The following is a 72,089-nucleotide window of genomic DNA, read 5'->3' on the forward strand; positions in this document are numbered from 1 at the left end:
GCACATGAGAATTTAACCTTTTGGTACTAGATTAATAAGATCAATTGCTTTTTCAGTCCACTAGATGAAAAATTGAAGTGAGATGAACAAACCAGAGACATTTTTTTTTTTTTTTTTTTTTTTTTTTAGACAAAACAGATGTTGACAAAGTTTTGCTTTGGGGACATAATTTGAAGTTGGAAAAAAGGTAATGGATTGCAATAGATAGCAGAATATTGCAATATGTTTAAAATCGCAATAATATTGTATCGTGAAATAAGATATATCGTGACAATATCGTATCGTGGGGCATCTGGTTATTCCCACCCCTTGAATAAACTGTGAGCAAGATAAAAGTCATGTTTATGTCACTTAAGCCAACAGAAAATATCCATATTATCCTTTAACTTTACGAAAAGATGACCACAACCACCACAACAACAACAACAACAACAATCTCAGGGGAAACCATATTAGCCTATGAATAGAAATATCCTGCTTACTCAGAGCACTGACGCTAGAGGTGCAGAGATTAATCGATTAATCGATTAGTTGTCTTTTAAATGAATTGCCAACTATTTTGATAATCGATTAATCAGTTTTCAGATTTCTCTGATTCCATCCATCCATCCATCCATCCATCCATCTTCTTCCGCTTATCCGGTTACGGGTCGCGGGGGTAGCAGCTCCAGCAGGGGACCCCAAACTTCCCTTTCCCGAGCCACATTAACCAGCTCCGACTGGGGGATCCCGAGGCGTTCCCAGGCCAGGTTGGAGATATAATCCCTCCACCTAGTCCTGGGTCTTCCCCGAGACCTCCTCCCAGCTGGACATGCCTGGAAAACCTCCCTAGGGAGGCGCCCAGGGGGCATCCTTACCAGATGCCCGAACCACCTCAACTGGCTCCTTTCGACGCGAAGGAGCAGCGGCTCTACTCCGAGCTCCTCACGGATGACTGAGCTTCTCACCCTATCTCTAAGGGAGACGCCAGCCACCCTCCTGAGGAAACCCATTTCGGCCGCTTGTACCCTGGATCTCGTTCTTTCGGTCATGACCCAGCCTTCATGACCATAGGTGAGGGTAGGAACGAAAACTGACCGGTAGATTGAGAGCTTGGCCTTCTGGCTCAGCTCTCTTTTCTTCACAACGGTGCGATAAATTGAGTGTAATACCGCACCCGCTGCGCCGATTCTCCGACCAATCTCCCGCTCCATTGTTCCCTCACTCGCGAACAAGACTCCAAGGTACTTGAACTCCTTCACTTGGGGTAAAGACTCATTCCCTACCTGGAGAAGGCACTCCATCGGTTTCCTGCTGAGAACCATGGCCTCAGATTTAGAGGTGCTGATCCTCATCCCAGCCGCTTCACACTCGGCTGCGAACCGATCCAGTGAGTGCTGAAGGTCACAGGCCGACGATGCCATCAGGACCACATCATCTGCAAAAAGCAGCGATGAGATCCCCAGCTCACCAAACTGCAACCCCTCTCCACCCCGACTACGCCTCGATATCCTGTCCATAAATACTACAAACAGGATTGGTGACAAAGCGCAGCCCTGGCGGAGGCCAACTCTCACCTGAAACGAGTCCGACTTACTGCCGAGAACCCGGACACAGCTCTCGCTTTGGTCGTACAGAGATTGGATGGCCCTGAGAAGGGACCCCCTCACCCCATACTCCCGCAGCACCTCCCACAGTGTCTCCTGGGGGACCCGGTCATACGCCTTCTCCAGATCCACAAAGCACATGTAGACCGGTTGGGCATACTCCCAGGCTCCCTCCAGGATCCTTGCGAGAGTAAAGATCTGGTCCGTTGTTCCACGACCAGGACGGAATCCGCATTGTTCCTCTTCAACCTGAGGTTCGACTATCGACCGAACCCTCCTTTCCAGCACCTTGGAGTAGACTTTACCGGGGAGGCTGAGAAGTGTGATACCCCTGTAATTGGCACACACCCTCTGGTCCCCCTTTTTGAAAAGGGGAACCACCACCCCGGTCTGCCACTCCTTAGGCACCGTCCCCGACTTCCACGCAATGTTGAAGAGGCCCCCTCCACACCCAGAGCTTTAAGCATTTCTGGACGGATCTCATCAATCCCTGGGGCTTTGCCACTGTGGAGTTGTTTAACTACCTCAGCAACTTCCACCAGGGAAATTGACGACAATCCCCCATCATCCTCCAGCTCTGCCTCTACCATAGAGGGCGTATTAGTCGGATTTAGGAGTTCCTCAAAGTGCTCCTTCCACCGCCCTATTACCTCCTCAGTTGAGGTCAGCAGCGTCCCATCCTTACTGTACACAGCTTGGATGGTTCCCCGCTTCCCCCTCCTGAGGTGGCGAACGGTTTTCCAGAAGCACCTTGGTGCCGACCGAAAGTCCTTCTCCATGTCTTCTCCGAACTTCTCCCACACCCGCTGCTTTGCCTCTTTCACGGCAGAGGCTGCAGCCCTTCGGGCCCTTCGGTACCTTGCAACTGCCTCCGGAGTCCCCTGGGATAACATATCCCAGAAAGACTCCTTCTTCAGTCGGACGGCTTCCCTGACCACCGGTGTCCACCACGGTGTTCGTGGGTTGCCGCCCCTTGAGGCACCTAAGACCCTAAGACCACAGCTCCCCGCCACAGCTTCAGCAATGGAAACTTTGAACATTGTCCACTCGGGTTCAATGCCCCCAGCCTCCACAGGGATGCACGAAAAGCTCCGCCGGAGGTGTGAGTTGAAAGTCTGTCGGACAGGGGCCTCCTCCAGACGTTCCCAGTTCACCCGCACTACCCGTTTGGGTTTACCAGGTCTGTCCAGAGTCTTCCCCCACCCTCTGACCCAACTCACCACCAGATGGTGATCAGTTGACAGCTCTGCCCCTCTCTTCACCCGAGTGTCCAAAACATACGGCCTCAGATCAGATGAAACGATTTTATAATCGATCATTGACCTTTGGCCTAGGGTGCTCTGGTACCAAGTACACTTATGAGCATCCCTATGTTCGAACATGGTGTTCGTTATAGACAATCCATGACTAGCACAGAAGTCCAACAACAAACAACCACTCTGGTTTAGATCAGAGAGGCCGTTCCTCCCAATCACGCCTCTCCATGTGTCTCCATCATTGCCCACGTGCGCGTTGAAGTCCCCCAGCAGAACTATGGAGTCCCCTACTGGAGCCCCATACAGGACTCCATTCAAGGTCTCCAAGAAGGCCGAATACTCCGAGCTCTTGTTTGGTGCATACGCACAAACAACAGTCAGAGTTTTCCCCCCCACAACCCGCAGGCGTAGGGAGGCGACCCTCTCGTCCACCGGGGTAAACTCCAACGTAGCGGCGTTCAGCCGGGGGCTTGTGAGTATCCCCACACCCGCCCGGCGCCTCACACCCTGGGCAACTCCGGAGAAGAAAAGAGTCCAACCCCTATCCAGGAGTATGGTTCCAGAACCGAGACTGTGCGTAGAGGTAAGCCCCACCAGATCCAACTGGTAGCGCTCCACCTCCCGCACAAGTTCCGGTTCCTTCCCCCACAGAGAGGTGACGTTCCACGTCCCCAGAGCCAGCGTCTGCTGCCCGGGTCTGGTCCGTCGAGGCCCCTGACCTTCACTGCCACCCATGTGGCAGCGCACCCGACCCCAGCGGTTCCTCCCACAGGTGGTGGGCCCATGGGTTGGAGAGAGAGGTGCCACGTAGCTTTTTCGGGCTGTGCCCGGCCGGGCTCCGTGGCAAACCCGGCCACCAGGCGCTCGCTGACGGGCCCTCCATCTGGGCCTGGCTCCAGACGGGGGCCCCGGGCTTCCTCCGGGCAGGGTCACATCATCTCTACCTCGTTTTTTCATAGGGTTTTTGAACCATTCTTTGTCTGGCCCCTCACCTGAGACCACTTTGCCTTGGGAGACCCTACCAGGAGCACAAAGCTCCAGACAACACAGCCCTCAGGTTCATAGGGACACACAAACCTCTCCACCACGATAAGGTGATGGTTCCCGGAGAAGTTTCTCTGATTCCAGCTTATTAAATATGAATATTTTCTAGTTTCTTCTTTCCTCCTGCCTTAGTTGCAGCCCTAAAACTGAATATCTTTGAGTTTTGGACAAAACAAGACATTTGAGGACGTCATCTTGGGCTTTGGGAAACACTGATCCACAATTTTCACCATGTTTTGACATTTTATAGATCAAACAACTAATCGATTAATCGAGAAAATAATCAACGGATTAATCGACTATGAAAATAATCGTTAGTTGCAGCACTCACTCCACTAATGTTACATAGGTTAGCATACAGGTAACGTTAACGTTACCATCATGTAGGCTACAGTACACCCAGAACAACAACTAAAGGAAAAGGAAAGTTAACCTTTACACTACAAGAACATCAATGGTATCTCATACCAACATTAACTGCAGACGCAGCAGAACGGAAGATGGCTAGCAGTTAGCAAATGCCTTCACATGGCCCATGATCACATGAACACACAAGCAACAAGAGCCAAAACATTAACCGACGACAACAACCCGCATGTTAAAAAAAAGCAGTAAAGACTTACCTTGTTGAAGTAAAGCAGTGGTCCTCCTTGGCCTCACATTGGAGAGTAAATCCTTCACAGTTTGTCCAACTCGGATAGAAACACTCCCTTCGAGGTGCGTTTGATTCCTTGCAGGTAATCTGACAGTCTGCAGCTGTGGCAAGACACCGACAATGCATTAAGTCAAAACATTGATTTAATTATAGATGTCTAAAATTAAATTTGAGATGGTCAAGTGAAATCTATTAAATGTTTAAAGGGCTTGCCATGCAGCAGCTGTAAACTCTGTAATTACCTCCACCAAGCCATCCTGCACAAACACGATCCAACTGGTGAAAAGAACTTGCTCATGAAGTGCTAGCCCAAAAGTAGCAACAAAGGTGTACAGCTCTTACATCCAGGTGCAACAAACAGGACAAACAGAGCTCAAATACCTTAAATAGACCGCCCAATTTCAAAGGGTGCGTTTGTTTTTTCCACCAGTAGAGTACAGTATGCCATGTGTGAGTGTAGAGGTGCTCACAGGCTTTTTGCAGCTATTCTATAAAAAGTAGGAGAAATAGCAGCAGTTACAGTCGTGCTGTGACTCAAATGTCTGAAAGAAATTAAGAAGTGGAGGAAAGTGTTTTCCAACATATAATAACAGGTCTTTTGTCACAGCAGACATTTTGATGCAAAGCTGGAAATACAAAGATGAGGTGTTACTAATAACACCATGATGGCTCTGTTCTATTTAAGTGTTCCAGTAAGCCATGACAGTGTGATATTGTGCCAGTATGCACAATACTGTATATGATTATATTATTTACACCTGTGCTTTCCCTTTGTTATTTGTTAAAAAAAAGAAAAAAAAAAAAAAAAAAAAAAAAGGCCACAGGCCTCAAAGGATGCAGGCTCACTTGAAGTGGGTTGTGTTCATTTTAATAATAACCATTTTCAAGGGAAATATTAAAAACTATTTATTGTGTTTCTATCATGATAGAGCAAGATACTAGCTTTGTATCAAATGTAGCTCAGTTGGAAAAGTGGGTCACCCTGACTCGCTTCAGGTCTGCAGCTTCACCTGTCCAGAGAATAAGCTTAACCTTCTATGTGTCAGAGACATTTCCTTGAACCACTTCCTCAATGACTGCACACAGCTTATTTTGCAACGTGCACAAATATAACTTTAACTGCTAATATTCTACAAACGCATAATTAGCTTTGGACAGAAGCAAGTGCCAAGTGAATGTAATGGAACTGTATGTAAATATCCACTTAATGTATATAAATAATTATGTTGATTGCATGTGAAGGTTGGAGAGAGCTGGAGAGGACACTAGTATCTGGCCCTATAGCGGCAGGTAATAGAAAAGTGTGATACAGATTAAAGTATGTAGAACAGAGGATGTACTGTAGCTTCATCACTTTGTTTCACACCAACAGCAAACAGAAGCTGTCTGATGAGGCTTACAGCTGTACTGTACTTCTGTAACGAAACCCTGTGGGAGGTGAGTTTAATTTGTTCAGTTGTCTGTTTGCCCAAAAGCACATTCAATGTCTTAGACACTTCTGATTAGATTTTGAAACATGGTGCATGCAAACAGGAAATGTTTTCTACAAAACGTAAAGCTATGTAGTGGAGCGATGAACAGGAAGTGTTTTCCTTTATCCTCTTTCCATTGTGTGCAGCAGGGAGGAGCAGCTTCATTATTCATAAGTTAAATGTTGTTGTGCACCCTAATGGTCAATCAGGAGGTTTGAACATGGTTCAAAATACTGTGCTGTGTATGTACACGAATGTTGAGTCTGTTAGAAGTTCGACAGGTGCCAATGACAGAACAGCCAGAGCGTGTAGGTGCATGCCCCATCAAAAGTGAAACACCTGCTAATGACAGTGTTAGAAAACAGGCTAATGTTAGCCCCATTAACATAGTGGAGTAGAGCTAAAAACACACCAGGGCAGACCCAGATTGTCCACTGACACACACACACTCAACCTCGTAAACACACACACACACACACACACACACACACACACACACACACACACACACACACAGAGTCTCTTTCACATTTACAGGTAACACGCTGCCAGTCTTCAGTGTGACCTGTCTGTAACAGAGCTAAACAGGGAACGCTATCCCGTCTGAAACTGTGATTGTTCTCTCTTGAGTTTAAAATAATAGTGTTCATGGTTCTCAATATGTTTGGCAGATCAAGGACACCCTACATGGTTACAGTAAACATGCAGACTGCCACATATGATGCTGCACAACAGCTCCCCCTTGAAACTTACAAACAAACTTACAAACTAACAAAACAGTAAGATTTTTCATTTCAGAAGTAACAAAAGGAAATGCACAGTTAAATATCCTTCTTGGGTCAGTCAGTGCAATTTTGAAATTGTCATGTCACGGTTGTGAGATGCATTATTCCTTCTGTGACACTAATATTATTAATTACTGACTGGTTTCAGTTTCATACTCTGAAAACTTGTCTACTGTAAGTATTGTACTTCACGGATATCTATAAACAATGCAAAAATAGACCCGGGCAATATAACTTTCATTTAATCAAATGATCCTTGTGGAAGTTAAAGTTTCAAGTCCTGAATTACACAAAGCTAAAGAGTGAAATTATTTTTCCATAATGCTTTAGAGGAGCCTTCCTCTAATTTCGCCAGTGGCTGAACAACTGAAGAATTTTAAAAGATTCAGACAAGCCCTGCAAGCAAATCAGTATATAAATAGACATAAGAGGAATAATAACTGGATCCTGGCTAGTGAAGGCAGTATGTCTCCTCTCTCCATGACCTGCTGCATACCTAAAGCTCTTTTAGGCTGATGAAGATATAAAATATCTTTTTTTGATTTGAATGTTGTAGTATGGGAACTGCAGAGGTAATGCAAAAATGATGTGGATAAAGAAGTCAATCACTGACTATTAGATGCTTTACCATGAAAAGAGAGTTATAAGCTAAAGCCAGCCCTTACAGCTTTAATGAACCTTTAAAAACCAATTGCATTACCACCTAATGTTACTACTCCAAAGTGTGTCTCATACCATTTATGAATGAATGCCATTCAACCTGTTCATCAGGCTTAAATTAGGCATGAATGTTTTTTGATGTTTAATATTCAGAACTATTACAACCACAACATCATGTCATACTGACACAGATAAAAAAATCTTTGGACAGATCTTTCAGGCTGAAAAGTGAGAACATTTTCTCACGAAACTCTATCAGCAAACTTTTTCTTCTAACATTGCAGTGGCTGCGCAAGCGTCAGACACAATAAAGGTACACTAAAAGTCCCATGTGTGTGTGGTGTGTGTGTGTGTTTGTGCATTTGCATTGTGTGTGCACATTTGCGTCCTCAAGTGCGTCAGTGCCGTCAGGTTCTGCGCCATCAGCAGGCTCCTCCCATTGTGTCCAGGCCCCTCCCCCTTCCTGTGTGTCAGTATAAAACATTGGTCCCCTCTCTGCTCACTCACTCGCAGCCCGAACACTGGAGGAGCAAAGCTCAGCATCTTCTCACTCAGCATCCTCTAGTCCACGCCAACAACTGCAGGTAAGAATACAAAACTGATTCTGGGATTTGTGTTGTTAGTTGTTTCCAGATTTTCTATCGCAAGATGACATGTTGTGAGAGTTTTTTTTTTTTTTTTTTTTTAAATCATTTCACTTTTTTTATGTTTTATGTTTCACAACACAGAAACAGAAATTGTAAATTTAATCTGAAAAGTTGAGAGAAATATGTGTAATTTTTTTTAATTAGTTTTTTGACATTTACTTAAACATTTTTCACTATTATATATTTTTTTACCTTTCACGGTACATTTTTTCGCCCAGTTTCTTTAGTCCACTGAGCTTTTCTCTAGAATCTAATGTACCGTAGATATATGAGACACCACTGACAATTGTTGAAGTATGTTAAGGACAGTACATTTCAAATATGTAATAATGAATGAGTGAATAATGAAAGATGGCCGATTTCAAACAGTTAGGATTATTAAAATGTTTAAGGGGAATGTATAGACATCAGATTATGACAGTGGAATTTTGTTTCTTCTCTTAAGTTTCGCCTGAAGACAAAATCTTGTGTGTATATATAATATTAGTATACATCATATTTACTGTGCATGTTAGGTAGTTATTATTGCAGCAAGTATCATAGGCAGGATTCTGCTGATTAATAAAAGTAGAATAAAAAAGTGCAAATTAGTGCCTATAAAAGGTTAAATATTCATCTCTGTGCAATTACTGACCATTGCATGTTTTAAATTTTAAAAAAGAGACGTTCCCCTTTCATTTTTTTCCATTTTTATTTTTTCTGAGGAGAGGGCTTTCACACACATTACAGTACCACATCATTACCAGCCCACTGAATAATGAATTAGTGACAATGACCAGCTGCTAACAGGAATTATATTAGCATCAAGAGAATGGCTGTTTATACCACCACTGTGTCAATTTAAACACAGTTATTTAAATGGATTGTTTGTATTGAGTTACAGTGATAGAATTACACAGATATCATTTGTAGATATCATTAAGAGAGGGGGAGGGAGCAGTTGAGTAAAGAGCCTGAGTAACAGTAAACAAATGTATCAACAGAGATCCACGGGGAGCACTGTGCTGTAATAGAAACATTGAGGCAGTCAGAGAGAGTGGGTTTTGAATTGTTGAAGATTGAAAGCCTCAGAGCGACTGCTGTTGTTGGTTTGATCTAATCTGATGATTTGCTCTGGAAGAATGTCCTGGCATAAAGCATCATTCTTCATTATTAATATGCTGCTTTGCCGGGCTCTAAGATAAATACGGTGTTGGAAAATTAGCAAATCAGTCTGACAAAGGTAATATAGCCGTTTGTGTAGTTTTTTTTTTTTATTTTTCACTGAACTGCTCTTTTGTAGAAAATATAATGTAAAATCTACAGTCGATGTTGATCATCTAAGCACATGGACGACATGAGATTATGAGGGCTGCAAAAAAAAAAAATCATTTCAAAATTATCATTGAAAATTTGTGTTTTGGGCCCTCTATATAAGCAAGAGAATAAAGGAAATGATTAATAAAAAAAACATGCTGTCATGTTAACATTGACTCTCATGTGAACCTTGTTTAAAAAAAACAAAAACAACAGCACATAGAGCAAAATGAAGATTTAGAGATAATTGGTGTATTTCCTTTGGAATTCTGCCATTGCTGACAGTGTACATTCATCACAATTACGCCACACACCAACTCTGCTGTGTGTGTGTAAAATACAAAATTGTTTGGCCACTCTGTGACAGAGTGAGGGAGTGTATAAGAAAGACCAAATGATGTTTGCCAGCGGAACCATCAAAGGTTAATCCCCCCCACACCACTGTGCGTTAACGATTTATTGCTGCTTCCTGCAAATCCCACATTGCCTGTGATTTTCCCCCTCAGAAACACATATTTAACGAGCTGAAGGGAGACAATAAAAGAGAGCAGCGAGAGACAGTAAATAGCGAGTGATCAATTTGGAAAATTAGAACTTTAGGTTTGGTGGATTTCTTTTAACTTTTTTATATTTTTCGCCCCCCCCCCCCTCTCTCTCTCTCTCACTCTCGCTCTCTCTCTGCAGTCATGAATGTAGGGATCTGTGTGTGTGTTGTCCTGGCTGCTTTGTCCAGTGGTTCCCTGAGTTTGCCCTCACAGTTCATGGTAAGACACAAGCAGACAAACACCGCACGCACGCACGCACGCACGCACGCACGCACGCACACACACACACACACACACACACACACACACACACACACACAAAACTCGAAGTGTCCTGAAACAGTCCACTTTCCTCTTATTCTTAATTAAAGATATAATACACTTAAATCCTTGACAAACTAATTTCAGTTTTAGATTTTAGATCTATTCCTAGTCTCTTTTCTTGATTCGTTCTCGTTCTGTATGGTCACAGAGAGCTGAGGGTGAGGCTCCCGTGTCAGACAGTCTGCTGCCTCCCCCCTCCCCCCACCACACACGGCAGGCCCGCTCGGCTCCAGTGCTCCCCTCAGGGCACCTAGCCAACTACAACCAACCCCAGGAGGACGAAGACGCTCGGAACAGCCTGAGCCAGCTACTGGCCAGACTCATCTCCAGTAAAAGTGAGCGGTCGCACGTACAGCATGAGATGCATAGAAAGTTTAATAGGAGCTAAAGTCTTTCCCTTTAGTCATTTCACCTCATTACACACAGAACATTCCTCTCGTCTTATTTTGCTCCTGGTCTTGTTATTTCTATCTTCCCAACATCCATCCATGTGCAATCTTCCGTCACTCATGCTGAGTCTTCGTCCCACCATCTGGCATTTCCTGCCTCCCTCTAGCTCGCTCTCTCTCCTCCCTCCATCTTTCCATACCTCCTTGTTGTTTCCTTCTCCTCCTCCACTCCTCTCCCTGCCTCCTGACCTCCCTCTCTGCTCTCTCTGTCACCGTGTGTCTCTGTTTCTCTTTCAAGTCAACTCTGTGTGACTGGGAGACCTGCTGAGCTCACTGGTCTTAGTGAAACACACAAACACAGTAGTAGAAACACAACAAGTCAGCATGATTTACTCACAACCTCAGTTAGAGTTTTCCATTACACGGTACAGTGGTATAGGTAGAAAAATGTGCACTGCAATCATGTTTGTGCCGAGCAGAATGTCATCTTCCTGTCTTCATCACATCATCATTGGGCTGAAGTGTGTATCTGTCTCCTCCAGGCTCTCCCTACCACACCAGGTCCTCCGTCAGCAGCAGAGCTAGCGGTCTAGCCCCCGGCCACAGGATAAAGGACAGAGATTACCTCGGCTGGATGGACTTTGGTCGACGCAGCGCAGAGGAGTATGAATACACCTCCTAAAGGCATGGCTTGCTTTCGCCAAAACCTAAATTACAACCCCCCATCACCGCCTATTAAAGCCCCTAAAAATAATGAGCCCTTTTCACACTGCACTAACTGTAACCAAGAGCTGACTTGACTGTATTCTAGAATGAGTTTAGCATCATAATATAAGAAGAGAGAAGGAAAATATTTCAAAGGGCATACCCTGCAATCTGTGGACGCTGAATCTCCATGCTCAAGTTAAGAGCACTTTCCAAAACGCTCCCCGAACACTATGTCAAAATTGTATATACTGTATATGCACAAATGTTGAATGAAAATATTCTATATGTTGTTGTCAGGAAATTCTGTGAAAAAAATAAAAACCAACCACTCAAACAGGAGAAAACACACAGTGCAGCAGCGTGACTCATTGATAGGTTTTTATAGTTTTTGGCCAACAATGGAGGTCTATGGTTGGAGGTTGGAGTTTGGTATTGGTGTTTTCATAGGATTTGTTGACAATAAGAAAAATATAGAATAGCTTTTACAACAGCTCAGTAGACTGGCTCTTTGGGTCTCTGGGGTTTGACTTTAAACATCAGTATCAGAAAGGAGTTTATTGCCACAGAAGTGACCCTGTGGAATTTGCCTTGGTGATTGGTGCATGCATCCACAAACAAACATATTAAACATTACTAAGAATAAACAATAAATACAGAAACAGAGACAAATATATACAAAACAGCTGTTTAAGTAGTTGTATGGTAAAAGACTATCACATGGAACTTGTTCCTTTAGATATCAATTCAAGCCACTTTTCACCCAAAGTATTGTTAACGGGTCTCATTTAGTTGACAGTTCAGAATGTATCAAAGGCCTTATATTGGAATTTAACGAGCCACTTAGGTGTCTTTGGAAAATTGGACCAAAAGTGGAATTTAAGTCTGGAGCTTTGATTTGTACCTTAATGCAGCCCAGAGCTTCAATTCACTTCAACTTTACACAAGTGCACCAGAAAAAAGTGTGACACATTACATTACTTTAGGCCTACCTGTATGGAGTCAGTAAGGTTGTCTCTAAATTGGAAGAAAAGGGGCTTAAACAGCACCAACCCTGCCTGCTGAAGGTAACCCTGGGCTAAAAATGTGCAGTGTGAAAAGCACAAGATACATCTCAGAAAGCACAAGGTGTTGTCTACTGTATATATAAGATCATTGGGAGGATCCCTATTATTGCATAATGGACCTCAGTGGAGGAAATCGTAATAAAAAGTACTGTAGATATGAACAGAAGAGTGTTTTGTTTTTAATGAAAGATTATGTATGTATGCACTCTTGAAGGTTAAGTCTCTGTGATGAATAATATGTTTCTACCAACTTTCAGATTCAATCAAATTCAAAATAAAGCTCCATTTTTCAAGCACAGTTGGTGGCCTTTCATCAAGCCTCTGCCTGCCATGTCTGTCTATTGGTTTCCTTCCACACAGCATTGGGCGTAACTCACCAGGGCTTCCTGGACTACATGAAAGCCAGGACATTATCATTAGTGTCTACTGTTTACATAAATCAGGCTTTCCTAGGATTAGCACTTGGAATAATGAGCTAGGTTTCTGAACAGGGTATTAAATTAATATAATCCTGTCTTAGAAGTGGCTCTGAATCACATCTTAAATTTTAATTATTTCCGTTATATAAGTTAAAAAAATATTGAACAGAAGCTGCTGTAAAGAGCAGCTGTCCTCATGGGAAATGAAACTAAGTTTTAATACAAAACAGAAAGTGAGGGAACACCTGCATCAGATTTAAATCCAATGCTAAAGAGGAGCAAAGACCCAAATGTTCAAAGTGAGGGCTTCTCTGCCACACAGCTGAACATAAAGCTGCTGCACCCCCTTTGTAGAAAAAATGTAATAAAATCAAGCTTTTAGTTTTGCGAAAACAACAGAAAATAGATGATCATGTATCAGATGTAAATTTGTTTGTAACACAGATATGAAGCAGTATAAGTGTATGTGTATATCATTTTTGATTATGGTTTTATTTGTTCAAAGTAAAGCAAAGACAGATCTTGATGTATCAATTGTTCTGGCTGGGGATTGATGTACTATATTGATTTATGAATAAAACTCAACTGCCTTCAAACACACGTCTTGCTGCATATTTTTCCACACAGAACACACACATTCCAGGTTTCTCTTCACCTCTTAAACTTACCTGCTATGATGACCACTCTATAGCCACCAAGCTTGTTATAAATTAGTCCACTTCCAACATCCACTGAGTCTAAAATCTGACTGGTTTACAGACAGGAGATTATCTGTTCTCTCAAGCTCACACACTAATTGCTGCACAAAACGCACACAAGAAACAGAGCACAGAATTTAGGGTTGTAGGAAGTACTCAGATCCTTTACTTAAGTAAAAGCACTAATACCACCCTGTGAAAATCCACTCCACTACAAGTAGAAGTCCTGCATTCAAAAAAACTCACTTAAAGTGCTCATATAATGCTCATTTTCAGGTTCATAATTGTATTTAGAGGTTATATCAGAATAGGTTTACATGGTTTAATTTTCAAAAAACACCATATTTTTGTTGTACTGCACACTGCTGCAGCTCCTCTTTTCACCCTGTGTGTTGAGCTCTCTGTTTTAGCTACAGAGTGAGACATCTCACTTCTATTCCGTCTTTGTTGGGAGTCGCACATGCGCAGTAATTAGGTAAGGACTATTAGCCAGTCAGAAGCAGAGTATGAGGGCGTGCTACGCTAGCAGCTAGGTGGGCCGAGCTTTTTCACTTTGTAAACCTATTACATGCACATAAAAGATATATAGCACAATAAAGGAAAGGGAAAAAGCCAAAAAGCATAATATGAGCACTTTAAAGTGGCTATTTGTAACTTTCAGTTTGTGTTGATTCTAGCGGCCCCTTTGGACAAAAGCGGTAGTGTTTTTACCACACCTGCTGTTGTAAAGGTCTTTTCTTTACGGTGCTGTATTACCCACTGTAGATTACCAAGTTAGTGTTACCGGGATATAGTCGCTCAGACAGAAAATCATTAATTTGCAATAAGAGAATAAGTTATAGATGCATCGTAGCATTTCAAGTGTTGCATACTGTAACTTAGCCTACTTTGGATGTATTGTGAGCTAAACCGGGTATCACAGTCACTGTGTCACGAGCCAAATCATTAAGAGATTGTTGTAGCAACCAACGTAATAATAACTTTGATTTATATAGCGCATTTCATGAAACCCCACAGGGGGACAAGGAAAAGAAAGAAAATAGTAGGCCAACACAAACACAAACACGGACTAAAAGGAATAAAATGTCCATGCTAAATGGAAGGGGGACGTAATTTAATGTTGGCTACTGGCGTACAACCACATCACGCAATCCAAAGTTATTTTATGAATGAAAGAGACATATTACATACCTGAGGGCCAATTTGGGACGTTTTTTAAACATTTACAATTGTCTCCAGCAGTTAAAAGCCCAACCGAAGTTGACTTGCGTTATCGCCCGTCGTCTTTCACTTTCCCTTTTAGCTTTTAGTTGTTCTTCGTTTAATTTCCTTCTTTTCTGTAATTGCCCTGCCCCAGCATCAGCCACTACAACAGATAACTAATACAATTACATTAAAATACAATAAGGCCCATATAAAGAAATCTCCTGCTTCCTTTTACTGGATACACTAACACATGCTTTTCTGGTGTTACAAAGAAATCTGTGGCCTTTCAGAATGTGTTACTGTAGCGCCATCTACCTGCCGCAAATCATTCTGTGACTTTGAGGGAAAAATCGGACCCGGCCAGAGGCCTTACTAAAAACTATATAAAAATAGAGTTATTTTCACTGTTAGTCTCGTTTGCTGTTACAGGTCATTTAAGACCATAGTATGAATAATGACCTTCAGAAACATTAAAAAGTTACATATAGTCACTTTAAGTATGTCAGTATTATCAGCAAAGTGTACAAAAAGTAAAAGTATTGACTGTGCATTAAAATGTTCTCTGCCAGTGTTTTCCTATTACAGTATATATGATGTTTTTGGATTAATATTATTAATGTTATTGTTTATTTTGCATTTTACTGCTGTAGATGCTTAAGGTTGTGCTCATTTTAAATCATTTACATACTGTTGGGTAGTTTAATTTACAGCAATGCATCATATTCTATAAAATCATTATATTTGCAGCGTCGCTGTCCTGTGAGAACCATAAAAAAAGCCAAAAAGCCAATGAGGTCAGAAAAACAGTCGGTTTCAGCTTTGTGACGATGCTTTTTCCAGCTGATCCAAGAGGTTTTTAAAAGACTTAGCTTAAGAAGTAGGAGATTTTTTTCAACACATAAAGGAACACCTAATCAGTTTATCACACACATTCAAATTCAAAATGACTACATTCGGAGACACGTGGTTTTCACAGGACAGGAGGCTCATTAAAATGTGTAATCTAAAAAGTAACTGGTAACTATAGTTGTCAGTATTTGCCTCTGGGTTGTAGTGGAGTGGAAGTATAAAGTTGCATGAAATGAAAATACTCAAGTTAAGTACAAGTACCTTACATTTTGTACAGTACTTAAGTAAATGTACTTAGTTGCATTACACCACTCAGAGTCACAAGAAGGTGTACCGATTTCTGAAAAATACTTTTCACGCTTTATATATATATATTGTATGTAAGATAGGTTTCAACAGACAGACAAACAAGGTCGGTGTGTGTCTAACACATAACGTAGACACCCACACACAATATACAGCTCGAAGAATGACATCTGAAACACACAATAGTCATGTTTACCGTCTGTCTGCCGGTGAGTGAAGCTCTTATACAAGAGCTCATGTGGCTCATATTTACTCTGCTGCTGTTATAGCACACGAACAAAGAAAGGACAGTTGCAAATTCCCACTATGTCACTGTCACACTGACCGTTTCGGTTAGTTTCAGATAGGTCAGTCCACAAAGACACACAGTAAAGACCAATATCTTATGACCAATTTGATACCCAGCTGATCACAAAATAAATTCCCAAAACATGACTATTACAGAGCTTTGGTATACTGGACATTTACATCAGGTAGAGATCATGATGAAAGATCAGACATAGAACTTAGAGTAAGACAAAGAGAAGTGAGGGGTATATGCTGCAATTACATTTGGAGTGTTGTTTGACTCATTATTATGCCTTTATGTTTAAATTAAGTATGTCTAATCTATTCTGTTGTTGCATGAAGACAAACTGCACCTGAGGTACACACAGGAACACTGTGACCTTTATTTATTTATTTATTTATTTATTTATTTTTATATATATATATATATATATATATATATATATATATATATATATATATATATATATATATATATATAAAAAAAAAGCACCTTCATTGCATGATCACAATACCTTGCTTTTCACTGCACCCATATGGACACAGAGAAAAGTACACTTATGTCAGACATTTAATTTTGCTAACCAAAGAAATACAAATAAGGGTTATATTTTTGATGGATCTGTTTATTTCTTCATTTTAAATATAATTGATTGCCATCATCCACTCTCTCTTGTGGTCCAGTAAGAAATGAAAAGTGACACGCACACATTCACACATGGAGCCATGTGTCATACATACTGGGAAATACCTTCAACTTGTTAAAAAACAGGTAGATGACATGAACAAAATCATATTAGTGGTATAAAATTCACAACAGCTTTTAAAATGCATTACTAATTACCATTCACCCTAAACCAAGCCATAGTGTTAGAAAGTGCTAGAAGCCACGAGTCCCTGTTTGTAGAACATCTAATACAACTGATCTGGATCCAGGAGCAGCCTTTTTAATTTGATTGAGACATTTACAGCATTTGTAAATACACACAAAAATTCTAACATTAGGGAAAACATTTGTTTGTTGAAATAAGCAAAAAAAAAAACTATAGCAGCTTTCAGTTATCTATGGGCAAAGACATAAAAATGTTCTCCACATGTGATTTGTGTCTCGTGAAATTAAGGAAGATAAAAAAACAAACAAAAAATAAACAGGTTCAGCTCCTTGTTTGCCTTTCAGTTCTTAAAATCAGGGACTACATGACGGAGCTTAAAAGCGCAACGGAAATATTTAAGGTAGACATACATATAACCATTTATTCCAGAACAAACTATGTATTGCTTTTACCTGACTCTGTATTAGACATTTGCAGTCACCAGATGAATTCAAATTAAGATGAATAATGGATTATTTTGTATCCCTCCTTGTTGGCATTTGGAGACATAAAATGTACATGTACATACATCCTTACATAATACAACACTCATACATATATTTACATGATAGTAAGAGTCCTGCAAACCAACAACTGGTGCTTAAAACTGTACAAACTCAAACATTTAATGGAATGACATGGAAACAACATTAAGTGCATTTAAAGTGAGAAAGAGAGAAAATCATTTACAGCATCTCTATGGTGCTATTATATGTGATCGACGAACATTTGGCACTAACTGTTTTCAGCATGGCTACACTGGTCTGTTCTTCCTAACAACACAACAGTAATGGTTTGATTGACTGGAACTGGCTGGTTCAGTTGGGTAAGAGTTAGGTCTGTAATTTTAGCCTGACTAAAAACACAAAATAATGTGAACCCTTCTCAGAAATACATTCAATGGTGAGGACTTAAAAAACAGGGTCACCACATTAAAATGGTTCTGAACGGTCATTTGGCTGGTGTGTTTACAATGGCTGCCTGGCAACGTTATTGTGGTAATAAATGTTCGTATACATATAATGCTCGTGTGACCCATAATGTGAAATTGAATCTTGAACTGTGTGCAGATTAAACAGACAGTGGTCAAAGAAAGAAAGTATAGTTACACCAGGAAGTGTCCACATTGTGTGTGGACATTTAGAGGTGGCATTGATTTATAAACGGCGTCATTATGGCTTAGAAGCAGAGGTGAGTTTTGCACCAATTTGTCCATGGGATTAAAAAAATAAAATAATTAAGTGGATGGTTTAACTGTCTTTACTCTGTTCTGAACAAGCCAGTTCACATGTGAGCTACTGTCCAAAGCAGGACTATTAGTAAGCACGAGTCCTGCTGTTAGAGATAGTTTGGAAAAGTAAAAAGTATAAGTAGTTACAGACTGGTAGTCCTGCTGTAGTTCTTGTGCATTCAGCCTTTTTAGCAGTTCTATTACACACTTCACTTGAATTTACTCATGGTAACATGCATTTAACTGACCTATAATGTTTTATTTATTATAAAGCTCAGAGCTGATTTGTGAGAAGGAGGATACCATGTTAATCAGAGGGAGGGTCTTCAGGACAATAAAACCAAGCCCACTTCATTAGAACTTATCTCTTAAAAGATAGTCTGAAACTAAAACTAACATCCACAAACAACACTATCATGAAATGTTGGCATGACTACACACACACACACTTCAGCTACAAGTCATGCGGAACGGTTGTCATGCACTTTAAATGTGCCTTACTGTTAACTTCTTCACATAATATTTGAAGAAACTATATTCATTCTAAAAAAAAAAAAAAAAAACTTTTACTCAAGTTCAACTGTGTCTTTAACCTTTGGATTAGAAATGTCTTTATGCACGATACATTTCATTGACAGAACACAGAATAACTGGTGTTGTCACTCTGACGGAACGCTCAACACTGCAGACAACATCCATCTGTACAGAGCTACACAGTCTTTGGTCACTAATATATAACTAAGAATTAACATTTCCTTTTAAGTACCTCAGTTAAGTGTCAAAAGATGCTTAAAAAAGCTGCTAACGGCTAAATATATGTGCATTTGTGTGATTGAATAAATATTATCAGTGTTCATTTTATATGATTTTTAACATTGGTCCTGGCGCCACATTTGAGTCTACTTTGGTCCATGTTTTGGTATTAATGAAGGTTGCAGTTGCGTTATTCAAGTACAGTTCTAATGTTTGCACATTTAAATGGTGGGCTCTAGATGTTGTTTTTTTAAATTGCGGGCAAAATTATAAATATTCCTGTTCTCTATGTAGTGGCAACCTACCACTTGTGTCTAAAGGAGATACAGATGTGTATGAGGGCTTTGTCTTTGTGTCTGTCAGTGGAAACGTCCCATGGCCTCAGCAGCCTTCACTCTCACCACAGGATCTGGATCTTGGAGCAGCATCACTAAACCTGAGGATGAACACACAAACACAGTCAATACCAGAAGACAAACATAATTATTTTTCATTTAAATAAAGAAAAGGTTGTGCTGTGAATCACCTTTAGTGATGGTGCCCATGTTGAGGTGGGAGAAATGCTCCTCTGGAAGATTCCCCAGCAGAAATCCTACACACACACACACACACACACACACACACACACACACACACACACACACACACACACACACACACACACACACACACACACACACACACACACACACACACACACACACACACACACACACACACACACACACACACACACACACACACACACACACACACACACACACACACACACACACTCTAGAGGTTTTAGACACTAATGTTCACGGCGTGGAGCAAAGTTAGAGTGTGTTGCAGTCATACCTATAAACATGGCGGCTCCTGCTCTGACTTCAGCCCAGTGGCTCTTGAAGAACTGGATGACTGAGATGTGATAGAAGTTCAGCATGCCTGGAAAGTCCTGAATCTATGAACCACAAAACACGCGCTTATCAAACCTAACCTTCTTTTATGTAGTTCAACAATATCATCTATTCTGACTTTGCAAATAATCTGTGTGGTTGACCCTAAAATACACTTTGTGTTGAAACCAGAAAATGTACTAACTAGTTTTGATTCTTTTGTCCAGATTTCCATAGCATTGTTTCTCAATTGTTTAGGAAAATGGCAATAGAAAACCTGCATCTAAATCCAACACCCTTCACAAAGAACCATCTGAATACATTTCGTACTTTAGAAGAAGTTGCAGAATGCCTCTTATTCAGCCATGCTTATGCTTGACTGTGTGTGACTCACCAGGTACTTGGTGAGGTCATTGATGAACTCTCCGTAGTGCAAGCTCTTGTCATCGAGGAGGTGGTTCTGAAACATGGCTGTGATCTGCTCCGATCCCACCACAGGAGCACACACTCGCATTGAATACTTGCACGCCTAGACAGATGGAAAAAAAAGATTTTAAGATTTATTTATTTAAGAAATAATGTGTTTTAAGTTTGTGTGTGTGTGGATGCTCCTTTTGCTCCATTTCCTACTGTACCTTGACCACCTGTGGGTTTGGGTCAACCAGGTGTAACAGCAGACTGACCAGAACATTGTGGATCTGGTCTTTGAACACTGGCTCTCCTGAGCCAAACTTGGACAGGTTCCCCATCAGATGGATGGAAGCACAGCGGATCTCATCATTCTCCTGGATGAGCACAGAGCCAAAAGGTGCCGTTAGTGTTATATGTGTCTGTATGTGTTTTAAAAACAACTCCATCTTCTCACAAGGCTGAACAGAGCTACAGAACACTAACAGACATCAGCTCTGGAATAATTAAAAGACACTAAATCCTGTAGGTTGCATTCAGGGTCAACGCTGAAATCGCTAAATAAGTTTGGATATTTCTGATTATTCTGAGAGTTTTCATACAATATATAACATCATACATACGATATGCTAAAAGATCTAAGGGAAACTTACACTTTCCAAGAATGGTTTAATCTTCATGAAGATATAGACCACTAATAAGTGGACGTTCTTCTTGTCCAGATAAAGGAGAACTTTGGAAAGACCTGACATGGCTTCAAGGGCAATCAGCTTACCTGCAGAAAGACCAGAGGCCAGAAATGAACAATAGCATTTTCTACTAACAACCAATACGGGATGAGAAATGTTGTTAGATAAACATGAGTGATGTGGTGAATGAAATGAAAAACCTAAACCACTAGACTTTAAGCTTTAAGAATTACTGCGATCAATCATGAAAGCCAGACTACAGATTACAGTAACTTTACTTTTTTCAACGTAATGGAAAAATGACTCCGCTGTCAAATTACCTGGATCGTCTTTCTCCTCCATGCCTGAACTCATGGCTGCCAGCAGCTCCTTGGCATATTTATTCACCTGGTGGGAGACAAAAGTGATAGTTAGAAAGAGGAAGAGATGGAAAGGTTTGTAGCAAGGATTCCACAAAAATGGCATCTGTCAGTGACAGCTAGTTTCCATTTGGTAGCACCGAATCTGTGCTTTTGTGTGTGTGTGTGTGTGTGTGTGTGTGTGTTGGTTGTACCTTTTCAGGTGATCCCACGGCTATATTGCCTAGCCCCCGCACAGCCAACATGCGGACAGCGCAACAGGGATCTGATATCCTCTCCATCATGTTGTTCATTAGCACATCTATCAACATCAGCTCCGTCACCACATGATGGTTTAAGAGCTGGACTCAGTAAATGAGAGAGAAACAAAATACATCAGGTTATTTATGTTCTCTGTGTATCTGCTGGTCAATAAAAGCTGAGCTGAGAGATATATATATATATATATATATATATATATATATATATATATATATATATATATATATATATATATATATATATATATATATATACACACACACACATTATAATTGTGTATCACCTCAGAAAAGAAAGCAGTGACGGTGATTCTCTGGCTTTCGTAGATGTTGTTCAAGGACGGACACAGACACTCCACAATGGCGGGCAACCTGGGACCAGCATGCTTAGCCATGGCCCTTTAGACAGGACAAACATACCCAGATTTACACAGTCTACAAGTTTACTGGACAGTACCAGCATTTATCTGGTGTAGGTACAGCGATCTCAGACTGAACCCACCCAGGGTTAGTGTGTGTACGCACCTTGCCAGTAGTGTAATTCCAGTAACGTGTGTATTCAGTTCCTTCATTGCATCCCAGGCTTTATCTTCATCCAGTCTTTTCATCACCTCATCTAACTGGGCCCGTGCTAACAAGATTCGCAGAGCTTCAGCTGCTACCCTATAAAACATTACACCAAATTGTTAGCCAACACAGATACACCTGAAATTAAATGTTTATTTAGCAAACCCATTTAGATTTCATTAGCTTTAAAGAAACAAAAGATGCCCACCCTGCTACATGGACAACGGCAGTGTGTTTAGTGTTGTTGTCCTTCGGTGCCGAGACCCCGACACTTGCTCCCAGTCTGACAGTGAGACAGGAGAAGAGCTGAGGAAACAGACTGACTGCCGGCTCCTGACTCTGGCCATTTAATAACAGTTCTTTCAGACCACATGTCATCTGGAAACAAAGAACAGATGGACACACGTTAACAAGTTAGAATCATTCTCTTCTGCAGTTTCTGTTTGGTGTGGAGCTGCTGCTGCCCAGTGCAGATACTAGCTGGAGAAGAGTGCTGTGTCGCTTCTATTTTAGTGAATCCAGCTGTCTTAACTGGCCATGTAAGCGCCATCCAAAGATTTTTGTGCTTTAAGTCCATTTTCTTCCATTTTATGAGTGTACCTACAGTGACTGTGTAGTGGGCCCTTAGCACTATCAAAATGCAGGTGACCTACTCCCAATACTATCCATGAACACATAATGTGTAAGAACAGACATACTGTAGGACTAAAGCTGCTGCTCTGCAGACATTGTATATGTTAGGATAATGGCTAATGATCAGTATTAAAATTACCAAATTCAACAACAGTACCTTGCCAGAGGACATACAACTGACCTTACAACCATTAATGGCATTGCTTTCTTTTTTTGTGATTAACAAATTAAAATATTTTTAAAACACACAAAACATACAATTTGCAACATGAACACCCCCCACCCAGACAAAAATCAAGAAAAGATGACACAGTAACTACAACATTCAAGACCATACAACAAAATAATAACAAAAGACAATAAACCAAATAAAGTTACGTATAAATGACAACACCATAAGCCCGTCATACACGTCTCTCCCCAGCACAAGCTTCTTAGGAGCCCTCCAGAAAGCTTAAGTACCTTCCTCATTTTCCTGTGTAGACATCCAATCTGGCAAACTGTATGAAATATTTTCAAACGCAGCCACCCTAGCCATCTCACAAGCCCACTTGTGTATTGAAGGCACGCCTTCATTCCTCCATCCTAAAAGAAATCTGTTTGGTTACCATTAAACTAGTTTGGACCCAGCATCTTATGTGCTTATCTATCCTGTTTAGGATTGACCCATCTCAGAGAACAAATAATCTTGGGGCTGAATGGAACCCGGGTCCCTGCAATCCGACATAGGTTATAAACATAATTATATCCGCTAATACACCATAAAAGTTTGGCACGGAAAAATGCAATTGTCTCTGTGAGTCAGTTGCTGAGGCTCAAACCATCATGATGCACAGAAGGCGAGACGCATGGATCCATCTCCCCAGGAACAAACGCAGTGTCGGGTGGGCAAACTCGTGCGTAATTGATCCCGTGGATGATGTATAAGTAAGCAACAAAGATTTAGAAAATGAACCCGACCCAGGCCCACCAAAACATTGGGCCGAATGCAGCAGCTTTACAGCTCTGTTTGGATGTAATAAACAGAATGTGAAAAAGTGGTCGGGGACTTAGCATATACGTTTTAACCAGTTATTTTAATGATTTGCTTTATTATTATTGTTATTTAAAACATTGTTAATTTGTCTTAATTCTGATAATATTTCTGTTATTGTATTTGTTTCATTCATTGTATTAGTGTGAATTGTGTAAGTTGAAATAAAAGCAATCATATCATATATCAGAATCTAAAACTCAGTGACATGTCTGTGAGTGTTTGTGACTTACAGCCAGTGGCTGATTGGTGGCCACCTTTGTTGTCCCTCCTCTGATCATTGACTCCCTCTGGTCTACGTAGGGCGCCATGATGAGAAGCTTCTCCATCACCATCTCAATGATCTGATTGGCTACGATGGCGTCTGCGCCTAAGGCCATCCACATCTCACTGGTCCAGCTGGATAGAGAGGCAGAACATGTTAATGTTTAAGTGTTTTTTTCCATTGAAAAAAACAAACTCTTTGCTCTAAGAGTTGTGAGAAATAAAGATAATCCAAAGAATTAGGCGATCCAATTTAATGAGTGAAACATTTTGTGGCCATGCTGATGTAATTTATACAATTATAAGTTTTGTATATATACCTGTCATAAGGAAGTGGTTGGTTAACTAGTGTATTGATAACAGTCTGTAGATGCTGAGAAGCCAGGATTAGTACCGTCTGTCCCACTGCCACTCTCACCTAAACACAGGTACAACGAAACAGGGAGCAGATCATTATTGCAAAATACACCATAAAGGGTGACTCAAGTCTGTGATTCTTGGTTATTTAAAACATAAAAGGAATAACAAAAACAAACTATTGAATACTAAATATCTATGCTGAATACTGTCATACTGATGTCTGTTCGTACCTGCTCCTCTGTGATGCTCTGCATACGCACATGTAGCACCTCCAGCATCTCTGGGACCTGACATACAAACAAGCACTGTGTTTGGTATTCCAGTACAGCAGATGTGTGTTTATAATAATTGAATTAATCAGCAGTTGCAACAAAGGGCTGTGTCGGAGTCTGTATGTGTGTGTGTGTGTGTGTGTGTGTGTGTGTGTGTACCAGCTCTTGTAGTCCTCCTCCTCTGTTCTTCAGCAGAGTATTTAAGATGACAGATGAGGCTCTGCAGCAGTTTGCCTGACTGTCCACCAGCCCCTCAAACAACATGAACACCAATGTCGTCAGCTGTTGCTGAGGCAGACGCTTACTCATCACCTGACACACACAGGAAGAGACGCAACTACACAGTTTTACTCTATGGTTTACGACTTTGCCTACAAACATTAAAAAGAGTTAGCAATATTTTATGTATGCCAATATTACAGTGGACAGAGTTAAGCAGAATAAAGGCAAAACAACAGTTTGTCATTAAGTGCCATACTAAGGAGTACAATAATCTACCGTGGTGATTCAATACATGTAATAGTAACAGAATTTGTAAGACAGCCTTGCTGAGTGGTACAAGTGTACCTTGGTAAGGTCGGAGCAGGTCTTGTAGAGAACAGTGTGGTCAGGCTTATCTAGTCGGTCTTTTAGGAGCAACAGACTGTCCACACCTTCATCCTTATAATTTAGAGCGAAACCTACAAACAAAGAGTCAAAACAGCAGGATTTTCAAACATACTCATACTCGACATTCAGGACATAAAACATAGCAGTAGAAAAAAATGGCAGCTCGTGCATGTGGCCGTGAAAAAAATAAAGGTATTTCACGTGTTTGGGAATGGTCTGTGAGAGCTGTGTGGAGGCAATGCCAGCGCGCTGTTGTTTTTTTTGTATTTCGAGTACAGTCCCTTTAATAATTATTAAGTGACTGACAAAGGTGAAAGTTTGAGGCTTTGTGTCTCTGTACCTTCATAGCGTAGCTGTATGTAAAGCAGTGAGTATATACAGTCCATGGCTGCAGTGCGTACAGTAGGGTGAGGGTCAGAACATCGTGGAGTCAGTCGACCCAGCAGAGCTCCAAGGTTATGGAAAGACACCATGTTCTGCACAAAGAGGCACAGAAATGAAAGAAAGCAACGGCACAACATTTTCGTTCCAACAGGTAACGACAAAATACATCAGCACAGAAGTGATCCTTTAGTGGCCTTCAATGGCTTATAAAAATGAATATGTATAATACTTTTGGAACACTATTTAAATTTGAATGAGTTACAAGAATTATACACCCATGGCTATCAGGACCATAGTGTTGACGAACTGACTGAAGAGCCGGTTAATTAATCCGACTCGTGTCAATGAACTGGGAAAATCGAGTGCCGTACGTCAATGAACCAACTCACTCCTGTTGTTTTCTTTTACCTCATTTGTGCCGTTGTGTGTAGCTGGTTTTCTTCTGCTACTGTGTGTGTAGTAATCTAGCTCATTAACGCCTCCACTGGAGTGGTGGTGGTAGAATCAATCAGGAAATGAGCTACCTAGACCGCGCACCAGGCTACTGAACGAGACCGAATGTAACCGTGCAACCAGCCGCTCGAGTCTATCAAGCGGTCTTGGTTCTCGGCAAGTTTGAGTTATTAACCAAGCCTTGTTTCTGGTGCATCTTAGATGATTGTGTTCATGGCAATTCACACATTATCGTTGGAGAAGTACGTCACACACAAATATGCGTCATGTTATCTTGGTAGTTATGTTAAGTTAAAAGTTAGAGAAGTGAATGTTGCTACATGGTAGGTAGGCTGTCACGAGGAGACTGCGCACCAGGCTACTGAACGAGACCGTAAGGACCGTAACCGAAGGTACTGCATGAGTCTATATTCAAACGGGTGTCTAGGTTCTCGGCAAGTTTGAGTTATCAACCGATCCCAGAAGCCTTTATGTCTCGTGCATTTTAGAATTGTGTTCATGGAAATTCATAGCCTACATTACCATGGGGAAAGTTATATATCACATACAAATTCACGTAATGTTATCTTGGTAGTTATGTTAAGTTAAATGTTAGAAGTGAATGTTGCTACGTGGTAGTTAGACTGTCACGAGGAGACCACGCACCAGGCTACCGAATCTAACCGTGACCAGTGTGTGAGTCTAGTGTCGGTCAATATGAGTGTATAGTATGTCGAGTATGTCGGGCACACGAACTGGTGACCGAATCTATTAACTCGGTAGGCCAACCAACGACCGTCCGGTTGAACCGACTCGTGTAAAAGAGTCGGTTGTCCCATCACTACAGAACCATTATTAAAACTACCATCTGTGGTGCTTTCACGAAAGTTACGTTGTCAGAAATCCACAACCCACAAAACAAACATGGAAAAATGTGTGTGTGTGTGTGTGTACCTTGACAGTCAGGTTATCTAGGTAGTAAGACAGCATGTGAGCAGTAGCTGTGACAGCTCTCTCTCTCTCGTGGTCCTGTCCGGAGCTCAACCATGATTCAATGTGCTGCACAGGACAATAATACACATCATGTCAGACAGTCGTTGGTTTAAAATGTTTGTAGGTACCGTTTTTTAAGCTATAGTGAAATATGCTAAATAAAGCAATCATCTAAGTAGAAGATATTAGTAATAAGGATTTGCTTTATGTGAGGACAAGATCTGCCGTCATTTGTATCCACAGTATTAACTACTCAGTTTTTTTAAATGTACAATTAGAAAACAGACTAATGCAATGATACACATATAACTGGTACTGATAATATGTTTAGCTGAAAGGTGAGAAGGGTTGAGTACCCTGACACCACACTTTACCTTGAAGACACTCTGCAGGCCATCAGGTGTGGGATCCTTGGCCAGCGCACTTTTCAGCAGATCCTGCAGTGCAGCCATTGTGTCTTTGTACAATGCCTGTACATATTTAGTAGTTACTTTAACATGACAGCCTTCTAAAAAGTGTTTTATGAAGTTTGCATGTATCAAAGGTTTGTGCACCTCTACACACAAGAAGAATTGTGATAAGTTAATACCAGACATTGTGAGCCTTAAAAATTTGTGATAGCACAAGTCTAATACACTGCCAATTGTGAAGTAGCACCAACACCATATGTGTGTGCACACTACTCTGTCTGCTGTACTTCACCTTTCTCTGCTTGGGGTCCAGTGTCTCCTCTTCTTTAGTTTTCTCTGGAGAGTGTGTCTCAGGAGGCAGAGAGAACACACTGTTCACACACACCTTTAGCAAGTCAAAGCTCTCATTCTCACTCAGCGCAGGTTCCAAAGGCCTGAAGCACTAACGGTCAAAGATAAAACACTGGGAAATGACAGAACCTCCGGTGCAAGAACGCAGGGATACCACGCTTTTGTGTGAACCTGTGTGATAAACAGATTAATTGAAGATGAAGGATACATTAGGTTGGCACAGGTGGTCATCACAAGATGGCGTACTGGAGTCCTCAATGAATCAGCTGCTTCTGCCTTGATAAAATCCTGACCAGGGTAGATAGAACAACAGGAAGAGAGATCAGAAAAACATTGTTGTATCAGCAATGTACGACTTGTTCTAACAAACTGAAATGACTGACTACTGACCAGCATAACAGTAATGAGCTCCTGTTTGCGAGAGAAGACGAAGCCTTGTTTCTTCACACACTCAGTGATGGCTCTGGCTATGAGCCCAACACTCTGGATCAAACTGAGTTTCATAGTCAGGTCCTGAAATGAGGAAAGACACATGAATACACGTCGACAAAATACACAACAACACAAGACACACAAGACGGACAAACGGAATAAATGAAAAAAAGATTCAGGTCAAGAGGCTAAATATAAAGAAAATTGATAATTGCATTTTCCAAATTGTCAAGAATGCAAACAAGTCCAACTGCAAGCGACTGAGCATAAGCAAACACTGTCCAAAATCATTCCAGCAATATAACAATGAACCAATCAATCCACTCAGTCCATCAATCATTCAAATCAATCCAAGAGTGATATTGTAGATTGATCCTCCATGCCTATGGATGGAGAGAAATTTGAAATGAAGTTGTGTGATTAGAGATTAGTTGAACAGCAAACCACCCGCAGTCTCTGGTCTAAGAAGACACACGAAGAGTTGTTAAGATTTAGCAAGAAATTACAAAAGCCCTTTTACACAAAGCGCGAGTCATTGGCGAGCATTTAAAGAACAATCCACCATTAAGTAATGAAAGAAAAAAGAGAATAAGACAACCTCATGTGTCACACAGGGAGATATATCTAAAAGGGAAGGTTTTACTTGATGGGATCTACTGATTTCACTTGAAGCGAATGCAGCTGGTGGCAGTGTACAGTATGTTTGCCAAACTATTTGCATCAAACAAAAACCACAGTTAGTCATGCTAACAGCTTACCACTCTATAAATAATGCAGCATGGTTGTAAACCAGCTTTATGAAAAGAGCCAAATTAAAAAACTATAAAATTAACAAGATGGCTTAAGTAATGTACTGTAGTAGGCATGTTGCTAGTAATGTAAGTCATTCAAAAGACATCTTGAACATTCTTTGCATTATATTTGGGTTCAGTAATTGCCAGAGGAAAACCCAGAGGGCCAGATGTACTAATGCTTTTGCGCCCACTTCAGGCGTATTCGCAACGTGCGCGTAAAAGCATGGCGAGGTATGTACAAACAGGCCACACTGAGGTAAAAGCGCAAACTGCCTGTCGCGGGAACTGAAAATGGCAAATTGCGCTTTTCCGTGTCATGCATATTGCATTCATGGGAGGGTCAAGGGGAAAGTGGGAGTTTCCCATAAAGCGATGGGAGGAGAAGCGTAAAGTGCGCCTAATTATGTATTCCGCAGTATGTACAAAAACTGCCTGTGAAAGCGCGCCTCTATTTTGCGGTGAAAATTCTCCACCTCTTAAAAGCAGGTGTAAACCAGCCGCAAGTGGGTTTCCTCGTATATGCCTCCTGGTGAAATGGCAGCAGTAATCCGAGCAAGACGGAGACATAGGCCAAGGAGACGAGCTGAAAAGATTTTTGCCACAAGGATCACACTTTTTCAGTTGAGTGGACACGAAATCATTAAGCGTTACAGATTAAGCAGCCATGCAATATTACAGTTACTGGAAGAAATCAAAGATGACATTGAATCTCCGACTCAGCGTTCACATTCCATTCCAGCAGTTGTTAAACTCCTCGATACAATTACAAATATTGGCATCAGGATCATTTCAAACAGTCATAGCATCAGCAGTGGGAATATCGCAGTCTGCACTCAGCCGTATCATAGCACAAGTACTTAACGCTTTGCTACAGCGCAATTTACGGTATAGTGGGCAGAGAAAGGCGTCGATTACCCGATGAACTGCAGGTTTGGTAAATACGACGTAAGCTGATGTATCACAGCGTGCGCTTTCTGTGGGTTGGCCATGGCACTGATAACGCTACATTCGCAAATGTACGTACATCTGGCCCCGAGGCTCATAGGACTTTAGATGCAAGGTTGGAAACACCATCTAGTAACCATGTCACTGGTTTTACATTACAATACTGCAATAAAGTGATAATCCACCCTAAATCTAGCTCAGCATATCAAACACCCTGCAGGCTTCACAGGTGGCTATGAAAGAGGTTTTGATCCTTTTCCCTGCTGAAAACTGCTCATGACTAGAATCCATTGTAACGGATTCAATTCAAGCTGATCACAGCCACTGTTCTCAATCAATGTGGAAATGACAATCTTTTAAACAGCCACCTTTCAAGACTACATGGGCTAACTTTTGGTGGTGTATCACATAAAGCTACATTTCACTGAGGTAGAGCAATTTCACTTATAACAATAGGCACACTTATAGTATTGTCAACTTGCAACATTAGGTCTCGGTTTCTACTCAACAAACTGCACAACAGCAGCTTTCATTGTGACCCCAGTTGGTCTAGTTGGTATTAACTGTTTGAGAAGTAAAATACAGTCCATAAACTAAACTGCATTTTCAAAACCAAACACATGCTCCACCACCACAATGAATACATTTTGGTAATGGATCATTAATGAATGCCTTCAAGACATCGAACGCTTCACCACTGTGAAATATAACTAAAATACAGCAAAGTAAAAAAGAAAAAGTAGTTGCTTTATTGTAACAAGCTGTGTTTTCTTGGATTGAAAACTTTCAGTAAAGATTTTAGTGCATATCACCACAAGTATGCAGAAAAGTTGGAAAAATACAAAGAAGAGTAAATTAGGAGAGCAAGATGAAAGGGAGGAAAAGTTAACTAGCAAAGAAAAGAGAGACAGCCCCTGTATTCCTTTGACAATACCTTTGTCTCTACTTTAATCCCCAGAACCTGTATGAAATAGAGGTGATAAAGTCATGAGTGCACATACAAATACAGCTGTCTTACCTGCAAGACTACGTTTATGGGACCTACTGTATTTTCTCAGTATTGTTACTCTCCGCTTGGTTGATAAAATCCCCAAAAGTGGCACCAGAAAGACATTGCGCAAGAAACAGAAGTGTTTCTGAGAGACCAAAATACCAACACTCACTTTGCTTGAACCTCCCACCTATTTGTGCCCCTCTTCCTACCTGTGCACCGTGCGCTTGTCATTGTTGCCACGAAAACATACTACACTATATGGGCCCTATTTTAACGATCTAAGGGCGTGATGCGCCTGGCGCAGGTGCGTTTAGGGCATGTCCAAATTCACTTTTGCTAGTTTGACGGCGGAAAAAAGGGTCCGTGTGCCGGGCGCATGGTTCACAAGGGTTGTACTTAGTGTGTTCATTAATTCATAGGTGTGTTTTGGGCGTAACATGCAATAAACCAGAGTGTCATCTCCCATTCTCTTTAAAAGCCAGGCATGTTTCTACCTTGGCGCATTGCTATTATGATGGCGGATTTGCACCGTAATATTTTTATTTGTAATATTTTGCATGTTTGTGTGCTGCTGCACTTCCCTGTGTGTTTGTAACAAGCACAGTGTGCGTGCGCTGTGCATAAGCCTAGGCGCATTTTATTAATGCGCTGTTAAAATAACAATGAAATGCTGCGCTATTGACTTTAGACCAAGTTTTTGTTGGTCAATGGCGCGATCACTTCCCACTGCCTCAAGATAGCAATACGCCAAGAATTCCTCCCTGTAAGACCAGCACGCCCATGGGCGCAAAGACTGGTGCAGGTGCATTTGCTTTTTAAACGATGTGGGCGCTGGATGGTCTTACAATAGCAAAGACACTTCCGTCGGGCTTTACACCGCGCTGCGCCGGGTGTGAGATAGGGCCCTATGTGTTAAATATGATGCTGAGTCAGTCAAGAATGACCATTCACAATGGGTGTGATGCGTTGTTTACCTCAACGTTTTCACCAGTTACTCCCAGTCGTTGTCACACACCCACACAAAGTAAATAGGTCAGTGCTGGCTTAAATTTAGCCCCGTTTTAAATGAACAAGCTGACAGACATCAGAGGGTCCATTTCACGGCAATGTTGGGAAAATACACTGAACTAAGATTAATGAAAAGTCTTAAAATTAGCTGCTACTAGCAACCATAGTCGAGCACTGAGTAGGCTGAAATCATACATGGTACAATATCCAGTTGGAAGTTTAGGTGGAATACAGAAAAATATTGTAACTCTAACTGGAATAGTTTTGCAATGCAATTAGTCCTGTTCATCATATTTACATAATATAGCTTTTATTACATCCCGCAACTCTTGTTTGTACTTATCATCCTGTGTATTTTTTTATAATTGCAAATTATTATTAAAGTATGATTATATCATGTTACCTTAGTATTTACATTACCTTGGTATTGAAGTGTTTACTGATGCAGCGAAGGATGTCTTGATCAATGCGGGTCAGTATCTTTTCTGGAGGTGCGTTTAGAGCCACTTGACCATAACATAAGATTAATGTGCTTTTCACCTTCTCCACCTCAACATCATTGCGTTCCTAAGGAAAGGCAAGATAAAGACAGACAATGGAAGATTTTTTTAAAAACATCAATAGTAAGAGAACCAGATCTTAATTGGTGATATATCATAAAAGTTCCTTGTACTTTGAGAAGGTTGAAGATGCTTGGTGACTTCTTGAAGGCGTCTGACTTGCCGAACTCTTCTAGCTTGGCCAGAGTTCCCTCTAAGTGGCTGTTGGCACACAGACCAACGCTCATCGCAACTCCCTGATAGATACAGATGACAGAAACCATAAGCTAGATATTTAACCTATCCAGGTGTGAAACACACAACACCAATCATTGAAAGACCACAACACCAGAAAAAAAAGAAATCATCATATGCCATCTTTCGGTACCTCTCTTTCAACGGCATCGTTGTGTCGTGCTGTGAGGAGGATTTCCTGCAGCTGTTTCTTAGCCAACTCCTTATTGAAACACTGTTGGAGAGTCACTCCTACACATCGATAGAGGAAACTCTAGAGAGAGTGAAAAATGCTAATTATATTATTGGCATGCATGTACTGTGGTGGAATTTCCAGAAACACCATGTTGTGGTATGATGAGACTAAGGGAAAGCTTACATGACCACATCAGGTCATTCATAGGTCAGAGGTCAGGGGACGAGAATATTGGGCTATGTCTCTAACAACCAAACCTCTTCATGTCTATCTACACATTCAGTGGGTCTATGTAGGCAGCTACATGATAAGGGAATGTTTTGTCTCAGGGCTATCTCTTTTTGGAGGTCGGTGGGCCAGCCACAGAATTTACTATCTGTGCTAACGGCGCCTGCAATATCTTTGTTCAAGGTTTAGCTAAACGTAACGTCTCCAGCATGAGTTTAAATACACCTTCCGGAGGACAGGAACTTCAGAGAGTTGGGACGGCACTGCACAGTAACACATTGTGGTTATACTGTACTGCCTGCTTTATTGTCTCCTCAATTGAGTGTTCATTAAATGCTCCTGTGTAATTCATCTCCCGAACCTTCTTCATGTATGTATGTGAAGTGAGTTGTGCTGCTCTCCTGAGTTTTTCCCTTAACGTGTACTTTACTGTACTAGGTACTGTTTTACTGTCTATGTTCCTCATCAATGGTTCTTATTCTACAGATTGGGTACCACCCTCATGGTTGCAAGATCACGTCAGGGTGTCATGAAAATACTTTTAGGTTAGCAGAAATACCATTTGTACAGTCCAATTTTACAATTACTTAATTACTGTGAACATTTGTCAAGATTTTTACTTACTATTGTTAAATAAACAGCATAAAGTATCTACACTTCACCCTTTGGTGCTGTTAGATGTAACTCTTCACCTCTGTGTACACATTCTGTGGCTGTTAGGTCATGAGGAGGCATGGCTCTGTTTATGGAGGTCATGAGCCCCAAAGGATGAGAACCACTGTTCAACACAGTCCGCCTTTTGAGTTGAATTATGACCAACGTGAAGCTCTAAATTAGGCTTGTTATTTGGGCTGTTCGGGCTTAGCAACTCATTCATTTAATGTCACTGGACAAACTCACAAAGAATTTTTGGGTGAAAAAGCTGTTTAAAGCACTTACCTTCTCCTCTAAGGCGTTGTTATATGTGGAGAGGTATGTTGTTGCCTCAACTGCCAACTGACACACCCACTTGTCATCATCAATAGTAGCCAGTGTTTTAGACAAGAGCTGAAGACAAGCATATACACGATATTTCACTAAATCAACTCAGACTTGAATATTTCTGTATCAATAAAAACAATTAAACCACTAATGCAAAATCAATTTGTAATTATTAGTCTAACATTGGATGGAAATGTAAAAAAAAAACAAAACAAAAAAAAACAGACACGTTATGATGTGAATAAGATAATATTCCCATATACAGTAGACAAGCACACCTTCAACAACTTTTCATCCCAGTGCATCTTATCCAGGGTCTCTGCCGTTGACTCTGGAAACAACAATGCACAGTCAGACTACAGTACATGAAGAACGAAAAGGAAAAATTACCCAATACAGCATGCAGCCTACAAGTAGTGCTCTGGTGTCACTACAGGCACGTGAGGCTTCCTCCAAAGTTATTATTTCATATATATAAATAAATAAATAAATAGATAGAAAAGATTTCCATACCCTCTAGCATCGAAAGCAGAGGAGGTATCTCTTTCTCCCAGAGTATCTCTGTATTGGGGTGGATGTTGATGCTGAGGATTAGAAGGAGAGAGAGGGACGGAGCTCCATGACCTCTGCTACTGAATGGGAACGCCGCATTTACCTGGAACACACCAAGACAAACCAAGGAACAAACAAATGTACACAAACTTTTTTAAATAAGCAAACTGTAACACTTGAGTAGGATTATAGTGTTACTCGTTTCATCCCTGCTACATGGTGAATATACAGTAAGAGCAGCTCTAAACATTAATATAATAATAATAATAGAAGTCAGTTTGTGGCTGAAACATTAAAGGGAAGATCAAATAATTTTTCTAAACCAGGCGCTGCAATTCATTATGTACTTAATTACAATCTGTTTCTCCAGCCAATTTTTAGACTGGATTGAATTGAGCCTTTGTTCTATACTAGAGACACAAAAGGCATGCAGTTTAGCCAATGCTTTTAGCACAGTGGCCTGTGATTGACTTTGGCTCCACATGAAGTCACCAGAGTTTGAAAAGTGTGTTATAGAGTTGGATTTACTTACCAGCAGTCTGACCATTAGTGTTTGAGGAGAGGGCAGATTGACTGGAGGAGAGAGATAAGACACATTTAGCTTGATGTGGATCACACAAAACAATAAGAATGGTAGCAAATAGCAAAGTTCAATGCTTAATGATTCATTTGTGATCTTTTCCATAACTCAAACCTGCTCTTCATGACTGACTTACTGTATATCTAACATGGATAACATTCACAGAGATGCACCTGGTCAGTAAATATTTCTCTTACCTTCCTGTGTAAAGTCTATGTTGAAGCTGGGCTCCTGGTTATTTTTCTTCTTGTTGCCCAGCACTATCAGACTCTTACACAGAGGAGTGGTGGCATTGCTGTACTGTGAAGGAGTCAGATAGTACAGCAGCTTGGGCCATAGCACCTACAAACAACAAAATACACACATTACGTTTCTGAACAATGTTCATCTGTCTAACACATGGACAACAACTGCTATTAACAGACATAAATCTAATCCCAACGGATTCATTATAAAGCTAAGGCTTCATAAACATGCAACTGCAGTGAAACAAACATCTGCAACAACATCAGCAGTTAAATGATTTTGGGAACACAGATGAATCAGTCCTCAACAGATTACAGCATTATGGCAAAAATCATAATTCTGATGATTTTGGTCAATATTGAGATCATGATTATTAAACACGATTAGTCATTGACTTTGGAAACACCACGCATTTATTTAACTTTAAATATAATTAAACTGAGAATCAAATAAAAAAAATGTAAAAATAAGAGATAAAAAAAATCGAAATAAGATCAACTGTGTTGTAACGTTAGTGCACTACAACCTACTGAAAACTATATTATTATAATACTAATAAAATAAATAAATATATAAATATATAAATATATATATATATATATATATATATATATATATATATATATATATATATATATATATATATATATATATAAATAAAACATTTTGGTAAACTTTATTCAACATATTCAAGTTAGTAACTCAGCGAAAATGTGCAAAAGCGCACCGCTGTAAAGGAAAAGGGTGAAACGGAATGCAGCACTATAATGGTTTTATCTCGATTATCTTGTTTTCATAATTGCTGGAAGCAAAAATCGTAATTGAAAATAACATTTGAGTAATAGGCCAGCCCTACAACAGATCAGACAAATGGGTAGACAAGTAGATGGTGTATGTACATCAGCTAGTCGTCCAACAGTGGTGGTGAGGAGATGAAGGGTGTTGTCACATATCGTCCTCAGTGCCTCGTTAGTCACCTCCTCTGGATCTGTGGGCTTCTGGAATCGCTGGAGACACAATCACACATAAAACACATGTTGGATATATATTACTCTACCCGCTCAGATGTTCTCATGTAGTGCAAAGTTCTGTCTACTACTTTCAGCCTCAGCAGATATAAAACACCTGTGCACAACATCATCTGTTGCACTGATAACTTATTGTTTGGTGTGTATATTCCATATTGTCCATTGACCTTATGGATGTACAAGTATGCATGTCTAATTGTTTTCTTAATTTTCTTTTCCATTTATAAGCTTTGTTAAACATGAGATGGCAAATTCTTGAAATTAGTTGAGCAGTAATTCTCTTTCTGGAAGATTCATTAAGTAATAAAAACTACCACTCAAGCTACAGTACCATAATCCCCCAGGCCACGTAAGCAAAGATATAAATACATGAATAAATGGTTACGAGAAATAACTTTGACACAAACAACAAGGTTGTACCTGATATGTGTCAGGTAAGGCACAGTGTTGAACAATGAATCGAACCAGTAGCTCCCCTCCCTCTAACTCCAGGTAGCCGTGATGAGCCATCGCACTGATCACCTGGACCACACGCTTCTTGACCTGGGACACAGAGAGAGTCAGACAGTGTGAGACACAATGTCATGATTATCAGAACAAAACACTTACTCAGGTGAACTAAACTGTTAAAAACGTTTAAAGGTCCAATGGCATGAAAATGTCACCTTATGAGGTTTTTTAACATTAATATGCGTTCCCCCAGCCTGCCTATGGTCCCCCAGTGGCTAGAAAGGGCGATAGGTGTAAACCAAGACCTGGGTATCCTGCTCTGCCTTTGAGAAAATGAAAGCTCAGATGGGCCGATCTGGAATCTGGAAGGTTACCTCCCTTTTCTCTGCTTTGCCCACCCAGAGAATTTGGCCCACCCATGAGAGAGAGACATCATGGCTTTCAAACAAGCAAAGTGGCAGTTGGTCAAGGCCACACCCCCACTTTCCACCTTGCCCCCCCCCCTCTCTTCCTCAATAGCTACAGACACAGAAATGGCACATCCTAAGGAAAGCTTATTGTGGGACTGGCTCTAGTGGCTGTAATTCTGCACCAAGGCTGAATTTCGGGAAAGAGACTTCAGATACAGTATTAGGGGACCACTAAGGCCTATAAAAAAGCATCCAAAGAGCACCATGTCATGGGACCTTTAAGAGAAAAACTTACAGAGATTAGAGACTCTGTGAGTCTATATACAGTACGTGTTACCTTGTTGCCGTGGTCAGCCATTGGTTGTCTGATGCTGGCCAGAATCAGCAGCTTCTTACTCTCCATTGTGGAAGCTGCAACACACACACACACACACACACACACACACACACACACACACACACACACACACACACACACACACACACACACAAACACAAATAACTAGATAAAAAAAAAAAAAAAAAGACTAACCCGCAATTTCCACCAACTGCAGAACGGCTGCGGATCCGCTCCGGAACGGCGGCGGAGTCAATATGTCAAGTCAATGTGTATATTTACACTGACTGCGGAACGGCTGCGTTCCGGCTCCGTCCCAGCTCCGCCGATCTGCAGCCCTCCGGAGCAGATACGCAGAGCTTCTATTTTTGCCGGATGTCGGTGAACTCCGCAGCAATTCAGCACAGGGCAGATTGTGCGGGACAGTAAGTCGAGTACAGAAACAAAATAAAACATCTGGTTGATCAAAATAAAATACACCATGCTCACGGCGGATCATATTTCAGCAGGTCAGCACACTCTTGTTTCCCCTCTACTTCTCTGGATGGAAACAAACTGTTGTTGGTTTTGTGGTTCTGTTTATAGAAACTACATCCTGTTATATCGCGCGATCATACTGGAATTCGCAAGACCTCGTGGATCCTCGTGACTTCAGCTATCAGTCATGGCCACAGCCATTCCGCAACAAATCCGGACCTGGTGAATATTGAAGGACAGCGGAGCACGTAGCCAACACGCAGCGGAGCGGATCCGCGGCTGTTCCGCAGTTGGTGGAAATTGCAGGTTAAGGATAAATAAAGGACTATGTAGTCTACATTACTATGATATAATTCAGGGCACACCAAAGGACTTATAAGAAAGTCAGTGATGTGTGTGGAGTAACAGATATTAGATTAGACAGATATAAATAGATTCAGTGTGTATAGGATGAGTTGGGGGGTGCATGTGTCACTTAGTGTATTTTCTCACTGCTGGAGTTGATGAGGTGACGAAGGACAGCCAGGGAGCCCATCCTGCTTCGCTCATTACTGTTCTCCAACTTCTGAAGAACAAACATGACCAACCGGTCTGGGAAGGAGTTCGCTGGAGGGAGAGGAGTGGAGAAGACAGAAGGGAGAAAGATATTAAAAATAGTCACAGAATTGCAGAAAATGAAGGGCAAACCACAGGAAAGACAAGCGGGACAAGAGAGAAGGGGAGAGAAGTAGCCCATCTGCCACAGTTAATATGATTATCTCCGAGTCTGGCACACTAATGGATGATCTCATTACTGTTCTTGTGACTCCATAGAACTAAAACAGATAGAAAGGCCTGATGCTGTTGGACAACATTCAGCTATTACCCCACACTTAACTTGTTCACCACAGGCTCTCTTACACAACTGTCTTCACAATTAGCATAATTTCATTTAGTGGCAAAAAAGAGCAAATTTCACATACAGATACACACAAACAAAGCTTTAGTACCTAGTAAGCTGAAGCTGCGCAGGACCTCGTTGTGGTTCTTGACAGTAGGAGGGTTACTGTAATCCACAGGGGCAGACACCTGGGGGAGAGAAAGGAAATGTTACACTGTTCTGTGACAGCCATGTGTCAACTTGTGCACCCTCAAACGCCAGTACAGTATATGCCATGATGGGAGAACTGACATTTTAGTTATATGGAGAATTGTTTGTTTTTTTACAATCATAGAGTAAATTTATTCAATCTCTACAGAAATGCCTTACTGTAACATGTGCTTTCTACCCGTGCAGTAGTAGTATTAACAATAATGAGGAAAATAATAGTATAAATGGTAATGGCAGTTTTTAGTGACTACCGTTTGTTTGTCCAAGGGAGTGGCTGACTAAACATGCTCTTTGATTACAACCACAGTCTCTTCCTTGGGGTAGGTTGTTTTCAAGCAGCTAATTTGGACCTGCTGATCTAGCCAACTTCAGTTACACACACACACACAGTTTGGTGTTTACAAACACAGTTATGCGTTTTTGTGTAAGATCAGATATGAATAATAACTGTAACTGTTATGACAGCTGCTGCTGTAACATTGTGGTGAAATACCCTCGGCCCCCACCAGCCAATCCAGATCATACACGCTTATCGTTTGCAGAGTCACTGTGGTCAAATGTTGTAACAGTCGAGGCATAAGGCCAAGTGTCAGCTGAGTCACAAGGTAATGAACTCATCTGACTACATGGACTCGTTAACAGTCATTTGACACGTGTGAAAAAAAGCAGCATAAGATAAATATAAGATGCAAAAGGAATAATCCAGTCTGCCCACTATTTAGGCACAGACTCGTGGTTTCAATGTGGTGAACCGTTCTGTCAACAAGCAGGAAGACTGAGACACAAGAACTGCATTGTATGACAGAAACCTAGTCTTGTCATAGAAAGTGCTACACAGACTAGTGGGAACCAGCAACCAGTGGCAGTAGTCAGACCAGACAAATCCAAGTACAGCTAATATAAGGTAGAAGTGTTTTATGCCTGTGGTTTGCTCCAGGGATGTTACTGGGCACTCCCACTGCTCTTTTTTCCTCAACATTCTGACTTGAAAACAAGTAACAGCAAAAGCCCCATCCTGCTACAACTATACCTAAATGGATTTTTTTTTTTTATAATAATAATGGTATTTATATATAATGTTAAAAAAATAATTTAGCAAAATACAGTACATTCCAAGTTAAGCTGTCAGGACTATGGCCGTTCTTATTTGAAAAAATATTCCAAAATGGTGATGGTGTATCTGACCACCAAGTAGAGTTGTTAGACAATTTTTCCTCTTATTTGCCAGTTTAATAACCTTTTTATAACCTAATAATTTAAAACTTGTTGCACATTGTGTCTCCTAAATTCAATAGCTGTGTTAGAGTGCTAAACAGTCTGGTCAACAACACCTGCTTTGGATGTATATCTATAAGTACAAGGAGGGGCACAATATGGTGCAAAATGGGAGAGCTTGTAGAATACGATGGGCGCAGTGTTAATTAAATGACAATTAAAATGTATTTATTTAGAAGCGGGCTGGCTGCTAGTTAGCTAACATGCTATTCCACCAAGCTTCCATGCTACATAAATAAGCCAGACAGAGTTGTCCCTCATCTGGCGATAGAAACCCTGCTTTTCCCGTTCTGTTAGCTCAGAGCTCCACAGCCTAAGTCCACAGGTACAAATTAGTTTTGCACCAAATGTATCGCAAGAAGTGTTGCAAAAGTCGAGGTGCGCAGATTCGCCACTTTGTGATGCGAGAGAGCACATATGTGAAGTTGCAGTGACAGATTCGAGAGGTTGTAATCACTGAGTTGTGGTTGTGATGGAAAATGAACCAGAGTAAAAAAAAAAAAAAGTATACGAGTAAATGTTGCATTATACGTTTGCAGCTGTCATTGTGTTCATGTAAATATCAATCTACACATTTGTGAATATTTTTTCTGACTTCACATTCAGAATACAGGTGTGTGAACATTTTCTACAAGTGCAAATTTCAACTTACAAGTTCAGATTTTTTTTACAAGCTCTCATGTTTTTTTTTCTTTGTATGACTTCAAATTCAGATCACATGTGTGTGAATATTTTTTACAAGTGCAAATTTAATTTTTACAAGTGCAAATTTTAACATACAAGTTCAGATTTTTTGTTCTGCAAGTTCTCACATCGTATTCTACAAGCTCTCCCATTTTGCACCATATTTACCTTCATACACAATCTCTATGAGCATGATTTCTGCCAAGTTCCACCTTTTTATGAGCATCTGTGTCACGTGTCAGTCACCAGTTTAGTATTAAAGCTGTAGTGTTTAACTTAGTTTGTACTGAATGTGTACCTGTTGATGCAATGCAAAGAGTAGACTATCCAGTTGTGTCTCCAGCACCCTGCTGCCCATGCTGACGGAAGCATCGAGTATTTGGCACAGACTCTGAGTGGAGGCAGAAGAAAGAAACTCAACATCTGAAAAAGCTAATTTCCATTACACACACACACACACACACACACACACACACACACACACACACACGGCATGTTAATTGACAGAAACAAGAGATTAATCATCATTAAAAGCCAGGAGGCAGTTTAGAGGGAGAGCGATGGTCTACTGTTGTTATCCATGTGACCATAATAAACAGTCCACTGGACTCATGCTGCAGCCCATACATACCTTGCTAATGACATAGTGCTCATTGTTTTTCTTGTACAGAGACAGGATGGCAGGAATGAGTTTAGGAATCTGCTCCTCCAGTTTATCACTGGCCATCAGATGGCACATAGAGCCCACTGCCTCAGCTACTGTTAACCTCAACTGGAACACAAAGAGACAGAAAGGTGAGACACCACAGAGATTAGAGGACATAGATTCACTAACTTGTAACATCAACTAGGTGTGTGTAAATAGGGAAGGAATAAAAAGGAGAACACTAGAAATAAAAATATATAAAAGACATCATGTCCCTCAAAAGATAATACTACTTGTGTTCATTTGTTTGCGTTGTTGTTCGAAGACTTCAAATCCACTTGGTGGCCATCTCATCACAGTTCTATACTGTAGAACTGTACTCTATATTTACTTTTCAGGTGGAAGAATAGCCGACAGAACAAAACAAAAAAAGAACATATTTAAGCAATGTTCTGTCACTGTATGAATATCCGTCTGAAATCATTTGTCTTCCAGAGTTTATGGGTTTGCTTGTACTAGAATCATTGTTTACATATTCAGTGAACAGAGTTGTGAATGTTGTTCCAGTGAACCAATTAGCTCTAATAGAGTCCCTGCCTTCTGTAATGCAGCACTGGGCCATAGTGGTTAAACTCTTAGACGAGGTTAACATGGCTTAAGTATAGACTCAATACAAACACAAACAATACCTTGTATGGTTACTAAACTATTAAGATCCTGTAGAATATATGCTTGCTCTGACAGATCGAAACTATGGCCAAGATGCTAGTGGTTACCATGTTGTTTCTCTAATTTAGGAACAGAAGATTACAGCAGAAAAGCTTCTCACTTTGAGAATTTGCTGCTTTGGTCTGAACCAAGCAGCAAATTCGGGGGCTGAAAAAGTAAAGCCAATGCATTCGATCTAATTTCAAGCTTGGTCTGAACTAGGCTTAATCAAACAATTGTAATAAAAAAGTCAGCTTTTGTAACCTCCTTGTGTCTACAATATGAGTGCCTGTCAGGTAAGGTGACGCAATGTCTAAGGCTCCTGTTATGGATGAGTGTGTGGTCGGGGTCAGGGGTTTCCTGATAGTTGTAATGGCCTGGAAAGCTTAATCACATTTGTTGGTGTTAACCTGCAGTGTTTTTCAAAGCTTTAGATGGCTTACCTCAGCTTCCCTACCTACTCAACTTCTTTCAATATTGCCAGAACATGACTTTGTAGCTTGTATATCAAACCTTCTTGCTCAACCCCTAACATTGACCTACAGCAACCTTACCTTAGACTCCCTGCTTTGTAACCAATTATTGAAGAGGATATCAAAAGCAGCATAGATTTCACTGGAGAATGTGTCTTTTCTGACTGTGGGATCTGGAGCCTTGTCCAGGTTGGCCAGGTACTCCAAGATACTGTCGCTGAAATGACACAGAGCTGAAGGGAGAGAACAAAACAGAGGGAAAGGGAAATTAGGGAGAGTAGAAAACAATGTGATGACAAAACTGGATAAAAAGAGTGGGGGAGAAAGTTTAATGTTTTTAGAGGTGAATACCTGGAGGTAGTGTTTCAAGAGTTTGAGAGGTGGATATACTTCAACAAATATCACAATTTCAAAAAAGCATGAGGGGAGGTTCTTACCAGAAGAGAAGACCCACTTAATGTTGTCCTGTTTGGCCATGCTCAACATGGGCAACATGGTGCCCAGAATAGCATTGAGGAAGGGTACCATGCCATAAACTAGAGAACAAGGAAGAATACAGCATTAATGGTGCTTTATTGTTTTATACTACTTCCTCTGTAAAGCAGGAAGACGTACACTGTAATGCTTTTTTGCACTGATATCAGTGCTAAATAATAGATAATAATAATAATAATGTACAGACATTAAACAAAAAGCATGGAGGAAGATTTTTGTAGTCCCTGGTGAAATCCATCTTTTGTTAAAATGACATTGTGTATCAAAATAAATATAATTTCAATGTATCGCTGTGCTGGTCAATGACTTACAGCTACTAAAACTGGCTTAGTTTGTACTTCCTCTAAACATTCTGGGCTATGCAACATTAATTCGTTAATGCAGGTTCTGTGGACACAAAGAGCAGCTACTCAGAAGCTGGCAAAACACAATGACCAGGGTGCTGCGTGGGACCTTTTATCCCTGGATCCAGATATGAGTCAATTACTCATTTAGTATCTGCTCATAGGGTCCTGACTATTTTATACATATAATAAAGATGCAAATGCACCTTTAGTAGAACTGCATTTACATTTGTAAAGCAAGCCCAAAGTAGATGTGGTTGACCGCTTATTAGCTCTTAGCAGGAACTGTTAGCTAACCTAACCCTAAATAAACAACAAAGTTTTTGGCCTGTAAATGCTGTTTTTGGACAGGTTTAACAGGTTTATGTCTTTCTCAACAACCTCTGAATACCTGCCTTGTGAGCCAAAGTTCAGATTTTCTGGTGTGTGTATGTATATGTGTGTGTGTGTGTGTGTGTGTGTGTGTGTGTGGTCTTCCTTATGGTGGTTTCTTTCCGTGTGTGTAAATATTGTCTTACCATTGGAATCAGAAAGGTTGGCTAGTGTCTGGACCACAAAGAAGTGAGGTAGGAGCCCTGGCTGAAACTTGCTTAGTATCTCCTCCATGATGTCATTAATGTGCTTGTTACCTACAGCAACCAAGATATTACTGGCTGCCTTCTGCCAATCAGGGATGACCTCCTGAGTAAACCAGAAAGACAGAGAAAACAGTAAGGTACATCATTTAATATCTGCCCTCTGCAAGAAACAAAAAAAATGAATAATTAACATCTCATATTTTTACCTTTGATCGTGTCATTTCATCTGAGGCCAGGGAGATGATACTTTTTATCCTTGGGTAACTGATCTCCTCTATCCTGCAGCCCACAATCAGCTCAATAGTCTGAAGAATCACAACTCTGTGACTCACTACCAACTAGAGGAGGAGGAGGAGGAGGAGAAGAAGAAATTAATGACATAATTTATTTAATTATTATTAAAATGTTTGCAATTGGCTTTCACATAGACAAAGTAAAATATGATACAGCATACATGTCACTGATGTTTATCAATACATTTCCTCAGAGTAAAGATGCCATCATCTGATAATCACAGATGCAGTATCGTACAGACACAAGCTGATTCAGAGCTCTATGGTGAAATTTCTACGGAGAAAATACGCTACAAGTATAAAGCAAACAACTGAATTTGAGAGATATTTTTCTGTTAAACATCGAGCCACATTACTTTTTAGACTGATTCTATCGGCCCATGCAGGTTAAAAGTTAGCAGAGTATATACTGCAAATTAGGATTGGCCAGTAGAGTAAATGTCATTTTATATCTCAATAGTACATTTTCTGGAAATTAAATTGACAAAACATGTACAGACTAAAAACTAATCCAGTGAATTTAACACCTGGCAAATCAAAGGACCTTCAGCACCAGGGCTGAAACATTAAGTCCATTATTCAATTAGTTGATTGACAGAATGATAATTCCCAACTATTTTGCTTATTTGCAAATTAATCATTCAAGTAATTTTTCAAGCAAGACCTTTATGAGGATTTGCTGCTTTTTTCTGTCTTACATTGTCCTAAACTGAATAGTTTGCGGCTTTGGACTGTTGGTCTAACTTTAGGGAATTGTGATAGACATTTTCACTATTTTCTGACATTTTATAGGCAAAGATTCATGCTGCTTGACTGCCATCTGAAAACCTGAAAACCTCAGGCTCTCTCTGTGACAGAAATGCAACTACTTATTGAAATGTTTACATAATGTACAGTACTGTGCAAAAGTCTTAGGCAGGTGTGGAAAAATGCTGTAAACTAAGAATGCTTTCAGAAATATAAATAATGATTGTTCATTTTTATCAATTGACAAAATGCAAAGTGAGCGAACAAAAGAAAAATCTAAATCACATCAATATTTGGTGTTACTACCCTTTGCCTTCAAACCAGCATCAATTCTTATAGGTACTTGCAAAAAGTCAGGGATTTTGTAGGATTGTAGTCAGGTGTATGATCAACTAATTATAGTATATAGGTAGTTATACTGCATCAGCAAGGTCTCTCCCAGACAAATATTTCAAAGCAGACTGGTGTTTCAAGATGTGCTGTTCAAGCTCTTTTGAAAAAGCACAAAGAAACGGGCAACGTTGAGGATTGTAGATGCAGTGGTCGGCCAAGGAAACGTAGTGCAGCAGATGAAAACCACATCAAGCTTATTTCCCTTCGAAATGGGAAGATGTCCAGCAGTGCCATCAGCTCAGAACTGGCAGAAACCAATGGGACCCAGGTACACCCATCTACTGTCCGGAGAAGTCTGGCCAGAAGTGGTCTTCATGGAAGAGTTGCAGCCAAAAAGCCATACCTCCGACATAGAAACAAGGCCAAGTGACTCAACTATGCACGAAAACATAGGAACTGGGGTGCAGAAAAATAGTAGCAGGTGCTCTGGACTGATGAGTCCAAATTTGAAATATTTGGCTGTAGCAGAAGGCAGTTTGTTCGCCGAAGGGCTGTAGAGCGGTACAATAATGAGTGTCTGCAGGCCACAGTGAAGCATGGTGGAGGTTCCTTGCAAGTTTGGGGCTGCATTTCTGCAAATGGAGTTGGAGATTTGGTCAGGATTAATGGTGTCCTCAATGCTGAGAAATACAGGCAGATACTTATCCGTCATGCAATACCATCAGGGAGGCGTATGATTGGCCCCAAATTTATTCTGCAGCAGGACAACGAGCCCAAACATACAGCCAAGGTCATTAAGAACTATCTTCAGCGTAAAGAAGAACAAGAAGTCCTGGAAGTGATGGCATGGCCCCCACAGAGCCCTGATCTCAGCATCATGGAGTCTGTTTGGGATTACATGAAGAGACAGAAGGATTTGAGGAAGCCTACATCCACAGAAGATCTGTGGTTAGTTCTCCAAGATGTTTGGAACAACCTACCAGCTGAGTTCCTTCATAAACTTTGTGCAAGTGTACCTAGAAGAATTGATGCTGTCTTGAAGGCAAAGGGTGGTCACACCAAATATTGATTTGATGTAGATTTATCTTCTGTTCATTCACTGAATTTTGTTAATTGATAAAAATAAACTATTAACACTTCCATTTTTGAAAGCATCTTAGTTTACAGCATTTTTTCATACATGCCTAATACTTTTGCACAGTACTGTACATGTGTGAAACCAAACCACATGCATGGGCTCTCAGAGGTCTTTTAAGTGTGACCAGATTTAACAGATTAGTACTATTATTAGCAGGGGTTAGTAGAGTCAAGACAAATCCACAGACATTTCCATCACAGAAGCAAGACTTTTTAGTGCTTGGTGCAATCCTGGTTGATGTTCAACACGGGGACTTCCCCTGTTTAATGTGTACAATATGATCACACAGGGCGGTCACAGCAATTAAGCACTGTATGTAACTGTGACGTGTTTTTAGGTAGTTTTGACACATGACACCAATAGTAACACCAGTTAAATGGTAGTTTTAGCATGATCATGTAGTCATGCTTATCTGTTCTTTTTGACATGGGCTACAAGAACGTATACTGATAATTAGTTCCAGGTTACTTTGGTATGTTTTCTTAGGTAGGCCTTAGGCTGACACAAAGAGTTGTTTGACATACAGTGTAAAGGCTGATTTATGGTTCTGTGGAGGCTCCATGCAGAGCTTTCGCCGTAGCCTACGTAAGTGGCCTGAAGTTTATACTTGTGCGTTGGTGTGTGCATCGATCTCTTTAAGAGTATGGCAGCGCCGTGTGTGTGCGTGGGGAGTGTGTGGTAGAGGGAGTTACAGAGTGACAGTGAATAGCTTCGGAGTGAGGACTCTAGAGAGGCATAGTGGGAGAAACAAAGTGTCTCCCCTGTGCTTTCTGACCATGGTCGAAATTATGTAGCAGGAGAAGTTAACCCTCTCCTTGATTTCATGTGGTTTACGTAGAAGAAGTACCCCGAAATGAGTAGGAGGAAATGCAATGCTACCAAGCAACGTGCATCGCCAAGGTGTCTAGTTACATTTCTGGAGAGGTGCACGTCAGGCTACAGTGAAGGGTCCGGTGTAGGGTCAGTATCTCCACGTCACTACGTACGTACCCAGGGTGTCGATTTAACGTAGAAGCATAAATCAGCCTTAAGTGTTTTCTGGAGTTTTACCTTTGGGTGTTTCAGAAGGTAGTCCTGGCACATGGCTAACACTCTGTCTGGCTGCTGTTTTCCTAGGGTCAACATAGACTTTCTGACCTGTTCCTGGACTTCTGAGTCTTTATCAGTGGCTGCATCAAGTAGAGCCAGGGTCACCTCTAAAGGGAAAAACAACAGAACAGAGACGAATCTGATCAGGTAGATTTAACTGTAGAAAAAAAAAGAAAAAGAAATGGAGTAAACACAAATGGCTAGACAAAGTTTGAGAACCTTGTGCAGCAAAACTTTGGAAATCTGACAAAAAATACACATGGGTTTGCATCCAGAACTGTGTCTAATGGCGCAAATAAATTCTGTTTGCTCACTAGAGGCAGACATGGAAACAAATTGGCAGAAAAGGGAAGAAAAGAGCAGTGAAGAGAAGGACTCACGTTCCACATCCATCTTGTCCATGGTGTACAGCAAGAGGGCTGGTCCTGGAGCCTGTGGCCGAGGATGTAGCTTCCCTCTCGGGGTACAGGTCGGCAGAGGCTGCCTGGAACTAAGGAACATAATTTGAAATGTGGACATAAAGTGACCATTAATGTAATACTGGCAGTGGTTCTACGGACCTTTTGTAAATATTTTAAGATATCTCATTCACATGACTGACACTGACCGACAACATGACAGCAGACATTAGAGATTACAAATATTGAGACAATGTTTTTGTCGTTAACCAAAAGCTATCGTATTTGGATAATCTAAATTTGCTTTAAAATCTCACTTCAGTTGTCTGTGCTTTAGCTACCTGTTCAAACCAGGTGCTTAGGCTAACCTAACGTTTCCACCTACTAATATGTTATAACATTAACAAATACGAAGTAACGGTAGCTCGTACAGTAACGTTAACTTTTAAACCCAGCAGAGTAAAACTCTTAGCGTCATGTCTTTTGTAGACGGTGTTATAATGTTACTTTCATATACATGTATGCTTTAACCTGCTTGAGTGGTGGTGATGCAGCAGCAGCAGCGAGCTAACCTAACGTTACTGAGACACGTTAGCATGCTAACCTAGCAGCTGCTGCTACGGAAGAAGAGGCGACAGTGTCCTCACATTACAGATTAAAGAAAAACAACAGACTTGCTAATAAGGCTAACTTACCAAGTCCCAGTGAGCGTCCGCTAAACAATGATCTCTCGCGAAAATACTGCTTCTTATCTCTGTTTAAACAATATGCTTCCCTGTCAGTGGCACAGTCAGCGTTGGAGCTGTGTGTTATTTGGTCACTGCAGGTGTAAACATGCCTGGTCATGTGCTTCTAGTCAGCAGGAACCATAGATATATACTGCAGGAACGGATCAGCCAGGGGGCGTACCTAAACACATAGCACTGAGGCAGATAGAGCTGCTACTCAACAGCTATGCATAAGATTGCTTTATGGAGATTGTTATGCAGGAATCAACTTTATAATCAAACTAGCTGTCAAACATTACCCTTTGATCCAGGTTTCACACTGGCGTAATAAAGCAGTGGTAAAAGAAGTATTGAGATACTTTAATTAAGTAAATGTACAAGTACCAGAATGTACTCCATTACAGGTTAAAAAAAATCTTACTGAGTAAAACAGAAGTAGCAGCAATGTATTTGAAGAATTAAATTAAAGGTATACCTACTTATTATGCATACAAATGTGAGAATATATTATTATCATAAGGATTGTTCATACTGATGCATTCACATGTTTAAGCAGCATTTTGTTTAACGTAGGTAACGTTAGGTAGGTGGAACTCATTGTAGGCCTATCTTCTTTATATTGTGCTGGGTTGTAACAATCCATCATATTTTATAATCTGATTACATAAAGATTATAATAAGTGAAATAATGATAGAGACTACAGCTGTCAGATAAGTAGTAAAACAAGTAAGTTTAAAATGGAAATCCTCAAGTAAAGTACAAGTAACTCAAAATTGCACTATGCTTTTCAATGTGCAGTTCAGTCTCCTTCAAACAGGTATTTTTATAAAGGTGAATAATAAAATGTGTCACACACCCTGCACCTTCAGACTCTTTTTTGACACAGATTGACACATCTTTTATACCTCTGTCTTTAATGACAGTCTGACTCAGCTTTGACGCAGACGTCTCTGCGAACCAAACCCTCCACTTCCTCCCTGTACTCATGTCAGAGCAAGACCAACATCAGCAAAAGAGCTGTAACAATTTCATCACACTCCTGATGAGTATGCATGGCTATCAACATGTGAAAGCATTTGACAACTGGGACCCAAAATATGCAAAGGTTTTTGTGACGTCTGGTGCAGGAGACTTCATGGCAGAAATTCTAGAAATTTAGAAGAGTTCAAGTTCAATGTGCAAATCCGGAGTGAATTAACCAAATACAATCATACAAACAATCCTATAGTCCACTGTAATAATTTGCAGTGTGTATTTCTGTTTAAATGTGAGCCAATGTTAGTTACTGTTGTTTCATTACTGCTTGTATTGGTTGTTTGTAGCAGTTGTTATGGAGCCGCCTGTATTAGACTGTTGTATATTTGTTTCAAGGTAATTCTGATTTTCAGAATTTGTGCAGCCATGATCTTAGTGCTGCATTTGACACTATTGACCATACCATCCTGTTACAGAGATTGTTACAGAACATTTAGTTGGCATTAAAGGAATCACACTAAGCTGGTTTAAGTCCTATTTCTCTGATCGATCTCAATTTGTTAATATTGACGATAAATCCTCCAAGTACGCTAAAGTTAGCCATGGCGTTCCACAAGGCTCAGTGCTTGGACCAATTCTATTCTCCTTATATATGCTTCCTCTAGGCAATATTATTAGGAAACACTCAGTTAACTTTCACTGTTATGCGGATGACACCCAGTTATACTTGTCAATCAAGCCAGACGAAACCAGTCAGTTAGCTAAACTTCAAGCATGCATTAAATACATAAAATTCTGGATGACCTACAATTTTCTGATGTTAAACTCAAACAAAACTGAAGTTATTGTGCTGGGCCCCAAACACCTCCGAACTTCATTATCTAAAGATATAGCTACCCTGAATGGTATTGCCCTGGCCTCCAGCACTACTGTCAGAAATCTAGGAGTTATTTTTGATCAGGATATATCCTTTAACGCCCATCTAAAACAATCCTCAAGAACAGCCTTTTTTCATCTTCGTAACATTGCCAAAATTAGGAACATCCTGTCTCAAAGCGATGCAGAAAAACTAGTCCATGCATTCGTTACTTCCAGGCTGGACTACTGTAATTTCTTACTATCAGGTTGCCCAAATAAGTCCCTTAAGACTCTCCAGCTAATCGAGAATGCTGCAGCACGTGTTCTGACAAGAACTAAGAAAAGAGATCATATTTCTCCTGTATTAGCTTCTCTGCATTGGCTTCCTGTAAAATCCCGGATTGAATTTAGAATTCTCCTGACCTAGCACCATCATATCTAGAAGAGCTCTTAGTACCTTATTGCCCCACTAGAGCACTATGCTCGCAAAATTCAGTGCTACTTGTGGTTCCTAGAGTCTCTAAAAGTAGGAAGGGAGCCAGAGCCTTCAGCTACCAGGCTCCTCTCCTGTGGAACCAGCTCCCAGTCTGGGTTCGGGGGGCAGACACTGTCACCACATTTAAGAATAAACTGAAAACCCTCCTCTTTGATAAAGTGTATAGTTAGGGAGTGAGGAGATCCAGAAATGCTTGTTACTAACCTAGCTCTGGGGAGTTTACTCCCCGGAGTCCTTATGTTTCTGTTTCCCAGCATATTTCGTTGGATTAGGATGTCACCAAGATCTCGGTTGCAGCTGTCGCCGTGGTCCTGCTTCACTACACCCTGCTACGCTCTACGGTGCCCTGCTGCGTCCTGCTGAACCTGCTACATCCAGCCATTCCCTGCTGTGCCACGCTACATACTGTAATGCCCTGCAGTGCCCTGCTATGACATGAACTACTACAACTACCATTTCCTAGTCACTGTTCCATTATCTTTATTGTGACTATTATTGCCACTGTTCATCACACCCCCAACCGGCACCTCCAGAGAGCCTACCAAGAGCATGGGTCTGGCCGAGGTTTCTTCCTAAAAGGGAGTTTTTCCTCGCCACTGTCGCACTAAATGCTTGCTCTTGGGGGAATTACTAGAATTGTTGGGACTTTATAAATTATAGAGTGTCATCTAGACCTACTCTATCTGTAAAGTGTCTCAAGATAACTGTTGTTATGATTTGATACTATAAATAAAATGGAATTGAATTGAATGAAAGACCAAAACATTTTCCATTGTGAGTTTGTGATCGATATACTACTAAACTGAGAAAATAGACATTCATTTGGTAAGCACAAAAGACATAAAGCTGTTGTACAGTCCATGTTTTTATCTTTTAACACAAAGATGTAACAACAAGTGTATTTACAGCCATGTACAGTTTATAATAAAATATTACCACAATATCAAAACACTTTATTAAAAAGGTCAAGTCATTTGCAAACATGACCTACTTTTGTCAAAGTATGTTCTAAACAAAAAAGCTGCAATGTGTGACTTGAAACATTTTCACTTGAAGATATTTGATTACTGTAAATATTAATATGACTATTCAGTAAATACAAAATAACTTACAACATCAGTCAGTTTGTTAGGTGTATATATGTTTTACATCTTGTCTATTATTACAGGTACTTGAAAGAAGGTTCTCATACAGGTCCCCTATGTGGTCAGTGTGTTAGTTGCCGACCATAAAGTTCTTTCACAAAAAAGTAAACAGTAAAGCTGGTTACAAAGTCAAATATGGCTTCAAGTTCAAAGCCTCTCATGATAAATACCTCTCATGCATGGTTTAAAAGCAATACATATTAGTGCATGATAATTATACAAAGGTTAGATAGGTTTAATTTAAGCTGAAATGCCCTTTAAATGATTTAAAATACTGCTCAGTATCAGGAGACTGTGTTATTTCATCCAAAAACATAAGATGTTTAGTCTAACATAACCATCAGAAGAGCTGCCACAATACATGTTAATAAAAAGTTAATAACAATTAAAAAAACATAATTAACAGAGACAAATATTTTCAATGCATTACATAGGATATCGATGATACGATTAACAAAGAGCAAAAATAAAAAAATGTCTGTGTACAACATTCAACATGCAGAAGGTAAACATTTGTTGTGACTTTTATAAAATAGCAATTTGAAGATTCATTTATAACACCAATAAGTTGTAAAACACAGACATCACGATTACCCTGTAAAATGTATTTTGAACTAATTTAAATGAACCTGCGAACCAGCCAAATCTGCGAGCTTATTCATTTGCGATTTGGTCTGGCGACGTCAGGCTAGATCTAAATCAGAGCACATTTCCTACCTGTTGCCAGTGTCAGTCTTCCTGTGAACTGGAAGCTGAGAGGTTTACAACCCACTGTCCTCTCACTCCGACAGCACAGACGTCTGAAACAGCCCGGTTTTAACAAACCTCAACAACATCAGTATTTTCCCTGCAGTCTCTCAGTGATGATTGACTTTTCCCATAGCCGTTTTGATCAAATGTCAAATGTAACGGTCGCTAAGTGTTATTGTATTAAGACTGAGTGATTGATATCTTCTATTGTTGTCTATACATTAGCCTTGCTGGTTCCCATTTTTATTTTTTTATTTTTCACTTTTATTTGTTGTTTCTTGTTTCTCCAGTTTCTGACCTCACGCATCGACAGTGTGCAGGTCTCTACCTGGCAGGTTTTTTCTGTGGGAAAGAAATAATCAATGAGATATTAGTATACAAATATATAATTGCTTAGAAAAAAAGTGCAAATCAATCATTTACTCTGTGGCATAGATTTGATCTTCATGTGGCAATCTAAATGAGCAGAAATAGTCATGAGGCAGAGAGAGTATTTAAACTTGAGTAACAGTCAAACACTTTTGCCAAAGTAAGACTGTCTTGCAAACAGATCTAGCAGATGTTCATGGACTAAATGTAGTCTTCAATTTCAACATCAAAGACCTAAACAACTTTTTTTCTGTTCCATTGCACATTTTTGCTTTTTACTAATTTAGCCATCAGATATGCATATGATGGGCACAGACACTGGCTTTGGAAAAACATTTATGGAAACATAGAATTTGCTTTACTGCTCATGCCTGCAACTGTCTATGGATAGAGCTTGCTTAGATGTCAGAGTGAAAGGAAACAGCTTAAGGCAGGTATTTAAACACAATAGAGTTGTGTTTCCTCAACAAGTAGTTTTGCTGTATATGGGAGTGAATGAACATACTCGTGTTTGGTAAGGGGGGCTTTGTCGCAGGTGATCTCTGTGAGCTGCCCCTTGTCCTTAGTGTCTGTCTGAACCACCGCATGTTGCACACTGCCTCTCGGAGTTGATATGCCCTTCAGCTTCACTTCTCTGCAGCCACATAAAGGTTTGAAATATGACAACTTGATAAAAGACAGAAAAAAGGGTTCTATTTTGTGAAAACATACATGATACGTGAATATACACTCACAGACTGTTCAAACACCTACTTACTTACCCATTAGTGGTTGCCTCTCCATCTTCAAGCGTTTTGAGGCCTGGGATTTTCTGACCAAAGAGTTTCACAGCGATGGACATGAGCAGGCCGCAGCGGTTTCTGTAGCAGCAGGTGGCGTCTACCACCAGGAATACCACCAGGAAGATCACCATGACGATGCCAGCCACGCTGCCTTTGGTCATGCTGCGGCTGCTCACTTTGAGGGCAGAGATGAAAAAGTCAAGGTTACCTAACTGAAAGTATGGCAAACATCTTCATTGTGGCAAGCAACACAATATTATTAGGGGATCTGTCAAGCCACAATATTAAGGTGCAGTTAATGCAGTTAAGCACTCCCAGTTCATAGTTGAAGCCACATTTCCTAAAGTGTATGATGTAGGGAGTGGGAGGCCACATACCAGGCTGTTCTGCGATGGTAAAGTTGAACACGGCAGGGATAGAGGAACCATTAGTGTTGACCGCTGTGACTTCCAGTCTATAGTCTGAGCCATAGGACAGGTCTTGAAGGGAGACAGAGTCAGCATCAGACGGCAGCTGCATGTCTTTCCACTCAGTCATCTCTTTATCCTAAAAGAGTATAAAGAGAGAACACCTAATGAATGGATGGATGAAAGTAAGGAAACAAAAAGGACCAATAAAGAGTCATTCATTGAGAAAGGCAGAGACAGTCTTACACCGTTTCTTACCTGTCTGTATCGTATGTCGAAGTGCAGCAGAGGAGATCCACCATCATCAGACTGTTCGAGAGGGACAGAGAAAGAGTTTCCCTCTACTTTCATCTTACTGGACGACAAAACTGGTCTGTCTGGTTCACCTACAGAGTACACACAAGAAAAAAATGATGACCAACTGATGACCATCCATGAATAATAATTAATTCCTAATCTTTGGGTTAAGATACATCCGTTTTTTATTTATTTTATTTATATAGGCGGCTACATACAGATTGACTGAGCATGTCAATAAATATTTGTCATTGTATAGTAGATCACTGTGTAATACTTTACCCCCTGAGGAAGGATGACAGTAGATTACATGGTGTCATCAGCAGCATGAATGAACATCAGGCAGCAGATGATGATGCCATGAAAATGTTATGATGATGGTTGCATGAAAGATGAATAACAAAAATTAGTGATGGCAGATGAGGTGGAAATGCCTTGGTTGCAAAACATATATATCACATACACTAGCATGCATAAGTACTTGACATGCTATACATTGTACGTCAATAAATGGCCGTCATTTATACATGCATGTAAATATGTACACAGACATGCTGCACATCAAGTTATTGCTCCACACATAGCATGTACGGATTTTGTGTGTGTTGACAGTTGCTAATGTGTAGTTAGTGAGTAGCACTTACGTATTCCCTTGGTTTGGACGTCGTTTGTGTCTGAGAATTTTCCCACTCCCACTGCATTCAAGGCAGCCAAACGTACTGTGTACAATGTGTATGGCTTGAGGGTGGTGATAGCTAGGGGATCTACAAAAGCAAACACAGACACATAGAAAGACACCACATCAGCTAATGTGCATTATTAATTGTCATTTATGGCAGAATAACATTTATGATGTAATCAGTTTAAAGTATAAATAATGCACTGACTGCGTGAGAGTCATGATACACAACTGCAAAGCTTTTGTGAAGAGCAGATGTTTTACCTGAAGCTGGGACTGCAATCTCCTTCCACTGTTCTGCTGCACTTTGCCTCCACTGCAGAACGAAACTTGTGATCGGTGTTCCTCCACTGATGGGAGGGGTTTTAAGAGAGAAGATGACTGAGGTTGGTCCAGGTGAAACTGTCATGTAGAGTGGCGGACCGGGCTGGGCTGTGTATAAGGAGGCAGGGCAGAGAAGAAAAGAGAGAGAGAGAGAGAGAGAGAGAGAGAGAGAGAGACACACACACACACAGAGAGACAGAGAGAGAGAGAGAGAGAGAGAGAGAGAGAGAGAGAGAGAGAACATAGAAAATGGTAAAATGTATGTCAGAGGCATGCTTATAAGTACAGATTAAATTTACTTTTACTTCACTTAGTTTTTTTTTAAACACAAAGACAGACATTAACTCTTACTGTGTATTGCAACGTCTCTTGATGCATTTCCAGAGGTGCTGACAGCCATGCAGGAATACAGTCCACCATCAGAGGGCACTACCTCATCAATCACCAACGCACCATCATCAACACGGACACGACCAGAGGCAGAGTCCTGACAGACGGAGGCACAAAAAGGAAATATCCAATCATATATTTGACCAAACATAAGTCTGTAAATGCTGGATGGTGTTTAAAGTCAGCAAATATGTCAGTGAGTTAGACAGTTACATGGAGTTGACTGGCAGTGTTTTGAATATAAAGAGGCAATTTTATTGAGTGCAGCTGATGTTTTCTTACAGTACAACGGTTCAACATATAATTATTTCCACCTTTAGTACACAGATGACAAAGTATTTGTCATCAGTACAACTGAAGAACATTTGCTATAATCGAGGGCGAACGTATGCAGAAAAAGGTGTTCTCCTTTTCATCCTGTGTTATTCCCCTGAAAGCTACACATTGTGTGTATACATGTAGTATAATGCATCCATACACTCTTACCAGTGTGCGTCCATTGTGCTTGTTGATCCAGTGTAGCTCAGGCTGAGGATGGCCAGAGACGTTACAGGACACAGACACACGCTCGCCCACTGATACACTCTGCTGTTCTGCTGACACAAACACCTCTGGGGCCTCTGAAATGAAACGTGTTATTATAGTACAGCAGGATAAAGTAACCATGTCAGCATGGTTGAATGGCAGATTCATGTTGAGAAATTACTAAGTTCATTTTTATGTTATGTGGTTGTTGTTGTTGTTGTTGTTGTTGTTGTTGTTGTTGTTGTTGTTGTTGTGTTTCAGTGATCTAGTGGGGCTATCAAAGAGGTGGGAAAAAAAAATCATAAATTGAGCTAACCATAAACATGAAGCATAATGGTAGCAATACTCTTAGAGATCTTGTTGGTGGCGGTGCAGTTGTACTCTCCGTAGTCGGCCCTGACAACAGACCTTATAGTCAACTGGCTGCGGTCTGAGTTAAACTGATGATGTGAAGGGTCAAACGTCATCGGCCTGGGAGGAGGACATGCAGAGCAAAATACACACTCAGTAATGCTTTGTTATTTATTTGGATTCAAAAAAAGAAAGAAAGAGGCCAGAGAAGGGAAACAATGCCACAGAACATTAACGAAATAGTAAAAAATTAGAGACAGGTTTAGATCAACTAAATTCAGTCCACTTCATACAGTACTTGTACATTATCAACAAACTGATGCATGATGTGCCCCTCTGAATAAAATGTGTGGAGATACTAAAAGATGTGACCAACTCTCGCGACGCAAGTCAATACTTACATGGTCCAGTTGATGTTGGGTTTTGGTAGACCGTCAACCAAACACAGCAAGGAAACATTGGTTTCTGGTCCGGCCATCACTTTTTTCACCTCTTCTCTCAGATGCACAGAAGGAGGAGCTGCAGGAGGGAATCGTATTTCAGTCAAAAGTATGCCTCATTTACAATTCAAATATATGAAGGCATCATTATGACACAAAGTAAAATATTAAATTTGTTTGTGCCTAACCAATGAAGCATCCCTAACCATAACACTCAACAGCTAAGTGCTGTGTCATGTCACACACATCAGATTTAGCAAAGGGCCAGAAAGGATCTTTGTGTCTTAAATTATCTTTCAAACTCCTGACCATTATTTAATCTTGATGTGAAAAAGATACCGACCATTGACGACAACGGAGATGGAGAGTTGCTTATAGATGGGCCTTCCTCTGATCTGGGCCTGACACAAGTATGTCCCAGCATCCTCTCTCTTCACTTTTTCAATGAAGACTGTGTTATCATGCAGCTGACGCACACGCTTTCCAACTGAAGTGAGAGGTGGCAGCACAGAGTGATGGAAAGATATTAAGGTAAAGTCAGAGAAAAACACACAAAAAAGACAGAAAAGGCATAGTTATGTTTCTGCATGAAAGTCCAATATTCGGTCATGCTATGTTTGTCACTCTTATCTTACCAATCAATTTGATCAAAGTACTAGACATTTAAGGTACAAAAGCTTAGCAAGTGGAATGCCTTTGTAAACCATAAAATAACCCTTCAAACTGCAGGAAAGCTCCAGGCCAGGGTGCTGGTCTTACCATTAGTGGAGATAGCCACATTGTCTCTGAGCCAGTGAACATCCACCACTGGCTGGCCAGTCACCAGGCATGGCACCACACCATCTGTGCCCTCCAGAAACTCATGGTAGGTGGTGGTGCTTCCAAATGATGGACCCTCTGACAAAAGAGGAGAAGGTTAGGATACTAACGTTTATGCAATGAAAACAACAAAAATTAATGATATCATCAAAATGGGGTTAGATCATTAAACAAGTCTTCATAAGCTGAGTATTACCTATTTCTATTTCCTAACTAAGATATGTTGCAATAGACAGCTTCAGCAACAACTGCCAATTGTTACGTACCATAAACATACAGCTGCGTCGCAATTTCATCTTTGTATCCATTTTCGAAGTCACACACACAAGTATATTTCCCCATATCCTCCATTGTAGTGTTCTTAATGTCCAATTTAGAGGAAGACTCATCCACCTTTGACACCTTGTCTTCATCGATTTCTTCCCCATCCTTTAGCCACGTTATGTCTCCCTCTCCCCCAGCTAGGACAGGACAGGAGAAGCAATGGAGGAAGAGACAGAGTGAAAATAAATGCCTATTTTAAAACATCTAGAAGAGGTTAAAACAAGAACATGTCATTCACATAGGCAAGTTTTATAAGTCATCAAATGAATTAATATGACTCACCTTTACACAACAGTAAGATCTCTTCTCCCACCAGAACATCTTGCTTACTGGTAATGATGTCCATCTTTGCATCTAGAGGAGGAGAGGAGAAGAGAAGAGTTTTGCTTTTCTTTTGCACCTGTTTCTGCTTTTTCCAAAAGCTATTTAGAACCCAATAGTTGTATGTGTTCCCGCTTAATGCTCTGTGGGAGAGCATAGATTAAGTTGATTTAAGATCCACATCGTAAATTCCCTTATGATTACTAAACTAACTGACAATTAATAAGAGCAGTGCATATTACTATTTCTCATTTTTAAACATAAAAAATTGACTGATATAACATGTATCCAACACTGCATTTTTAAGGTGTGAATTGACCTGTCTACATTGTTACATAAAGGACTGTTGAAAAATAAAGTAGTGCAGAAAAGACAGGTGTTGTTTGCAGCCTGAAGATTTTAACAAAAACTGATCCCAAAATATTAATGGTAACTTTAATTTTAATAATTTTGTTTGTCTATTATTTAAAAAAAACTAGAAAACTCTGCAGAAAGATGTCAACTGCTTATAGGATTTTTTTAAATGATCTTTTTTTTACTGTTTGAACAGGCAGAATCCAACTGAAACATGTTTTTTCCTAGTTTATACAGACATTGAAACTTTAGATTTTAGGACAAAAACATTCAGATATTGGTTATTTTCCTGTGTAACTTAGAATTATTGACATAAACTTACCTTTGCTCAAAGTCTCCATATTTCAGCCATGCAGTGTGTATCAAACATATTATGTCAACAGATCTTACCTGTGCCGTGCAGCAGCAGCAGCAGCAAGGCCATCTTTAGGATGAGAGCTGATTGGTTCGTCATGTTCACTGGCTGCTGATTGCCAATCCTGTATGACTTCAAATCAAAACTGCAGTTTGTCTGTTAAGTCTAAATGTTTTGGTTTTCCAATCAGCACAGCTGTACAGAATGCCCAAATACTTATTAATAAAGTTTACAAAATGAACAAGAAATCTGCCTCAAACCTCAAATATCTAAACTCTGTATCACACTGACATGCAGACACCTGTTGTTTCCTATCCACCTAACATGAGTATGATAGGGAGAGGGTCTGTGTCAGGGGTTATATAGGGGCACAAGAGCAGTGGAGATGAGATGAGAGGAAACAAGAAAGGGGAGGGGTAGAGAGAGAGAGAGAGAGAGAGAGAGAGAGAGAGAGCGCACACTGCTTTCTTATCCTCCTTTAACCCCAACACCAACCAAGTTACTATGGGTCATTCATGAAGAGAAATGGGAGGCGATGACTGAATGATGTCCATCCTTCTCTCATTCGTTACTTTTTCTCACTCTTCCTTGACTCACAATTGTCCCTACCTATCCTTTACCTGTCTCTATTTTTCTATATTTTTCTATATTTTTACCTCTTATTACATTATTTCTCACTCCTCTTTCTCTCTCTCTCTCTCTCTCTCTCTCTCGCTTTCTCTCTCTCACACACTCTCTCTCTCCTCCACCCTGTTCCCTCTCTCTTCCTCCAGCCTACCGGATGAAAGCAGGGGAGGCAGTCCCCCCAGGGGACGAAGAGATGGGAAAAGATATTTTAATCATTCCATCGTTTTTTCCTCTCTCATTTGAAAAAAAAGGGTCACATTCTTCTCAAGCACACACAACAAACTGCACACACAGTATGTCAAATTCACCACGCTGCCACCATTCACATTTCCTGAAAACGTACATCCTTTAGGATGCTGAAATCAACGCACCTCAGTGACACCCGTTCTACTACAAAGAAAAAAAAATCTTAACTTTGAAAAACAGCCAGTACTCAGTAATTGCAAAAGAAACTGAATATGATGGTGTTGATGGTCGACTAAGTCGGTTACTTTTAATCATCTATTTCAAAAACAAGCTTTTGTATAAGAAGTCAAGTCAAAGTCACATCATAGTATTCTTCAAAGACTTGAAAGTAAAATTTTGATTAAGTGAGTGATTGAATAGCTTTTAAATAGTCATGAATATGACATTTTATCATTAAAGGCCTTTCTCACAGCAGACCTTTCAACTTGCCATTGCATGGAAAGCACAGGTGTTACTAAAAGTGACAATGTCTCTATTTAACTGCAAGTCATACCACTCAGCAAGCATGTACAATAGGCTGTTTTCACAGCAGACTTTTTGACATGTCACAGTAGGAAAAACACAGGTGTAAATAACACAATTATTGACAGCTGAATTCCATGTAGCTGCTTTAGTTTCAGGCTCTGGGTATTAGATAGGGTAGTAGAACATACCCATCTTTAATGTTACTATGACAAGTCAAAATGTCTGCTGTAAAATAAAGAGCTACATAACAGTAACTAAACCAAATGCCGCCATCATCAATGCTATGTTATAGTTACTCTTGTGACAAGATCATTGTCTTATATTGGAAACAAAGAAATTGATTGGAAACAGAATATGTGTGTTCTGTATTGCAATAGGGATTCACTTCAGGATATGGTCACTGATCATGATTCCAACTTCCCAGGGGACACTCACAGACACACAAAGTAGCTTTGTCTAATCAGTCATCTCATTGCTGAACAAACCCATTTTCTGACAACAGGTCCCCACACACACACACACACACACACACACACACACACACACACACACACACACACACACACACACACACACAGTGGGAGCATGACATGTAGTATCAGTGAGAATTAATGAGCAGATTGAATTTGACACAAATTTCCATCCCATTCTCTAACTGAAAAGGTCTAGCAAAAAGATGCAATTTTATGAAAATATAAAGACAGACCTACACACTTATGCATCTTCCATTTAAAGGACAATTCCGGCGCAAAACGAACCTAGGGGTTAATGACAGAGTGTACCCACTCGATCGCTCTCTGGGACATGTTTTCATGCTAATCGAATGTGTTTGTAGCTTGAAAGAAGCTAGCGCGGACCGCTGATTAGCTTACAACGCTGAGAAAGTAAAAACAAATCGCTATTTATCCCACTAAGAAGGCTCAAAATATCACCACACTTCAACGGTAGCATAATGAGGGTCCCTAAATGTTAACCGAAGCATTGAGAACATTGTAAGTGTACAGACAGTTTATTAAAAAGATAGTTTAGAAAGATAGTAGCTCCCAAGACGGTGGCCGCCTGTATACGAGAACGTGACTGTCTTTTTAATAAAGTGTCTGTACACTTACAAAGTTCTCAATGCTTCGGTTAACATTTAGGGACCCTCATTATGCTACCGTTGAAGTGTGGTGATATTTTGAGCCTTTTTAGTGGTAAAGAGCAATTTGTTTTTACTTTCCCTGTGCCCCGAATACTAGCGTTGTAAGCTAATCAGCGGTCCGCGCTAGCTTCTTTCAAGCTACATACACATTCGATCAGCATGAAAACATGTCCCAGAGAGCGATCGAGTGGGTACACATCTGTTATTAAGCCCTAGGTTCGTTTTGCGCCGGAAATGTCCTTTAATATGTTTGACATTAAACCTAATTCAAATACGTTTTAGTCCAGTTACCACTGCATTGTAACTGAAAAAAAGGGTATTTTTGCTTCATGTTTTAACATGAATGTGATAATGAAAATGACCATCCTTAACTGAAACACCCAAACACACTGCTTACGTCACTGCCCTTTTATCTACGTGGTATTAGTGCACGCTGCCAATCAAGTGTTGTTCCTCTGGGTCCTATCACTTCTATTGGCCAACAGCCAGCCTGCCCCTCCCACATCCCCTTGATAGCCTATCAGTGTCTCCACACCACCGTCCGGCCAGCCAATGAAACGGGTAAAGAGTCCAAAGGGGCCACCTATCAGGTTGATTATCAGGAGGTGCTATTATGGCTCATTAGAATGGAGTGTGCTCACAGAGAGGGTCATTAACAAGGGTGGGCGCACACTTAGAGCTGACCTACATCACATTCTTTTGAGCAGCTTCTTTTCTTGTAAACTCTTGTAATTGATTAAATTGACATGTTTTAATCAATGCTGCAGTCTAAGTCCACATTGGGTTAGTGCAGGCCCGAGGCTCAACAACAACAACAACAACAACAAACTGTTTGCATTTTGACAGAGCTCACAGGGAAATATGTGGTAATGTACTTAAACCATATGATGACACAAAACATCGACTTAAGGACCTATAAAGATGTTTCTGTTGCAGTAAGTGAGTGGAGCTTTAGCTGTTTTTGATGCAGACAGCTTATATGGATGTAAAAACTGAAGCTGAAATACATCCAGTGTATAGGTACCCTGTTTAAAGGTACATTAACCCATATTAGAGCCTCACTAGATCATCTGTAGATCGTTTACAATTGGTCCAGAATGCTGCTGCTAGGTTGCTGACAAGGTCAGGGAGGTCATGTCATATTACCCCTATCCTGGCCTCTTTGCACTAGCTACTTTACTACCGGTTAAATTCAGGATCCAGTTCAAAATTCTTGTAATTACAAAGCCATCAATGGTCAGGCACTGGCTTACATATGTGATCTGCTGCACCCTTATACTGTCAGCAGATCTTTGAGATCATCACATCAGGGCTTACTGGCTGTTCCCCGTACTAGGCTGAAAACAAAAGGTGCTGGAGCTTTTCAGACAATCGATCCTAGACTGTGAAACGCCTTACCACATACTTTAAGAATGTCTGCACATGTTGAAATCTTTAAAAAAACAGCTCAAAACGCATCTTTTTAGTCAGGCGTTCATCTAGCCAAATTGCAGACTGTATTATTTTGTATTTATGATCATGTGTTTTACTAAGATTTATTGTGGTTTATTGTGCTTTTTATGACTATTGATCTGTTTTAATGTATGTATTTATTTGGCCTGTGAAGCACTTTGTGACTTTGTCTGTGAAAAGTGCTAAACAAATGAACTTCACTTACTTACTTACTTACTTACTTGCTTACTTACATATTCTTTAACGATTTAAATGTCTATCCCACACCTAACCTCATGTGCTTTAAAGTAATGAATATTTAAAGAATGTTAGTTTGTTAGTTTAATTTTAGCTACAATATTATCCTTCCCAATGATGCGGCATCAGAAAACCTCATGAATGCATTTTTGCCATGTTAAATGAACAGTGCTTTTACTGTATCATAAAATGCTCTTTACTGTAAGTCGCCCTTCCACAGGAACATGGGCTCAGTGACTTGCTAAATGACACTGTGGTAAGGTGTTTGCTTGTGGACAGTACTGTGCCTGTTTTCAATTGTGTTCGACAAATACACAGACAACATACTATACACAAAATACATTGTATATAGTAAAACAATAATACATTTACATAACCCATGTTTATGTCCGTGTACAGTATATGTTATACAGACACAAAAACAAAACAACAGCTACATGTAACACACAGACTGACATGACAGCTGAAGACATGAGGACGAGACAGACAGGAAGTAGAGAGAGACAGACACAGACTCTCGTGACTGGAGAAAATACACCCTCACGCTCCCCTTTGTGCGGATAAAAAAGACCTGTGAGTGTATGTGCATGTCTTTATATATCTTTGCTACGCAGATAGCTTGACAATTTGGTTTAGGTAACTGGAACCGCACTGTCTGAAGGCAAAACATTATACCATTTCCTCACTGTTTTATGGCTTTATTTTTTAACCCTAGAGTTGATTGGTCAGGATAGAAAAAAAAGCCTTTTAGAAATGATGTCAATCACCAAATCTCTTCTGCAATGACCTGATTGGCATGATTGTATGTGCATGATACTGTACTTACAAAATGTAATAAGAATACTTAGGATATACTTGGACTGAACACAGACATCCTTTGGGTTTGACTGAACTCTGATCATTGGTGTTTGTAATATTGTGCTTGCATGGACAGACGCATATTTACAGTCAGATTCATACTGTGTAAATATGAAAAATACGATTGGGTATACAGGGATTAACCTTCAGTTGTGCCAACACAAGAATATTTCCATCTCAATTTTTTTAAACGTTGCTACAGCTTCCATGTCCCAACTTTATAACAATTTACAGTTTTTTCCAACTGCTTACACACAAAATCTTTTCATATCACACGATTCTTGAAACCTCTCACTCAAAGTGCAAAACTACACACCAAATCTCCAAAACCATAAGAAATTTCTCAGCCTTTCACTCAGTTTTCATTTGCATAAAACACTTTTTTCAAAACACTACACTAGGGCTGTCAAACGATAAATCTTTTTTAATTGCTGAATTTCTATAGTTGATCGCGATTAATCGCATGTTTTATCACATGATTAAAATTCTATTATTTTGCATTTCAGAACAGTTTTTAAGTACATATTAACAATGGAAAGCAATTATTACCAGTGTATCTTGACTGGGAATCAAATTAATGCAAGGAAAGTTACTTTATGAACTTGACTTTAAGATTTGTATTTGTTTATTATTTATTTACTGTAAACAAAAGAAGAATGTGTGAATCTGTCATTATTGCACAATTCCTCCAAGTACCTAACTAAAAAACTAAAAATCCCTATCCTTACTCACTGACGTCCAGTGATCACCGGTTAATGAGACAGCGTTTGCAGCAGTTCCAGTGTGGCTGCTTTCTCCGTGTCATACAGGCTGTGTATGCGTGAAACTACTATCCCCCACGACGGCAATGTATAAGATGGGTCAGAACATGCCAACAGTAGTACGTCTTTAAGACCCGAGTGTTCTACGATGCTGACAGGTCTGCAGTTAGTTGCCATCCGTTTCGCAAGAGCTGTAGTAATTTTTTTTGATTTGGTTTCATCAACAGGTCGGCGAGTAGCCACGTTAATTAGCTCATAGGCATATGGCTTTCGACTTGTCTAATGAGCTGTCCAGGAGTTTTGGAAAATAAAAAGCGCCATTCAGAATTGTGTTGCTGCTGTCTTTCTCCATCATGCCTGCAGCCTGCAGCAGCAGGATGTGTTACGAGGAAGTATGGCAGCTTGATGATAAGTAAAGGTGCGGCAAAGGGTCAAAATAGTAGCCTGTTATGCACGACGCGAAGCCGAGTGAAGTGTAAAATAAATTAATAAATGGCGGCATGCGATTAATGCGATTAAAAAAAATGAACGCGTTATCTCGGCCCTTAATCGCATTGCAATTAATGCGTTAATGCTGACAGCCCTACACTAAAACACAAAAATCTAACAGGAAGTGACTTGCTTTTCTTTTCCAAACACAACCAATCAAAATGCTACGCTTATTTACCAGGGCACACACACACTCCTCACATGTGCAAACACATTATGCTTAACTAAACACTAACCAATCACTGCTTTAGTATAGGCCTATACATAGGTCAAAGGTCAGATTACTTCACACACACACACACACACACACACACACACACACACACACACACACATTCTTTATTCTAAAAATGATACCTTTGGTTTACATATGTTTGTACTTTTGTACTTTGTTTCATGCTACTGTATACAACACTGTGCTACTCTTACAAACATAATGTTTTGCCCAATAAATATTTTCTGTTTTACTGTAACATTGCATTGTTGTTTACAGTGCACTTTTCAACCACTCTCAGCAGATTACTTTCTCTCTAGAACATTGTTAATGTAGATATAGCTTAAGCCTATGAAAGACAAAAGAGCTTTAGATTTAGAACAACAGTGTGTACATGGTATATCCAACAATTTACTATTATAAAAAAAGCGTTTGCCTTTTGATGCAAATGGCTCATTTTGAGATGTGTTTATAGCATTTTGAATGCAATATTTCATTTTGAAGGAGATGTGAGGCATTTTGCATTTTGTGTGTGCAGTTTTGGGAATTGTGTGTAGAGTTTTGAAAAAAGGAGACAACTGTAAATAAAATTCCCACTGCTTACAGGACAATAATTATTTCAAGTCAAAGTTAAAAACTGAAATGCTCATACAAAAGAAGTCAAAATTAGGAGCAATCCTGCCAGTACAGTGTTGACATGTCGTCATAGTATTACTGTAAGATCAAGATGCAGGAAGTGTTGACACACAAAGATAATCATCAGTGCTTAACTTGCACGTTACACTAGAATGGTTTGCGTGCATGTGTATGTGAGTAATGCCACGTCCTCTCGCCCCAGCTGAAATAATACAACTAAAAAAACCTTAAAAAGTTTAAGAGCAGAGCCCCCCACACTGGCTGAATTTATGTTAGCCGTGTGTGTGTGTGTGTGTGTCCAACAATCTCCAAGGTGAAGTTATGAACATCTGTAAATCTGGAAAATAGAAATAAATGCTAATTTGATCGTAACTCAAAATTGTCAAACCCAAAGCCTTGAACTGACAGAAAGAAACTGGGCAAATCCCACTTCCGTGTTTGTTTGGCAGTTGTTTTGGGCATAAACAAAATTATATTAGGTAACATATTTCACTTTAAAGTAAATAAGAAAACTGTGTCTATATTTTATAGTCTTTTTTTTTTAAAGATAAATCAATGGGTACATCATTTTACACTGACTTCAATTTCAATTAAGTGAGAATCATTTTTCACGTTTACTGTTGCAGCCTTTTTTTATTACTCTGCTCTGCTAAAATATATTGAAAGTTTACTAATTACATGACAATTGGTTAGCACAAAGCATCCTACCTATACTTTAAATACAAATTAATATCATATTTAAGGAAAAATACTTTTAATTAACTGCTGGGTTACTGGATAAGGTGGACGAACATGTATACTTCCAGAATATTTTAGGGATTGCAAATATGTGCTGTAGCAGTGCAGTTGTAATTGGCATCATAGTAATCCAAGTACTGCTGATCCCTCGCACGCAAAGCCATGGTTTGAGCTCACGTCTGTAACATCATCACTGTTCCTAAAATAGTGGCAGAGCTGACTCCAAACTAAAGAAATATTTCCCTTCTCATTGTCATTGTTATCAATGTGATAGTGACAGCAATGTAGCTGATGGCTATATTTATCCCGCTAATATTTATACACAGAGAAGACCGTAAAAGAGACGCCCTGAGGTCATCTAAACCTCTGTTTACGCCAACCATTGTTGTCACATAAACAACTAACAAACACTGCAATGTGTTCTCCTCCTGTACACCGACTGTGCGTGCATTGTGTGTTTTTTACCGTGTCCTGTCTTTTCCAGATCGGTCCAGCTTTTAGCCAGACCTCTGCACTCCCTTTCAGCTAATAATGGGAGTGACCCAGATTATTTCCTGCACTATGCTCCTCTCTTCCTGGCCTCTTGTGCCATACAGGAAACTTGTAGTGAAGTACACAGACAGGTGACAGGCACGGTCTTCTAACATCCTGTGTGCCTGGTTTGTTATTAGCATCTGTGATTTCATGTCAGTTAAATGAGGCCCTACTCGCAGTGCACAGGCAGGATGAACTTTACTAAGAGAAACTATTGCTATGCAAGCCAAAGGTCAGGGACACAGCAGCACTCCACTGACAGTCCTTTGCCCACAGAAAGATGAGCAGGGTGGTACAAAGTATGGTGCTACTCAAAGAGATGATTTTTTACAGCCGAAGCCATGTCCCTCATCAAACAGCTGGGCAGTCTAAACAATTCTGAATGTCGCCATCAGATATTTCATCTGAACATCTAAGCACATTCTGACACATCCAGCTTCAAATGTGCTGCTGATGTCACATTGCTCTGATTAAAATATAGCCTGCAACAACAATCAGAATGTCACAACTGAGCACCACAGAGCAAAATTTAGGAATGACAACATTTTACATCAAGTGAAATAACTGAGGGAAATTGTATGGAGGCATTTGTCAACACACAGCGTTAGGATGAGGTATCCAGTTTGAGAATTTAGAGCTGTTTGCCACTAAGATCTCATCTTCAAATCTTTTTTTTACATGTGTTATGTGTGTTGTCTGATTAAAAAGTGGAGTAGCAATGTGCAAAAAAGTTTCTTTAGTACTCAAAATTCTTCACACATTCAGTCCATCATCGTCTGTCATCTAATGCCAGCCTCTGTCATTGTTACTGTACTTCACTGAAATTCAAAATACAATCAGCAACAACAATAGTAGGAAGACAGATGGAAGGCTTATGTGCAGTCAGCTTGTCTAGAAACTAAGAGTCCTTAGATGCGTGTTTAGACTAATAAACTGTCTTTTTTTGTAGACAAAGCAGCATATCAACTGAAACGTTCTCTTATAACTGCTGCTCAGATGAATTTTGACCCATAAACCTGCTCAGGCAGGATTCAAATTAGATTTGTTTTCCATTTACAATCAGCTAATTTACTAAAAGATTACATGAACAACATACGTATATGTTGTTTATGTAATCTTTTGTAGACTTCAGTTCAAGTTGCCATTGACATTTTGAAGTGAAAGGGAAGTTGTTGACCCCATCCCAGCTTAGCAATACAAACAATATTACCAGAATGGAGACCTGTTTATTTGACTTATAGTTTATTTTGCATGCCATCCTATGAGTGAATGAATTCATGTCCAAACACTGCAACCAGCTGTGAGCTGTTTGCCAGAAGCTGATATGTTAGAATATCCGATAAGGATGTTTTCTTCTAAACACATGCGGCCTCTCATTTGGCAGACATCATTAAAACTGACAGTGTTGTACATGTGCTGTGCTTTTCCGTCCGTTGCCTGGTTTTGAAAGAATGGGGGGGGGGGGTGGAGTATATTTTATGAATTCACTTTTATTTAGTAGGGAACTTGAAGATAGGATTGTTTTGGTTGGAAAGTTGAAGCATTTAAATTGCTGCAACATAAAGAAAAACAACAGTTACACCGTATTTGTACATTAATATGTAAGTCAGCAGCACTCATGGATGGGGTAGAAGTTCAGTGACACAGTGTTGGGCAAACTGGCACGTAGCCTCTCAATGCTGCATTACTGTAAGTTATTTCTTAGTGGGTCTTATCTTAGCCTCCAGTGTTGACTGAAACCTTTCTTTTGTTGAGCTGTTGCCTTGGGGAGATGATGATGGGAAAAAGGAAGGTTTCATACATAAACACTAAGAGTAAAGTCCTCTCTCTCTTTATCACACACACACACACACACACACACACACACACACACACACACTGTGGTTTGTACGTGGTGGTTGGTGTGAAGAGAGGCACTTGATGAACAGCATTCAGACTGACGATAATGTGTGCTATCGCTTGAACTGAAATTCCAGCATGGTTCTATTTGACCAAAACAGATGTGTCCACAACAACAGACCATTGTCTATAGTGTGGATAACCTTTCAATTACATCCGTAGAACATGCATTCACATATACTGTATGAGCAATTTTTTGGCAAATGAGGTCTAATTTTTTCAAGGCCATTTTAACACAATACTCACATGTGTGTACATTGAAGTGAGTTATCGGTCGCTGCAATCATTAATCCTGTCCACACTGGCAGAACTTTTTTATTCTCACCTGCACAACTTGCTTCTTTTCTTCTGTTGCGGAAATAAATAAAAATATGAGGTTTAAAAAAATATAGAAAAAAATATGCTAATAAGCAGTTTTATGCAGTCATTTGGCATCAGTCACATTCTGAGCTCCAAGACAATCACATAGTATCACTAGTTTTTTATTCAGTCTTTGAAGGTACTCAACTTCATCCTCATATGCTAATATAAATGCTGCAAAAATAAAATCACAGTGGACCATCTATGTGCGCCTGCCTGTCTGATTATGTGATCTGGAGCAGGTCAAAGCTACGTGACTGTTGTTGTGTCTGAGCCTCATTCAGGGATTTCTGCTGTTTATTTAGTTTGGTCTTTTTTGGGCCTCCCTGATCACATCCTCTTGCACTCTACAGCGCTACTCATACCGTCACCACCCTCCTAGGCATGTGTGTAGCGTAATGCATAGGCTACAGTAAGAGAGATGTGCTGCTGAAACAATAGAGAGATATCGTAACTGCAGCCAGATGCTGCAGTGCAAACGAAGCAATGGCACATTTTTTGACAAATGTCAATTTGAGGAATAATATTTGCTGGTTTATTAATGGCTGATTTATAGCTTATTAAATATGTATGTTGTAGTTTTTTTTTTTTTGTAGTTTAACTATGGCCTTGATGACCACAGACTGAGAATCTCTGATCAATAATAAAAAAATAAAAAAAAGTTTATTTAATTATACTCTCAACAGACAATATGGGACTAAACACAGTATTTCCTGGTTCCCTAAAGTCTAATTTCTAATTCAAGATGGAGCCAAGCAGGTGAATAACATGGATATCCTCTCAGCACATTTGCCTGAGGGCTCTTTGACCACCTCCTCCTCCTCCTTTCCAGGCTCTCTGCCTGACTGTCTGTGTCTCTACGTGACTGGTCCAGGGTCAGTGCCAGTGGAGGCCGCCATGTTAGCAGATAACACTAACTATCTTCCTGCCATTACTGGTAATTGCCGCACGGCCCGGAACGGTGCAGACACCCTGGGTGGGGCGTGACTGAAGAGTATGTGTGTCTGTGTGTGTGTTTTAGAAATTGAAGTTATTCACATGTCTGCAAATGCTACCAACCTGTTT

At 40.3% G+C, this 72,089-nt stretch overlaps 3 protein-coding genes across 7 annotated transcripts; 1 reads left to right on the forward strand and 2 right to left on the reverse strand.

Annotated features, from left to right (window-relative positions):
- Positions 1-7,944: 7,944 nt before the first annotated feature.
- On the forward strand, positions 7,945-13,446 carry ccka (cholecystokinin a). Of its 2 annotated transcripts, none has more exons than XM_031278321.2 (4): positions 7,945-8,042; positions 10,086-10,165; positions 10,419-10,605; positions 11,202-13,446. In XM_031278321.2, the coding sequence occupies exons 2-4, from the start codon at positions 10,088-10,090 to the stop codon at positions 11,339-11,341; spliced, it is 405 nt and encodes a 134-aa protein (XP_031134181.1). In that variant the 5' UTR covers positions 7,945-8,042; positions 10,086-10,087; the 3' UTR covers positions 11,342-13,446. The 2 variants fall into 2 exon arrangements, with proteins under 2 accessions (XP_031134181.1, XP_035862414.1); XM_036006521.1 differs by having other exon boundaries at positions 8,000-8,023; positions 10,081-10,165.
- Positions 13,447-16,805: 3,359 nt separating this feature from the next.
- Positions 16,806-49,534, reverse strand: mroh1 (maestro heat-like repeat family member 1). 3 transcript variants are annotated; one of them, XM_036006519.1, is made up of 45 exons: positions 49,369-49,534; positions 48,660-48,769; positions 48,241-48,386; positions 44,886-45,017; positions 44,620-44,782; positions 43,700-43,798; positions 43,344-43,495; positions 42,067-42,207; positions 41,734-41,826; positions 39,376-39,454; positions 38,879-38,992; positions 37,910-37,983; positions 37,133-37,255; positions 36,584-36,691; positions 35,636-35,780; positions 35,391-35,431; positions 34,820-34,961; positions 34,585-34,637; positions 34,265-34,372; positions 33,056-33,175; positions 32,802-32,924; positions 32,549-32,695; positions 31,061-31,087; positions 28,346-28,468; positions 28,164-28,243; positions 27,897-28,038; positions 27,569-27,664; positions 27,156-27,260; positions 25,726-25,861; positions 25,344-25,456; positions 24,936-25,088; positions 24,735-24,791; positions 24,465-24,562; positions 24,114-24,279; positions 22,423-22,592; positions 22,173-22,310; positions 21,932-22,046; positions 21,582-21,728; positions 21,349-21,415; positions 20,993-21,114; positions 20,567-20,716; positions 20,326-20,460; positions 19,894-19,996; positions 19,580-19,645; positions 16,806-19,489 (listed from the first exon to the last, which is right to left on the reverse strand). In XM_036006519.1, the coding sequence occupies exons 1-45, from the start codon at positions 49,521-49,523 to the stop codon at positions 19,413-19,415; spliced, it is 5,154 nt and encodes a 1,717-aa protein (XP_035862412.1). In that variant the 5' UTR covers positions 49,524-49,534; the 3' UTR covers positions 16,806-19,412. The 3 variants fall into 3 exon arrangements, with proteins under 3 accessions (XP_035862412.1, XP_031134179.1, XP_035862413.1); XM_031278319.2 differs by having other exon boundaries at positions 49,373-49,531; XM_036006520.1 differs by lacking the exon at positions 31,061-31,087.
- A 3,053-nt stretch (positions 49,535-52,587) lies between these two features.
- ncam3 (neural cell adhesion molecule 3) lies at positions 52,588-60,712 on the reverse strand. Of its 2 annotated transcripts, none has more exons than XM_031278350.2 (17): positions 60,403-60,712; positions 59,620-59,691; positions 59,280-59,474; positions 58,954-59,091; positions 58,538-58,681; positions 58,156-58,273; positions 57,720-57,874; positions 57,365-57,498; positions 56,840-56,975; positions 56,429-56,596; positions 56,130-56,249; positions 55,768-55,770; positions 55,447-55,574; positions 55,159-55,327; positions 54,761-54,956; positions 54,505-54,633; positions 52,588-53,972 (listed from the first exon to the last, which is right to left on the reverse strand). In XM_031278350.2, the coding sequence occupies exons 1-17, from the start codon at positions 60,464-60,466 to the stop codon at positions 53,930-53,932; spliced, it is 2,112 nt and encodes a 703-aa protein (XP_031134210.1). In that variant the 5' UTR covers positions 60,467-60,712; the 3' UTR covers positions 52,588-53,929. The 2 variants fall into 2 exon arrangements, with proteins under 2 accessions (XP_031134210.1, XP_031134209.1); XM_031278349.2 differs by having other exon boundaries at positions 59,280-59,480.
- Between the last annotated feature and the right edge of the window lie 11,377 nt (positions 60,713-72,089).

Source organism: Sander lucioperca, chromosome 10, assembly GCF_008315115.2.
Source record: "Sander lucioperca isolate FBNREF2018 chromosome 10, SLUC_FBN_1.2, whole genome shotgun sequence".
Classification (NCBI taxonomy): domain Eukaryota; kingdom Metazoa; phylum Chordata; class Actinopteri; order Perciformes; family Percidae; genus Sander; species Sander lucioperca.

Excerpts from the sequence above, each read along its gene's own strand:
- ccka (XM_031278321.2), top strand. The coding sequence starts at position 10,088 with ATGAATGTAGGGATCTGTGTGTGTGTTGTCCTGGCTGCTTTGTCCAGT. Across the intron at positions 10,166-10,418 it reads GTTTGCCCTCACAGTTCATG|AGAGCTGAGGGTGAGGCTCC; the intron begins GTAAGACACAAG and ends GTATGGTCACAG. Across the intron at positions 10,606-11,201 it reads CAGACTCATCTCCAGTAAAA|GCTCTCCCTACCACACCAGG; the intron begins GTGAGCGGTCGC and ends TGTCTCCTCCAG.
- mroh1 (XM_036006519.1), bottom strand. The coding sequence starts at position 49,523 with ATGACCAGGCATGTTTACACCTGCAGTGACCAAATAACACACAGCTCC. Across the intron at positions 37,984-38,878 it reads TCACCTCATCAACTCCAGCA|CTTCCACAATGGAGAGTAAG; the intron begins GTGAGAAAATAC and ends TGTGTGTTGCAG. Across the intron at positions 27,261-27,568 it reads GCCTGCAGAGTGTCTTCAAG|CACATTGAATCATGGTTGAG; the intron begins GTAAAGTGTGGT and ends TGTCCTGTGCAG.
- ncam3 (XM_031278349.2), bottom strand. The coding sequence starts at position 60,466 with ATGACGAACCAATCAGCTCTCATCCTAAAGATGGCCTTGCTGCTGCTG. Across the intron at positions 58,682-58,953 it reads TGTGGCTATCTCCACTAATG|TTGGAAAGCGTGTGCGTCAG; the intron begins GTAAGACCAGCA and ends CTCTCACTTCAG. Across the intron at positions 53,973-54,504 it reads GCCCCCCTTACCAAACACGA|AAAAAACCTGCCAGGTAGAG; the intron begins GTATGTTCATTC and ends TCTTTCCCACAG.